The following is a 65,000-nucleotide window of genomic DNA, read 5'->3' as shown; positions in this document are numbered from 1 at the left end:
ATGATATTGATCCGATTCAATATCAAATAACATTGGGATGCAATTCATTTCATTGAATTTAGAGGAGAAGATTCATCATCTCTAAGAGTTATTGTGAAGTAAAAAACGATGGGATTATGGAAGTAAATATTCTCGCATTTATTGATATTGTGCTGTTCATTCTAGTTCCTACTGCTTTTTTACTTATCATCTATGTAAAAACAGTCAGTCAAAATAATTGATTCTAATGAAGCTTTACTTCCTTTTTCTTATCAATGATTGAAGAAATAAAGGGATTTTCATTCCACGTCTTAAATGAAATGAGCGGACTAGAATCAGCAGTATATGAGATCTGGTAGTATGGTAGAAAGAAATTGATATCTTTCTACCATACTTTCTATTATTATATTGTCTAAAGTTGTACTGGTACTGTATAAAGAGGTATAGGCTTCATCTTGATTAATCTACAAGATGTATCTAGTATCTTCATATATGTACATATCTATAAATTTAATATATGTGATGTACATCATGTAACTAACACCCTAATTCTAGTTCTTCCTTGCATCTATTTTCTTTGTTTGATTGAAAGATTCTTTTTAATATAGTCCATTACTGTAATCCAATATAATTTTGAAATGGATATTTAATATTTAAAATCCCTTTGCAGAACGATATATGAAAAAATGGCTACAGTTTGATTACTCAACTCAATTAAGTATAGGGTTATGAAATTTTCCCTTTCACTTGTAGTAATTCTCGTTTGAAGCAAGACCAAAATGGCTACAGTTTGATTACTTCCCAGTCTGGTAGTTAAAATTTTAGTAAAGATCTTGAAAAAGAAATTACTAAGTCCAATAGGTCTAAAATTCCGAAGAGAATTAGCTCCTCTAACCTTTGCCAGGAAAATAATAAGACTCGAATTAGCCCCACTAGGAGTAAATTTATGTTGCCAGCAAAAAAGAATTGCTACAAATAAATCATGTTGGATAATCTCCCAACAATGCCTATAGAAACAACTCGAGAAACCATCTGGACCCGGAGCACTGTCAGCTTTTTTTTTTGCTAGGTCAAAATGGTTTATTAAAGCAAAAAAACGTAATTACAAGAATTACAAAATTGGAGGCTCTAGGCCTCCCCACCCCCATAAACCAAAGGGGCAAAAAACTCTAAAAACTCATAAAATAAGCTCCTAAACACGAAAAAACAAGCAAAAAGAAGAAAACTAGAAAATTAAAAACGATTTCGTCCCTTATTTCCAACTCTAAATTTCTTCTTCTTGGGAATGAGACCAGCAATAATTTGAGTCAAATCATAGTCTCCATAAGACTCCTTGTAAACATCTTCATAATCATCATAGGTTTCATCATAGTCATAATCCTCTCCATTTTCATCTGAAGCATAATTACCACCCGGAACAAGCCAATGGCAATGAGTTGGCAACATGGGTTTGAGAAGCTCAGTCCGTCGACGAGTTGGGTCTAGCCCGTAATCTCCAGACTCCTTGGGATTTGCCATTGGTTGGATCCAATACTTTAGAAATCCCAAAAGGTTTTTCTCTCTCTTGGCTCTGAGGCGATTTTTCCTTAGGGTTTAGGGTTTACAAACTTTTCAATTATTTTGGGTTCTTCTCAATCATCTAAGGGTGATTTGAGATGGGAGATGCTTCTCATGCGTCTCATGTTAGGTCTCGTACTTATGCTGATCAGGTGAAGGGGAAGCAACAGCTTCCAACAACACCTATTGATCTCAGTTCTTTACCATTGCCAACTCTAAAAGAAGGCAAACCTGCGGTTGTTTTGCCTGAATCTTTCTATTTAGAAGGTTGTGATATTTGGAGATTCAGTCTTATTGGACATTTAGATTTCAAAGGAATTACTTTCCAAGAGGTGAAAGATGATTTGGAACATCAATGGCAGCTCAAGGTGTGGTTCAGCTAATACCTATGAGTAGAGGTTTCTTCACCATCAAGTTACAATCCCAAACAGCAAAAGACAAGCTTTTGAATGCTGAAGCTTGGTTTTTTAGGCATCAAAAGCTAACCTTATTGAATGGTTTCCTGGTTTTGACGCTGAAAAACAAAGGTCATCTCATGCTTCCGTGTGGGTTTCTTTTCCAGGGTTACCATTAGAATTCTGGACAGAAAAAACGTTTTATTGTCCTTGGCTAAATCATTAGGAACTCCAATTGTGGTTGATAGACGTACTCTTGCTCATGAATATGGTCACTTTGCATCAGTTCTTGTGGATATTAATTTTTCTGAAGCTGCTACTGATGCTATTCATATTGCGGTTGGGGGTTTAGATTTTTGGCAATCTGTTGAGATTCAAAAAATTCCAAAATATTGTTCCAAGTGCAAGTTGATTGGGCATACTGATCATGAATGTAGGAAGCAGCACAAGGAAAATACTGAGCGACAACTTGTGGTAAGCAAACAAGTTAGTGTTGAAGAATCTCAACCTGGCGTGAGCAACATTCCTCAAGCTCAACCTACTGGTGGGGAATGGCAAGTGGCTAGGCGTAAGAAGAAGGGTAAGAAAAAGGCTCAAAACGCCAATGTAGTTGTTCATGATGTTGTGGACAATATTGCTGGTGAAGAAGCTGATGTGGAGTATGCTGCTAAGCTGGTGAAGGATCAGCAGTTGGAGGTTGTTATGGCACAAGCCAAAGCTTATTTTGAATCTGTCTTCGTTGAATTGGCGAGAACTAAACAAGCACAGTCTTCAAAATCAGTGCTAGTTAAGAATGGAAAAGTGGGTGAAACTAATCCATCAACTATGACAAGTTTGGTTGGAACTAGGATTCCCAAACCTGTTAGGATTGTGACCGCAACTCCAACTCCTCTTTGTGATCAGCTTACGGCTGGGGAGTTTCTTTTGAATAGAAACAGATATAATGCTATTGAAACAATTCAAGATGTGGCTGAGAGTTCAGCTGATGCAAAGTTTAGGGCTGATCAGGAAGCTAGGCGTGTTCGCATGCAATCCATGCACAAGGTAGTGAATACTACTGATGGTAGGAATGCTTCTGATTCTGAGTCTCTTCAGGATTCTAATTTAAGAAATTGTGTTGAAAAAGGAAGTTCACCAAGAATAAATTCTGGTGTAACTTCTCAGATTGATATTTCCTCCTCCAAATCTGTTTTTTAATGCGTGTTCTATATTGGAACATAAACGGCATTGCTCGTGATGCTGCTAAAAATAAGTTGCGTGAGTTATTTCATGATTTCAAGCCGGATATTTTATGTCTTGCAGAGCCAAAGGTACATTGTACTTTAAATTTCTTGCAAACCTTATATGTGGATGGCTATAAGAAAGAAGTTATTCATAATTTTGTTGGTTCGTCTAAAGGAAACATATGGATTTTTTGGTCCAGCTGCATAGCTACGCCTGTAGTTATGAATTCTAGTAGGCAAGCTATTACTATTGAAACAGAGGGGGTTTTGATTTCCTTTGTTCATGCTAGCTGTTTTCGTGTCACGAGAAGAAGTTTATGGCAGCAACTTTGTTCGGTTGATATTAATACTCCATGGTTGGTTATGGGTGATTTCAATTGTGTTCTTCGCAATGAGGAGAAGAGAGGAGGCAGGCAACCACGTACTTCAGTCATCAATGATTTTAGTGATTGGATGGATGGTAATGATCTTTTTGAAGCTGATTTTTTGGGTTCTAAGTTCACTTGGGCTAATGGCCAATCTGGTGGTCGTAGAATCCTTTGTAAGCTAGATAGATCTTTGATCAATGAGGCGTGGCTTATTAAGTTTGAGAATTGGAGGTGTAAAGCTCTTCCTCGTGAAGTTTCTGACCATTCTAATCTTATTGGCTTTCCTTTTGTTAATAATAGACCGAAAAGAGCTCCTTTTAGAGTTCAGAAGATGTGGTTTTCTCATTCACACTTCATGCGCATGGTGAGTGAGAGTTGGAACGCCCCTATTACTGGCACGCCTGCTTTTATTTTTCCTTCCAAACTTAAAAGGTTAAAGGTTGAATTGAAAGATTGTAATTTACGTGTCTTTGGCAATGTTTATGTTAAGCTCAAGCAAGCGCAGCTGACTATGGAAGTGGCGCTAACAATTTCGGATGAGGATCCAGAAGATGTAATTAAGCTGAATTATGCCAAAGAGGCTTCAGTTACGCTTCAGGAAATTCGTTCACAGCAAGCTACTAAGTTGAAACAAAAGTCAAGAAATAAATGGCTTCTGGAAGGTGCTAGTAATACTTCTTTGTTTCATGCCAACATTAGGACTCGAAGGAGTAGTAATATGATTTCGGAGTTGGTGGATGATAATGGGGTTGTTCTAACTGATTGTGACCAAATTAGAGACCACACCGTGGCCTATTTTGAGGCTAAATTTAATGGTGCTGAGTTGCCTATTGATGATGCGTTGTTTCAATATGATCATAACATTATCTCCGTGGAAGATAGTCAGAGAATGGATGAAATTCCTACTATTGAAGAGATTAAGAATGTTGTTTTCGATCTTGGCGCTGATAGTGCCCCAGGGCCGGATGGTTTCTCTGGTTGTTTCTATAGGACCTTTTCAATGCAGTCACGTATTGCTGGCGTCGGCAGATGATACCTCAAGGTACTAATTCTAGTCTTATTATTTTACTTGCCAAGTTTAGAGGGGCCAATTCTCTTCGAAACTTCAGGCCTATTGGTCTTAGTAATTTTTTCTTTAAGATTTTTACTAAGATTTTAGCTACAAGACTGGGGAGTGTCCTTGATAATTTGGTTTCAGAAGAACAAGTTGCTTTCATGAAGGGGAGAAATATTCATGAGAACATTAGTGTGGCGTCGGAGATGATCAATGATTTAAAAACTAAGTGGAGGGATGGTAATTTGGGTTTGAAGCTAGTATTACTCAAGCTTTTGACACGGTTAGCTGGTCCTTTGTCTTAGAGGTTTTTCGTAAATATGGTTTCTCTCATAGATGGTGTTCTTGGATCTGGTCAATCCTTAATTCAGCAAGGATTTCTATTCTTCTTAATGGAAGTCCTGAGGGTTTCTTCACAATCAATAGAGGTCTTAGGCAAGGTGATCCTTTATCTCCCTTATTTTTGTTCTGATTGAACATGTTCTGAGTAGAAATCTCACGAAGCTGTTTGTAGAAAAGAAGATGACGCCAATGCTCTCAAAGAAAGGTATTTCTCCCACTCATCTTTTCTTTGCTGATGACATTATGATTTTTTGTAAAGGCAATATGAAGAGTTTGCGTAATCTTCTAACTTTGCTTGGTAAATATCAAAGTGCCTCTGGGCAATCTGTTTGTCGTCAAAAGAGTAAGGTTTATTATGGTGGTGGTTCCTTGAGTCGCTGTGGAACAATCACTAATTTGCTTGGTATGGAAGTTTCCAATTTTCCGGACAAGTATTTGGGAGTTCAGATCATGCCTGGGGCTGTTCGATATCGTCACATAAGCAATGTGATTGAGAAAATAAAGAATCAACTTTCGGTTTAGAAGGGAAGATTACTTTCTTTTCAAGACAGAGTTGTTCTTATTAATTCAGTGATAGCTAGCTATGCCATTCACAACATGGCGGTGTACAAGTGGCCTAGAAAGTTTGTTCAGCAGGCGGAAAGAGCCATTCGTAATTTTCTTTGGTCTGGTGATGCTGATGTTACTAGAAAATTTGTTGTTGGGTATCCTAAAGTTTGTTGTCCTCTGAAGGAAGGTGGTCTTGGTATAACCAGCATGGTTGTTATTAATAAAGCTCTTCTCATGAAGCTGTGGTGGAGTATTCGTACTTCAGACAAGAAACGGGCTCGTTTTTTATGGGAAAAGTTTACTACTAGAAATGGTGGTATCAAACTTTATGGTGTGAATTCTTCAATTCTGCCGGGCATTAAATTGATTCATTCTATTGTGGACAAGCATTCTAAGGTTCTTATTGGTGATGGGAGGACTACATCTCTTTATTTTGATGTTTGGTATGGGAATGAGAGCATTGCTGATATGCTTAATGAAACTGACCTCGACACAAATGTTAAGGTTAGTGATATTACTGATAATAATACTTGGCAGTTGCAGGGTATTCATCTTCAGAATTTGATGCGTGCTGGGGTAGTCTTGGAGGATTTGCCTTTGTTGCAAGGTGGGAAGGATTGTAGAATTTGGATGCCGGAGATGAATGGACGTTTTTTCTGTTTCATCAGCTAAGAATCTCATTAGAAGGGTATATTCAACTTCAGCGGTGTATGGTCTTTTGTGGAGGAAGGAAATTCATCCAAAACTTGCTGCCCAGAATTGGAAGATTTGTAGAGAGGTTTGTGCTACTCAAGACAAGATTAGGAGTAGATTCAAAATTGAATTAGCCAACAAATGTTACTTATGCAAGGCTGATGAGGAATCTTTGGAGCACATTATTTGGAGTTGTCCGTTTGCTACGCGAATCTGGAAGTGGTGTTCAGGTTTGTTTAATTTAAGACCTTATTATGATGTTGTGACTTCATATAAATCAGTAAAAGGTAGGAGTCGTATTATCAAAGATTTATGGCTTCTTGCTAATTTGGTGATTCGCTCGGAGTTGTGGCAGACTAAAAATATAGCTTGTTTTCAAAATTTGGCAGCTAACATTCACTTCTTCAAGAAGAAAGTTTTCTTTTTGGTTCATGAATATTCTGTTAGGGTGAAGAGTTTCATGCGTAATACTTCAGAAGATTTGGATATTTTGAACCACTTCCGTGTGGCTCATAGGCAGATACATCAGGTCGAACCAATTGAAGTTTTTTGGCATCCTCCTAATAGGGATGAGATTTTATTATGTTGTGATGGTGCGGCCAAAGGAAACCCAGGTGTTGCGGGGGATGGTGTTGTGGTGCGTGATGCGGATTGTAACTTTGTTGGTGCTATGAGCATTGGGATGGGAATTACAAATAATTTCTTGGCTGAACTCTATGGTGTTATTGTTGGTTTAGAATGGGCTTTGAAGTGGAATGTGAGAAAGGTTCTTGTGCGTTCAGATTCAATAGGAACTATTGCTGCCTTGACGGGTACAAATCTTCCTTGGTTTGTTAAACACAGGTGGAGAAGAGTTAATAGCAGTTATGATTCTATTCGTTTTGTTCATACATTTCGTGAGGCTAACTTTGCAGCTGACTGTATGGCAAAAAGGGGATGTCATCTTAGAAATGGTGAAGGGTTAAGTTTTGATGAAAGGCCGGATTTTCTTAGGCATTTAGAATTTCCATATGTTTCTTTTTTCAGATTTAAATAGTTTGTAAGTTTTTGGGGTCTTAGGACCTCTTTTCTTGTGAACTCTTTGTACATATTGGCTATTCATTAATACAATCTGGATTTAGCAAAAAAACCACCCGGAACAAGCTTAATAAGAGATTGTGCTTTCTTCTTAGTTGACATTCTATCCATTTGCTCCTTTTTTTCCTTGAAATACTCTTTTCTAAAGGCTGAATCTCTAATGAAAGTAGCACTGTCAGCCCCTAAATCAAAAACAACCTTTTGAATCTCCTCCACTGTAGGAAAACTGTCCATACGTTGTTGTTCCTCCAAAGTAATATACAAATGATCGTAATCAAAAATCTGATCTTCAACCGGCATTTCCACACCATTAAACTTGTTCTCATAATAAGAAACAACATGTTGGCACAATTGATCCCCATCTGTGATAGTATTACCAGCATCATCGTTGGGTACTCCAATAGTGGTAGATAAGTGTACTCTTGAACATGAATATGGACACTTTGCTTCAGTATTGGTTGACATAAACTTTGCTGAAACGGCTACAGATTTTATTCATGTTACTGTAGGGGGTTTGGACTTCTGGCAGCCGGTGGAGATTCAAAAGAAGCCAAAATTTTGCACAAAGTGTAAGATTATTGGGTATAATGATCGGGAATGCAAGAAACAAACATCAAACTCTTCTGCTCAGTTACCTGCACAACAAAAGAGTAATGCTAATCAGTTTCATACTTCTGGAGATAGCGCTAACAACAATTGTATTGAAATTATAAGAATCAATACAATTGTTGATTAAGCATTTGAAGGAAAGAAGAAGTTTACTACTACATGGCTGCAAATGCTTAAAAGAATCAATCAAATTATAAGAATCAATTGTAGTAGTAAATTCTTCTTTCTTTAGAGGATTTATAAGAATCAATCAAATTATAGTTAGCCTGCAAGGAAAAAATACCTGAGATCCATTGCCAAATTTGAGTTGCAAAGGAACAACTCCATAAAATATGCTCCAAGGACTCTTCATCGGAATTGCAAAGGTAACACTTATTAGCAAGATTGACCCTGCATCTGATCCTGATTTTTTCTTGCGTAGCACAAGCTTCTCGCACCAACTTCCAATTTTGTGCAGCTAAGTTTGGATGTATAACATTCCTCCACAACAACCCATACACGTCCAAGACATTATACTTCTTCCTTATTAGTTGTTTTGCTGAACTGGCAGTAAAGTTACCTCTCATCTCCGGCATCCAAACTCTATGATCATCTCCTCCTTGTGGCATTGTAAGTTATTCAAATCCACTCCCGCACGAAGCAAATTCTGAATATGATCGCCTTGCAGCTGCCATTCATTGTTAGAAAGCAAAGTACTTACCATGACAGTACTATTCAGCTCACTATCACCAAGAATATCAGCAATACATTCATTACCATTCCAAACATCATAATAAAGAGAAGTGGCTCGCCCATCACCAAGAAGCACTTTCGTATTTCTATCCACAATATTATGAACCAATCTAACACCAGGCAAGATAGAAGAGTTACACATCATATTACTTAATTCTACCAGTCTGTGTAGTATATTTAGCCCATAAGAAACGCGCCCACTTCTTATTGGAAGAACGAATACTACACCATTATTTCATGAGAAGAGCCCTATTTGTAACTGCCATACTTGTAATACTCAAATCACCTTCCTTCACAGGGCTGCAAACTTTATCAAAACCAACCACAAACTTCCTCGCAACTTCTGAATCCCCGGACCAAAGAAAATTGCGTATAACCCGCTCACATTGCATAATGAACTTCCTTGGCCATTTGTAAACAACCATATTGTGAATGACATAGCTAGCAATCACAGAGTTAATAAGAACCACATTGTCTTGAAAAGAAAGCATTTTTCCTTTCCAAACTGAAAGTTGCTTCTTGATTTTATCAATAACATTACTTATATGACGATATTTAACAGCTCCAGGCATAATTTGAACACCTAAATATCTATCCGGGATAGTTCTACAACGACTAAAGGTTCCACCTCCATAAAAAACCTTGTTTTTTAGACGACATACTGTTTGACCCGAGGCCGATTGATATTTACCAAGCAACGTAAGAAGATTATGCAAACTCTTCAAGTTACCTTTACAAAATATCATTATGTCATCAGCGAAAAAAAGATGAGTATGAGAAATACCTTTTTCGAAGGATTGGCGTCATTTTCTTCTCAAGAAAGAGCTTGGTGAGGTTTCTACTAAGAACATATTCGATCAACACGAAGATAAGAGGAGGCGAAGGATCACCTTGACGCGGGCCTCTATTAATCTTGAAAAAACCTTCTGGACTACCATTGAGGAGGATAGAAATACGGGCTGAACTGAGAATCGAATAAATCCAAGAACACCAGATTTGGGGAAAACCATACCTTTGAAACACCTCTAAAACAAAAGACCAACTAACTGTGTCAAAAGCTTGAGTAATGTCTAGCTTTAGGCCCACATTGCCATCTTTCCGCTTAGTTTTCAGATCATTCACCATCTTCGACGCCACACTGATGTTCTCATGAATATTTCTAACCTTCATAAAACAAACTTGCTCCTCTGAAACCATCTTATCAAGAACACTTCCAAGTCTTGTAGCTAGGATCTTAGTAAAAATTTTAAAGAAAAAATTACTAAGACCAATAGGCCGAAAGTTCGAAGAGTATTAGCACCCCTTACCTTGGCCAATAAAATCAGAAGACTAGAATTTACCCCATTAGGAATCCTTTGTTGTTGCCAACAATAAATAATAGCATTGTATAAGTCTTGTTGAATCACGTCCCAACAATGTCTATAAAAACATCTAGAGAAACCATCAGGTCCTGGAGAACTATCAGCATCAAGGTCATAAACAACAGCCTTTATTTCATCGTAAGTAGGAATCGCATCCATTCTTTGGAAGCTCTTCCCCGTTAAATTTAGACTCAAAATAAGACACCATGTAATCTCTAATCTGGTCACAATTAGAGAGAATATTCCCATCATCATCTACCAATTCCGAAATCATCTTGCTGCTTCTGCGAGTTGGAATATTGGCATGAAATAAAGAAGTATTACTCGCACCGTCAGTAAGCCACTTATTACGAGATTTTTGCTTCAACATAATGGATTAACGCAGACGGATTTCCTGTAGTGTAACCGAAGCCTCCTTAGCAAAATTCAGCTTAGTTACGTCTTCCGGATCCTCATCAGAAATACGAAGAGCAACTTCCATTGTTAATTTAGCATGTTTGAGTCTAGCATTAATATTACCAAAAACACGTAAATTCCACTCCTTCATGTCAGGGTTTAATCTCTTAAGCTTGAAGGGGTAGATATAAGCAAGGGAACCAGAAACATGAGCATTCCAACTCTCCATAATCATACGCATGAAATCAGGATGAGTGAACCACATTTTTTGAACTCTAAAAGGAGCTCTTTTAGGTCTTGAATTTACAAAAGAATAGCCTATAAGCGTAGAATGATCAGAAACTTCACGAGGAAGAGCTTTACACCGCCAATTTTCAAACTTCGTAAGCCATGCTTCATTAATGATAACCCAATCCAACTTGCAAAGAATTCTATGAACACCTGATTGACCATTGGCCCAAGTGTATTAGAACCCAAAGAATCATCTTCAAAAAGGTTATTGTCATCTAGCCAATCACTGAATTCATTAATAGCTGAAGTACGTGGTTCACAACCCCCTTTCTTTTCATCATTATGAAGCACACAATTAAAATCACCCATGACCAACCGGGGAGTATTATTATCAACTGAAGAAAGCTGCTGCCATAAGCTTCTTCGTGTAACTTGAAAACAACTAGCATGAACAAAAGATATAAGAACACCTTCCTTTTCAATAGAAATAGCCTGTTTACTAGAATTAATAACCACCGGAGTAGACATATCAACGTACCAGCAAATCCATAATTTCCCTTTAGACGAACCAACAAAATTATGTATAACTTCTTTTTTATAACACTCAACATGTAAGCCCTGCAAAAAATTAAGAGTACAATGTACCTTAGGCTCAGAGACAGAATACTTCAGGTTTAAAATCTCTAAGTAACTCTTTCAATTTACCTCGTGACTCATCACGAGAAAATCCATTGATGTTCCAAAAAAGAACACGCATTATAAACTGGGATTGGAGGAGTTAACTAGCTGTGGAGAAACACCAGTATTCAAACCTGGTGAATTTCTTTTTATAACAAGGTTACGTAAATTGTTTGTATCCAAATTCGTAGCTGAAGAGATTTAGAAAACTGAATCCTGTCGAGGAACCCTGGCTACAACTCGAGTTAAAGTAGTAATCCATGCTCTCCTAGCTTCCTGGTCAGCTCTAAACTGCGCATCACAAGAGCTTTCCGCAACTGGGATTGAGTTGAGAGCGTTAAATTTATTTTGCAAAACAAATTCTCCATCTAACAATGATCACAAAGAGGAGTCGCAGGGATAACAAGAGTCCTATCAGGGTTAAGAATCATATTTCCAACCACACCTGACTTAGCACTCGGTGGCCTAGTTTCACCCACTTTGCCACTATGCACTAAAACTGAGTTTGAATCCTGCACTTGTTTAGTTCTCGCCAATTCAACAAAGGAAAATTCAAAAGCAGCTTTGGACTTAGTATATTCAACCTCCAACTGCTTAGCTTTCACCATCTGAGCAGTATACTCCAAATTATTAGCCTCCACCACCTTAGTAACTACAACTTCAGGGAAAACTGGATTTTTAGGCGCATTCTTACCCTTCATACGTTTAACAACTTGCCACTCACCAGAAACATTGTTAACTTGATTGGCATTGTTGTTAGCCCTATCTCCAGAAGTATGAGACTGATTAGCATTACTCTTTTGTTGCACAGGTGCCTGAACAGAAGAGTTTGATTGTTTGTTTCTTGCATTCCTGATCATTATGCCCAATAATCTTACACTTTGTGCAAAATTTTGGCTTCTTTTGAATCTCCACCGGCTGCCAGAAGTCCAAACCCCCTACAGTAACATGAATAGAATCTGTAGCCGTTTCAGCATAGTATATGCCAACCAAGACTGAAGCAAAGTGTCCATATTCATGTTCAAGAGTACGCTTGTCTACCACTATTGGAGTACCCCAACGATTTTTCCATTGCAAGTAGCGTTTTTTCAATCAAAAACTCCAGCGGCAAGCCTGGAAACTTGACCCACATGGAAGCATGTGAGGTCCTTTGTTTGTCAGCGTCAAAACCTGGAAACCATTCAATTAGGTTTATCTTTTGGTGATCGAAAAACCATGCTTCAACATTCAACAACTTGTCTTTATCAGCTTGTGATTGCAACTTGATTGTAAAGAAACCCCTGTTCATAGGAACAAATTGGACATGTCCCTGACCTAACTGCCATTGTTCCTCAAGGTTGTTCTTCACATCTTGAAATTTAACTCCTTTTAAATCTAAACGCCCAATATGGCTAAATTTTCAAATATCACATCCTTCCAAATAGAACGATTCAGGAAGCACTACAGCATGTTTCCTTCTTTCACAGTTGGAATAGGTAGTGAACTTAGGTCTATTGAGGTTGTTGGCAACTGTTGTTTTCTCTTAACTTGATCAGCATAAGTGAGAGTTCTCAACTGAGTATTTTGAGAACTATCACCCATCTTGAATCACCAAAGTGATGATCCAAGATGAAGCGCGTGAAATTTTTTTTGAAAAAAAGTGCAAAACCCTAAAATCGCCAGAGAAAAATTAGGAGAGAGAAAAAAGAAAAAATGATTATTTGACCAAGAAACAAAATATTATGCTTCGCCAAAAAGCAAGGAACAAATGGATTTTGGAGAGAGCTAGTAACTCTAGTTTTCTGCATAATAGCATTCGCATTCGTAGAGGTAATAACACTATATTTCCGAGCTTGTGGATGATGCTGGTAATACTATCACAGATGGGGATCAATTGTGCCAACATGTTGTTTCTTATTATGAGAACAAGTTTAATGGTGTGGAAATGCCGGTTGAAGATCAGATTTTTGATTACGATCATTTGTCTATTACTTTGGAGGAACAACATCGTATGGACAGTTTGCCTACGGTGGAGGAGATTCAAAAGGTTGTTTTTGATTTAGGGGCTCACAGTGCTCCGGGTCCTGATGGTTTCTCGGGTTGTTTCTATAGGCATTGTTGGGAGATTATCCAACATGATTTATTTGTAGCAATTATTTTTTGCTGGCAACATAAATTTACTCCTAGTGGGGCTAATTCGAATCTTATTATTCTCCTGGCAAAGGTCAGAGGAGCTAATTCTCTTCGGAATTTTTTAGACCTATTGGCCTTAGTAATTTCTTTTTTAAGATCTTTACTAAATTTTAACTACCAGACTGGGAAGTGTTTTGGGAAAACTTGTCTCTGAGGAACAAGTGGCTTTCATGAAAGAGAGAAATATTCACGAAAATATTAGCTTGGCCTCTGAGATGGTTAATGAGCTTCATATTAAAAGCAAGGATGGCGATTTGGGAATGAAATTGGATATTTCTTAGGCTTTTGATATTGTTAGTTGGTCTTTTTGTTTTGGAGGTGCTCCGCAGGTATGGTTTCTCTGAGGATTGGTGTACATGGATCCATTCTATATTACAATCTTCTCGTATTTCTGTTCTTTTAAATTTCCGTCCGGAAGGGTTCTTCAAAATTAATAGAGGTTTACGTCAAGGTGATACCCTTTCTTCCTTGATTTTTGTTTTGATTGAAGATGTCCTTAGCAGGAACATTTCTAAACTTTTTAAGGAGAAGAAAATGTCACCAATGGTTACGATAAATGGTATTTCCCCTACTCATTTATTCTTTGCTGATGATATTATGATTTTTTGTAAAGGAAATATGAAAAGTGTGAGAAATCTGGTTTCTTTGCTAGAGCAGTATCATCGTGTTTCTGGGCAAACCGTTTGCAGGCAAAAAAGTAAAATTTATTATGATGGGGGGTCTTTGAGTAGACGGAAAACTATTGTTAATTTTCTTGGTATGGGTCTTGCTTCTTTTCCTGATCGTTATTTGGGAGTGCAAATCATGCCAGGGGCGGTGAGATATAGACATATATGTACTGTCATTGATAAAATAAAAAATCAATTAGCTGTCTGGAAAGGTAAAATGCTTTCATTCCAGGATAGAGTGGTGCTTGTTAAAACTGTCATTGCTAGTTATTCCATCCATAATATGGCGGTTTATAAATGGCCTCTAAAGTTCATTCAACAATGCGAAAGGGTGATTCGGAATTTTATTTGGTCTGGGGATTCCGGAATATCCAAGGATTTTGTTGTTGGTTTTGATAAAGTATGTTCTCCTCTTTTTGAAGGGGGACTTGGTCTTACCAGATTGAGTGTCATGAATAAGGCTTTGGTTGCTAAACTCTGGTGGAATATCAAAAGATCACATAAGAAATGGGATCGGTTCTTAGAAGCTAAATACACTTGTAGGGACGGTAGAGTGAAGGATTATGGGATAAAATCTACTATTCTGCCTGGTGTTCGCTGGGTTGATAGAATGGTTACTCAAAATACTAAATCTTTGATTAGTGATAGGAGATCCACGTCTCTTTATTTTGATATCTGGTTGGGAATAGGAAAGAGAATGTCCGTTTTTTTTCTCTTTTTGGCGACTTTGGAAAACCAAATTTTTTCACGTTTAGGGTTTCAAGCTTTACGTATTTGGATTATCATAATCAATACGTTGATTCATGATGATTCATTTTTTAGTTAATATTCCTAGTAGCTCAAATCAGAACCATGCTAAAACAGTTTCTTTTGCTGAAAAGTTAGGGAACGTAAAACCCTAAATCCAACTTCAGTTGATATTTCCTTGTTACCAAACCCTACTCTTGTTGAGGGTGAGCCAGCTCTTGTCATTCCTAATGATTATTATCAGGAAGGGTGCAAGCCTTTTCAATATAGCTTCATAGCTAGGCTGGATGCTACAGGTTTAAAGTTTGTTAAGGTTCAAAAAATCCTTGAAAATCAATGGAAACTTAAGAATAGGTGTAAGTTTATACCTATGAGCAAAGGATTCTTTGTTATTATGTTATCTTCAGAATTGGACAAGGAGAAGATTCGTGCTGAAAAGTGGTTTGTCAATCAACAAATTCTGAGGTTGATTGATTGGTACCCAGGTTTTAATCCTGATAAACAAAGAACGTCCTATGCAGCTGTTTGTGTACGTTTTCTTGGTCTCCCTATTGAGATATGGACTGAGAGATCATTACTTTCTATTGGGAAAATCCTTGGAACACCAATTGTGGTGGATCAAAGAACCCTAAATCTGGAATATGGTCACTTGGCAGCTGTTTTGGTAGATATAGACTTCACAAAGCATATTCCTGACCGCATCTCTATCACTGCATGAGGTAAAAAAAATTGGCAATATGTTGATATACCAAATTCACCTAAATTCTGTTTATCTTGCAATATTATTGGGCATGTTGATGGTGAATGCAAAAAGAAGAATAACATGAAGACTGCTGGTAAGGAAAAACAGATTGTTCATAAACCTACAATCCAAGTTTGGCAAGCAAAATCAGCTAAAACTAATGAGGAAGAGGAGAAGTCTTTGAATCTGGAGAATAAGGAGGATAATATGGTTGGTGCTTCAGCTGAGAAGGAGGATGATCGATCTGAATCTGAGGTTTGTGAGGCTCAACTTAGATTGCAAAACGCAATTGCAGCTAAGGAAGCGCTGGCTGCACGTACATAATCTGCTCATGCAGACCATGCAAAGTCCGGGATAAACCAAAACTCTAAAGCTCAGTCCGTGTCTGAGTTGGAAACCCAAATAAGAGTCGTGAACAAAGCTAAACTCCAGGCCGTGAACAAAGAAACTTCCGAAGCTGTTGGAACTACATCTAAAGAAGATAATGCACGTACAGATTCTATCAATGCAGGCCATGCAGGTAAGTCCGTGGTTGATTTGATAAAACTTCAAAACGCTCCTACTGACGTTGCTAATCAGTTGGAAAAGGAGCTTTCTAAATCGGCTGCTGAGTTGCGTGAGGCTCAGATGAAGTTTATTCATTGTAAGAATACTATTGCAGCTCAGAAAGATATAGCTTTACGTAAAAATCAGGAAGACATGGCTGCACAGAGTTTTTCTAAAGAAGAATGGACTGAAGTGAAAGGAAAGAAACCCCCTAGCAAAGGTACTTTCTCTTTTACTCCTTTTGAGAAGGATTATACTCCTTTTGCGGATGAGTTGATGCAAACTGAAGTTGTGGTTAAAAACAAATTTGATGTTCTAGAATCTGAGTTAGGCCTTGATAATGTTATTATTGAGGTGGAGGAGGAGGATCAAGTAGAATCTAGTGACTCAGATGTTAGTATGGGCTCTAAAACTTGGGGTGAGGTTGACGCTGACATTTTAGCAAGGAAAAAAGCTAGGAAAGTTGCTAAACATGCTGCTAATATTATTGCAAAGCGTTCTTTGCAATCTGATTCAAGTTTGGAATCTTCTCCCAGCAAGTCTATTGAGGAATCTCTGAGCTATGACACTAACATGGAAATTCAAGCGGGGTTGCTTGATACTGTTTTTGATAAGAATAATATTTTGTCTAAGGAATAATTAGAGGTGGCAAGCACTATTCAGTCGGAAGATGTGCGTGCTCAGTTCATTAGAAGTCCATCTTTTAGACAAGAATATTTCAAAGGAAAGAGGGAGAAAATGGAAAGAATGAATTCAAAGAAAAAATCTCCTAGTAAGTTGTCTCCTATTAAGCTTGTTCCTGGTAACTTTGCCTCTGAGGATGAAGACGGAGAGTTTTATGTGGATGAAGATGAAGATGTCTTGGGTAATTATGCTTTTGATACGAATATTATGGATGGAATTTTTTCTAAGAGCAAATCGTATAGAGTTGGTAGCAGCAGAAGTAAATTGAAAGGAGTTGGTTGTAGATATAGGTAGCTTCTTTTAATTTTCTTTTTTGTGGTTATTACTTTTGTTATTTTTAATCGTTATTTTGTTCCCTTCGGTTTATGGGGGTAGGGAGAATTGTGCTCCAATTTTGTAATTCTTGTAATTATGTTTTTTTGCTTAATAAACCTTTTTAACCTAGCAAAAAAAAAAAAAAAATCTGGTTGGTACCGTTTCTATCGCTGATATTTTAGAAGATCAGAACTTGGATAGGTCAGTAAAAGTGAGCGAAATAATTGTGAATGGGAATTGGTTTATCAATAATACTCACGGTGACAATTTGTTACGGGCTAGAGTTAATCTCGCTACTCTCCCCATGTTGCGTCATGGACCAGATTTTTTTTTTTGGATGCCGGATTTGAAGGGGGTTTTCTCTCTAGGTTCTGCTAGGGAGATTATTCGTCAAGAATATCCTGTTCTTCCTGGAGTTGCTTTACTCTGGCGCAGCAGTTCACCCAATGCTTGCGGCACAAAAATGGAAAATAATGAGGGGAGCATGTGCGACTCTCGACAAAGTCCAAAGCGGTTTCAAGATCTCTCTTTCTAACAGATATTGTTTGTGCAGGTCTGCGGAGGAGTCCTTAGACCATATCCTTTGGTCGTGTACTTTTGCTCAGAGTGTCAGGACGTGGATAGCTGAAATTTTTGGTTTACGACCTCACCAAGATTTCATAATTGCTTACAAGTCTGCCGAAGGAAAAATTCCAATTGTTAAAGACTTGTGGCTGATTGTTGTGCTTGTTACTCGGTCTGAACTTTGGAATATTAGAAACAAAATTGTTTTTGAAAAGAATATGATCAGCTGGAGTTTCTTTAGGAAGCGCATTTTCACTCTTATTCATGATTATTCTTCGAGATTAAAGAGTTTCATGTTCAATTTTGTTGAGGAGTTGCAGATTCTGAATTTTTTTAAGGTACATCATAGACAAGTCAATCATACAGTTCCGGTGGAAGTTTTCTGGATGCCTCCGGAAAGGGGAGAGATTATGCTATGTTGTGATGGAGCAACTCGTGGTAATGGAGCCGGTATAGCTGGAGCAGGTGTTGTAGTCCGTGATGAAGAGTGTAACGTTCTTGGAGCAATGAGCATTGGTCTGGGCATTACAAATAGTTTTCTTGCGGAATTATATGGAATTATTGTTGGATTGGAATGGGCTGTCAAGTGGGGAATTAGACGTGTGCTGATTTGGTCGGATTCTGTTAGTGCTATTTATGCTTTGGAAAATATGGCTCTGCCTTAGTTTGTTATTCAACGTTGGGAAGATGTTCGACAATTATATGATTCAATCCGTTTTAAACATACATATCGTGAAACCAATTTTGTTGCGGATATTATGGCAAAAAGAGGATGTCAACTAGGTGAAGGGGAAGGGATAAACTATGATAGAAGACCTGATTTTCTTTTTTTTTTGCTAGGTCAAAATGGTTTATTAAAGAAAAAAAAAACGTAATTACAAGAATTACAAAATGGGAGACGCTAGGCCTCCACACCCCCATAAACCAAAGGGGCAGAAAACTCTAAAAACTCATAAAATAAGCTCTTAAGCACTAAAAAATAGCATAAAGAAGAAAACTAATAAAATCAAAATCGTTTTCGCCCCTTATTTCCAACTCTAAAATTCCTCTTCTTGGGAATGAGATCATCAATTATTTGAGTCAAATCATAGTGCTCCTTGAATTCATCTTCATAATCATCATAAGTTTCATCATTGTCATAATCCTGTTCATTTTCATCTGAAGCAGAATTACCACCTGGAACAAGCTTAATAGGAGATTGAACATTATTTTTTGTTGACATTCTATCCATTTTCTTTTTTTTTCCTCTAAATAGTCTCGTCGAAAGGCTGGATCTCTAATGAATTTAGCACGCACTTCATCAAGTTGAATAGTACTTGCCTCATCTAGTTCCTCTGTTGACAAAATATTATCTAAATCAAAAACATTTTCCTCCAACCCTGCTTGAATATCCTTGTGATGCTCACGGCTTCGAATTTCCTCATTAGACTTTGAATTAATAGCAATGATCTCAGCTTTTTTCTCCTTTACCAAAGCCTCACTAGAATCATTAGTAAGGCCTAACTCAGAAGCTAGGGAACCATACTTGTTATTCACCACAAGTTCAGTTTGAAAAAGCTCATCCACAAAAGGAGTTTCAAAAGATTTAAATTTAAAAGATGTACCTTTATTAGGGGAGTTCTTACCCATAACTATTTTCCAATCCTCTTTAGGTGTCCCTGGTTTAGAAATAAACGCAGGTCTGGTCGTACCCTTTTCCATAACAGAGTTCGACATTGGATTTTTCTTGGACAGGGAATTTGAAGAAGTTTCCGTAACTGAGTTTGGCGTTGGATTTTGCTTGGTCACGCACATAAACTCAGAATCATACTTGGTCACAGACTGAATATTTGGAATATCTTCCAAATTCTTTTTAGACACGGACTCTTGCTGGGCTTTAAAAGTTTGCACGGACTGATCTCCTAAAATTTGCACGGACTCTTGTTGAGCTTCCCTAGTTTGCACGAACTGAGTAGTTTCATTAGTCCGGGAATGGCTTTGCTTGCTAGAGTTCCCTTGTCTACTATTTGCATTGTCAATATGGACAGAATTATTACGTAAAGCAAGATCTTTTTTGGCTGAAATATTGTTTTTACATCTCATCAACTTAATCTGAGCTTCACGATACTCAGTAAAAGCTTTTTCGAGCTGCTCTTCTAGTTGTTTATCATCAGACTTCTCATGAATTGATTCAATAATCACGTTCCCATTTTTTTGCTAAATCCAGATTGTATTAATGAATAGCCAATATTTACAAAGAGTTCACAAGAAAAGAGGTCCTAAGACCCCAAAAACTTACAAACTATTTAAATCTGAAATAAGAAACATATGGAAATTCTAAATGCCTAAGAAAATCCGGCCTTTCATCAAAGCTTAACCCTTCACCATTTCTAAGATAACATCCCCTCTTTGCCATACAATCAGCTGCAAAATTTGCCTCACGAAAAGTATGAACAAAACGAATAGAATCATAACTGTTATTAATTCTTCTCCACCTGTGTTTAACAAACCAAGGAAGATTTGTACCCGTCAAGGCAGCAATAGCTCCCATTGAATCTGAACGCACAAGAACCTTTCTCATATTCCACTTCAAAGCCCATTCTAAACCAACAATAACACCATAAAGTTCATCCAAGAAGTTATTTGTAATTCCCAGCCCAATGCTCATAGCCCCAACAAAGTTACAATCCGCATCACGCACCACAACACCAGCCCCTGCAACACCTGGGTTTCCTTTTGCCGCACCATCACAACATAATAAAATCTCATCCCTATTAGGAGGATGCCAAAAAACTTCAATTGGATCGACCTGATGAACCTGCCTATGAGCCACACGGAAGTGGTTCAAAATCTCCAAATCTGCTGAAGTATTACGCATGGAACTCTTCACCCTAACAGAATATTCATGAACCAAAAAGAAAACTCTCTTCTTGAAGAAGTGAATGTTAGCTGCCAAATTTTGAAAACAAGCTAAATTCCTAGTCTGCCACAACTCCGAGCGAATCACCAAGTTAACAAGAAGCCATAAATCCTTAATAATACGACTCCTACCTTTTGCTGATTTATATGAGGTCACAACATCATAATAAGGTCTTAAATTAAACAAACCTGAACACCACTGCCAGATTTGCATAGCAAACGGACAACTCCAAATAATGTGCTCCAACGATTCCTCATCAGCCTTGCATAAGTAACATTTGTTGGATAATTCAATTTTGAATCTACTCCTAATCTTGTCTTGAGTAGCACAAACCTCTCTACAAATCTTCCAATTCTGGGCAGCAAGTTTAGGATGAATTTCCTTCCTCCACAAAAGACCATACACCGCTGAAGGTGAATACTCCCTTCTAATGAGATTCTTAGCTGATGAAACAGAAAAACGTCCATTCATCTCTGGCATCCAAATTCTACAATCCTTCCCACCTTGCAACAAAGGCAAATCCTCCAAGACTACCCCAGCACGCATCAAATTCTGGAGATGAATACCCTGCAACTGCCAAGTATTATTATCAATAATATCACTAACCTTAACATTTCTGTCAAGGTCAGTTTCATTAAGCATATCAGCAATGCTCTCATTCCCATACCAAACATCAAAATAAAGAGATGTAGCCCTCCCATCACCAATAAGAGCCTTAGAATGCTTGTCCACAATAGAATGAATCAATTTAATGCCCGGCAGAATTGAAGAATTCACACCATAAAGTTTGATACCACCATTTCTAGAAGTAAACTTTGCCCACAAAAAACGAGCCCATTTCTTGTCTGAAGAACGAATATTCCACCACAGCTTCATGAGAAGAGCTTTATTAATAACAACCATGCTGGTTACACCAAGACCACCTTCCTTCAGAGGACAACAAACTTTAGGATACCCAACAACAAATTTCCTAGTAACATCAGCATCACCAGACCAAAGAAAATTACGAATGGCTCTTTCCGCCTGCTGAACAAACTTTCTAGGCCACTTGTACACCGCCATGTTGTGAATGGCATAGCTAGCTATCACTGAATTAATAAGAACAACTCTGTCTTGAAAAGAAAGTAATCTTCCCTTCTAAACCGAAAGTTGATTCTTTATTTTCTCAATCACATTGCTTATGTGACGATATCGAACAGCCTCAGGCATGATCTGAACTCCCAAATACTTGTCCGGAAAATTGGAAACTTCCATACCAAGCAAATTAGTGATTGTTCCACAGCGACTCAAGGAACCACCACCATAATAAACCTTACTCTTTTGACGACAAACAGATTGCCCAGAGGCACTTTGATATTTACCAAGCAAAGATAGAAGATTACGCAAACTCTTCATATTGCCTTTACAAAAAAATCATAATGTCATCAGCAAAGAAAAGATTAGCGGGAGAAATACCTTTCTTTGAGAGCATTGGCGTCATCTTCTTTTCCACAAACAACTTCGTGAGATTTCTACTCAGAACATCTTCAATAAGAACAAAAATAAGGGGAGATAAAGGATCACCTTGCCTCAGACCTCTATTGATTGTGAAGAAACCCTCAGGACTTCCATTAAGAAGAATAGAAATCCTTGCTGAATTAAGAATTGACCAGATCCAAGAACACCATCTATGAGAGAAACCATATTTACGAAAAACCTCCAAGACAAAGGACCAGCTAACCGTGTCAAAAGCTTGAGTAATATCTAGCTTCAAACCCAAATTACCATCCCTCCGCTTAGTTTTTAAATCATTGATCATCTCCGACGCCACACTAATGTTCTCATGAATATTTCTCCCCTTCATGAAAGCAACTTTCTCTTCTGAAACCAAATTATCAAGAACACTCCCCAGTCTTGTAGCTAAAATCTTAAAGAAAAAATTACTAAGACCAATAGGCCTGAAGTTTCGAAGAGAATTGGCCCCTCTAAACTTAGCAAGTAAAATAATAAGACTAGAATTAGTACCTTGAGGAATCATCTGCCGAAGCCAGCAATACGTGACTGCATTGAAAAGATCTTGCTGGATTACATCCCAGCAATGCCTATAGAAACAACCAGAGAAACCATCCGGCCCAGGGGCACTATCAGCGCCAAGATCAAAAACAACATTCTTAATCTCTTCAATAGTAGGAATTTCATCCATTCTCTGACTATCCTCCACGGAGATAATGTTATGATCATATTGAAACAACTCATCATCAATAGGCAACTCAGCACCATTAAATTTAGCCTCAAAATAGGCCACGGTGTGGTCTCTAATTTGGTCACAATCAGTTATAACAACCCCATTATCATCCACCAACTCCGAAATCATATTACTACTCCTTCTAGTCCTAATGTTGGCATGAAAAAAGAAGTATTACTAGCACCTTCCTGAAGCCATTTATTTCTTGACTTTTGTTTCAACATAGTAGCTTGTTGAGCACGAATTTCCTGAAGAGTAATTGAAGCTTCTTTGGCATAATTCAGCTTAATTACATCTTCTGGATCCTCATCTGAAATTGTTAGCGCCACTTCCATAGTCAACTGCGCTTGCTTGAGATTAGCATACACATTGTCAAAGACACCTAAATTCCACTCTTTCATGACAACCTTTAACCTTTTAAGTTTGGAAGGAAAAATAAAAGCAGGCGTGTCAGTAATAGGGGCGTTCCAACTCTCACTCACCATGCGCATGTAGTCTGAATGAGAAAACCACATCTTCTGAACTCTAAAAGGAGCTCGTTTCGGTCTAGTATTAATAAAAGGAAAGCTAATAAGAGTTGAATGGTCAGAAACTTCACGAGGAAGAGCTTTATACCTCCAATTCTCAAACTTAATAAGCCACGCCTCATTGATCAAAGCTCTATCTATCTTACAAAGGATTCTACGAACACCAGATTGGCCATTAGCCCAAGTGAACTTAGAACCCAAAAAATCAGCTTCAAAAAGATCATTACCCTCCATCCAATCACTAAAATCATTGATGACTGAAGTACGTGGTTGTCTGCCTCCTCTCTTCTCCTTATTACGAAGAACACAATTGAAATCACCCATAACCAACCATGGAGTATTATTATCAACTGAAGAAAGTTGCTGCCATAAACTTCTTCTCGTGACACGTAAACAGCTAGCATGAACAAAGGAAATCAAAACCCCCTCTACTTAAGTACGTGGTTGCCTGCCTCCTCTCTAAAAAATCAATCTTCAACAAAGTTGGTTGCCTCCTCTCAAATCACGTTCCCAAACTTCACAATATCATCATAAAAAACAACCTCATGAACTAAATTTATACTCTCCTTACCAGCCTGCACATTATTGACGTTAATTGCATGGCCTGCATGGGAAGTTTCACTAACTTCTTTCCAAACAGATTTGATTGATTTTCCTTCTTTGCCATTCTTAATGTTCATAGTAGGTGACTTCTTTTCAGCATTAGAACCTCCCAAAATTTTCTTTGCAGCAAGGCAATTCTCAAATTTGTGGCCCATAAACTTACAATGAGTGCAGAACTTGACATTCTCTAAGTCTTGAATTTCAATATACTGCCAGAACTCTTTTCCATTTGCCTTCAAGCGAATTATTTTAGGAATCAACTTAGCAAAGTCAATATCAATCAGAACCGCAGCATAGTTTCCAACATCATGATCCAATGTCTTTTGATCAATAGCAATCGGTTTTCCAATAATTTTAGCAATGGAAAGAAGAATTTTCTTAGTCCATAACTGAATGTACAAACCAGGGAAACTTACCCAAACTGAAGCTCTTGAAGTTTACTGTCTTTCTGGATCAAAATTTGGGTAAAAATTAAAAACCCTAAGCTGTTGATTCTGTATAACCCAAGTATCACCACGCCATACACGTTCCTTGTCATCTGCTGAAGTTAACTTTATGATAAATAACCCTTTTGTCATTGGAACTAACTTACATCTTCCAGCATCGAAACCCCATTGTTCCTTCAAACTCTTTTGAACACCAGCAAGTTTTAAGCCCTTAAAGTTCAACCTCCCAATGAGACTGAACTGAAATATATCACGTCCCTCTTGAAGAAGACTATTAGGCAAAACCAAAGATGGTTCTTCCAAATATGTTGATGCCTCATGGAGAGATAAGAAATCTGAATCTGTTAACATATAGGGTTTTTTACCCTTAACCAAATCAGCAAAAGATACCTTATTGTTCCCATGATTATTCACGTTTGAATCAGGGTTTCCCCCCATCCTAAATCACCAAAGATGATCTAGAATAAAGGAAAAACGTTGATGAAAGTTGAAAACCCTAAAGAAAAAATTCGCCAATTTTTTGGAGAGAAAAATTCGCATGAGAGAGAAAAAACTCAAAGGAGAGAAAAGTTACTTTCAAAGTTCAAATATCCTGATTTTCTTAATTCTATAGAATATCCTTATGTTTATTATTTTAGATTTAAATAGTTTATAAGTTTTTGGGGTTTCTCTGACCTCTTTTCTTGTATTCTATTTGTAAATATCTCTTTTATTTAATATAATTTTTTGACTTATCAAATTTTTTTTTTTATGAACTCTTTATTTTTGTGTTTGCTTTGTCTTTCTATTTGATTCAAGATAGGTGAAACTTGTTAGGAATTAGATTAGTTCTGCTTGGTCTTTCATCCTTCTTCTATTGTGAAATTGGACTTCCTTCATATTTTCTTGAATCAACGTACATAGAAATGCAATTTTCACTAGACGTATTGCCTTAGAACATATTAATTGTGATTACAATACATTATTCAAACTTTTTCAGTTAAAGATGAGTTTATCTAGTTTATAATTTATTCTCAAAAATCAACTTACGACTTATAACGAAGTGTGTAGACTTTTTTGAGTTAACGTATATAAAATTCAACATTTTTATGAACTCTTTCCTTTTTGTGTTGGCTTTGTCTTTCTATCTGATTCAAGATAGATGAAATTTGTTAGGATTTGGATTAGTTCTGCATGGTCTTTCATCCTTGTTCTATTGTGAAATTTGACTTCCTTCATATTTTCTTGAATCAACGTACATAGAAATGCAGTTTTTACTAGACGTATTGCCTCAGAACATATTAATTGTGATTACAATAAATTTTTCAAACATTTTCTTTTTTTTTTGGTAAGTCCAAATTCTATTGGTGAATAGCCAATATGTACAAAGAGTTTACAAGAAAAGAGGTCTGAAGACCCCAAAAACTTACAAACTACTTAAATCTGAAATATGAAAATTTTGGATATTCTAACGAATGAAGAAAATATGGTCTTTCATCATAGTTTAAACCTTCAACATTTCTTAGAGAGCAACCCCTCTTTGCCATGTTGTCTGCCGCGAAGTTAGCCTTACGATAGTGTGCACAAAACGAATGGAAACATATCTACTTTGAATCAAACTCCACCTGTGTTTAACAAACCAACGAACGTTCGAAGTTGTCAATGCTGTAATAGCACCAACCGAGTATGAACGAACAAGGACCATATTTTCAAACTTTTTCTGTTAAAGGTGAGTTTATCTAGTTTACAATTTAGTCTCAGAAATCAATTTCCGACTTATAACAAAGTTTGTAGAGATTTTTGAGTTAACTTATATAAAATTCAACATTTTTATGAACTCTTTCTTTTTGTGTTGGCTTTGTCTTTCTATTTGATTCAAGATAGATGAAATTTGTTAGGATTTGGATTAATTCTGCTTGGTCTTTCATCCTTCTTCTATTGTGAAATTTGATTTCCTTTATATTTTCTTGAATCAACGTACATAGAAATGCAATTTTTACTGGACGTATTGCCTTAGAAAACAAAAGACCAAGCAAGCAAATTTTTTCTCTCTCCTAACTTTGCTCTGGCGATTTTAGGGTTTTCAAATTTTTTCAAAAACTTTTTTCCGCGCTTCATCTTGGATCATCTCTTTGGTGATCAATGATGGTGGAACAATCGGTTGGTCAGTCTAGTTATCAAAAGCTAACGTTTGCTGAACTTGTTATGGGAAAAAACAAAAAAAACCATGTTTCTACTGCGATCGACATTACTACTCTACCAAACCCTACTATCAAAGATGGAAAACCAGTTGTGGATATTCCGCAAGATTATTATGAAGAGGGCTGTCAAATATGGTGCTTCAGTCTCATTGGGAGGCTGGATCTCAAGGGTATCAAACTCAATGATGTTAAGATTAACTTGGAACAACAATGGAAGCTTGGAGAGGCTAAGGTGCAGTTCATCCCCATGAACCGGGGATTCTTCATCATCAAGTTGTTAACAAAGGAAGACAAAGAAAAAGTTTATCGTGAGGGTAACAAGGATCCATAGATTGTGAACGAGCAACCTTTACGTCTGATCGAATGGTATCTAGGGTTCGATGCTGATAAACAATGTACCTCTCACTCTACCGTCTGGGTCAAGTTTACAGGTCTTCCGGTTGAAATGTGGGTGGAGAAGACGTTGTTATCTTTGGGCAAATATCTTGGAACTCTTATTGTGGTTGATAAGCGAACCCTAAACCATGAGTATGGGCATTACGCCTCAGTCCTGATCGATATTGATTTTGCAAAGCTTAATACATATTATGTTTATGTTGAAGCTGGTGGGCGCAATTTTTTGCAACCATTTGAAATCTTGAAAATGCCGAAATACTGTTCCAAGTGAAAAATAGTTGGTCACCTAGACTCAGAGTGCACAAAGAAGCATGTTACTGCAGTTAATATGCCACCCGCTACTTCTAGTACATCGCAGCAATCTAATGCTCTAGCTATCCACCAGGGTGACACTAATACAGCATGGCAAGTTTCAGGTCAAAAGAAGAATGGTAAAAAAAATCGAAAGGGAACAGTTGATAACAACGTACAGCCTGCTACTGTGAGCATTGAAGACACTGTTGAGTTGGAACAACAGTTACAAGATGAACTCGTGAATTCCGAAGCTGTTTTGCGCAGGGCTACAGCTGAGTTTGAGAGAGCCAAACAAGCTAAGCTTGTGCATTCAGTTTTAGTTAACATGGCAAAGTCGTTGAGTGCTGTGGCCTTGAATACTAATTTTTTTTTTGCTAGGTCAAAATGGTTTATTAAAGCAAAAAAACGTAATTACAAGAATTACAAAGTGGGAGGCTCAAGGCCTCCCCACCCCCATAAACCAAAGGGGAGAAAAAATAACATCAAAAAATTACTAGAAACTCATAAAATAAGCTCCTAAACTCAAATAACTAACAAAAAAGAAGAAAAATAGGAACTTAACATCGTTTGCGCCCCTTTCCCACCTTAAAATTCTTCTTCTTAGGTTGGAGACCAGCAAGGATTTCCGCCAAAACATCAGGGTCTCCATAAAACTCATTATATTCATCATCATAAATATCATCATATTCATCTTCATCCGAAGCATAATTACCACCAGGAACAAGCTTAATAGGAGTTTGAGGTTTTTTCTTCTCTCTTTTTTCTTTAAAATACTCCTTTCTATAGGCTGGATTTCTAATAAAGTTAGTCCGAACTTCATTATTCGTAATGGTGCCTACCTCTGCAAGCTCCTCTTCATTGAGAATATTTTTCGTCCTTTGTTGCCTTAGAGCTTCTAATCTATCAAGAAAAGCTTTCTTCTTTTCTGCATCAACAGTTTCAGTTGAGCTCTCAACTAAATCTGTAGCCTTTGAAACATTGCTATTCTTGTTTTTATGGTGATCACTAATCGTACCCCATTCAGTAGAATTTTTAACTTCAGCTGCCATATTAGCAGCAAGCAATTCAGCGTCTTCCTCATCTAAATCTTCAACAATACTTTGCTGAACTTCCTCCAAATTAGCACCCTCAACGTCATCTCTAAAACCCAATTTTGAACTTAATACTTCATATGTATTTTTCCTAACTTTTTCAGAAGATTCAAGTAAAGCATCAGTTAGAGGCGTAAAAGAAAATTTTGTACCTTTTACTGGCGTCCAATTCTCATTAGATGCCTTAGTAAACGTATTAGGGTTGGAAACTAACTTGTTTTCCAAATCAGACTTGGAAACGGACTTCTTGTTGGTCACGGACTTGTGAACCTCAGAGTATTGCAAAGTCACGGACGTCTCTTTCAAATTAGCCCCAGGCGTATTTTCCAAATTAGACACGGTTTCGGAATTTTGCTTGGACTTGATTTCAGAATTCTGGTTTTGCACGGACTTGCCTCCACAAACGTTAGTTGTACCAATCTTGTTCCCGGACATACCAGCTTCAACAGGCTTAGTCACAGCTCCTTTACGTGCAGCAATAGCTTCCTTAGCTGCAATCACGCTTTTGCACTTGATTAACCTGAATTGAGCCTCACGTAATTCTTTTGAAGAGATAGCAAGCTCATTCTCCAACTGTTCATTGCTAGATTGAACTGTAGCCTCAATTCTGTTATCATTAGTAACTCCAATAGTACTTGAATCTGAAACACAAAGTATAGTTTCCTGATTTGCATGAGCTGCATGGGCTATTGCAGCCTTGTGCTTCTCAAAATCTTGTTCAATTTGATTATTATTACCATCCACGCCCACACTAACTTCTGGTAAAACAACTTTAGATTTGATTTTCCATATCTTACCAGCATTAGGATCATAACTACCCTTAAAAGTCTTCTCTCCCACGACTACTTGTTGTTGTTTCTCTTTGTTCCCATCAATTTTAGTCGACTTCTTCTTGCATTCAGCATCCGCATGACCAATAATATTACACTTTGAACAGAACTTTGGATATTTTTGAATATCAATATATTGCCAAAACTCTTTTCCACCTGAGGTTATATGAATTCTCTCTGGAATATGCTCAGCAAAATCAGTATCAATTAAAACTGAAGCATAAAAACCATAATCAAGTTGTAAAGTTTTTTCATCCACCACAATTGGATTACCTAGAATCTTACCAATTGAAAGCAAAGACTTTTCAGTCCAAAGCTCAACCGGTAAATCTGGAAACATAACCCAAACAGCAGCATGTGAAGAACGCTGTTTGTTTGGGTTAAAACCTGGATACCAATCAATTAGCTTCAACAAGTGATTGTTAATAGTTGCAGCTGGACCATTGCGAATCTTCTCTTTATCTTCAGAACACGAAAGCATAACTATGAAGAAACCTTTAGCTATTGGAAGAAATTTAATCCGTTCAAGTTTCCATTGATCTAAAAGTTGTGTCTTAACTTCAGAAAACTTCAAACCCGTGAAGTCTAACCAAGCAATAAAACTATGTTGAAATCTGATGCAACCCTCTTGAAACAAATCCAAAGGGATTTCTAACGCAGGTTCACCTTCTTTAAGAGTTGGATTAGGTAACTTGGAAATATCAACAGATGTTGGAATTAGGGTTTTCTTTCCTTTGAGAATATCAGCAAAAGAACCATGACTACCATTAGGATTTTTAATCCCTGATGTTGTAGGGATTGATGATTCAATCATCATAAACCAACCGTAGCTGATTTAGATGATCAAAACGTGAGAAAAATCAAAACCTAGGCGTGAAAAAAAGATGGAAAATAAAATCTCCTTTTAGAGAAAAAAACGGACATAACTCTTTTTTCCACGTATATAGAAATAATAAAAAAAAGCTCTATAAAAGCTTTAAGTTAAGTATATTTCGTAGCACTAGTATCTTCTAGTCAGGGGATTCGTTAAAGCCACTGAAAGTAACTTAATTCTTTATAAAGAATGATACTAACAAAATTCTCTACAATAATGAAGATTATCTTTAAAAAGTCACGCGCTCTACCACTGAGCTAAGTCGGCTGGTGTGTCATAATCCTGGTAGGATTCCTGGTACAATAATGAAGATTATCTTGAATACTAAGCCAGTGGGAATGTTGAATTGGCAAGAACTAGACTTCCTAATCCTAGTAGGATTCCTGTTTTATCTTTGTCTACACCGGTGTGTGATGCTCTTGAAGAAAGTTCGGAATATATCTCTCATAACAAATTCAATATTCTGGGATCAGTTGGTGAGACTTTGAATAACCCTCTTTTGGAGATTAATAAGGTTGATGAAGTATCTAAACGTGCTAAGCAGCAGGAGTTGATAGCTCTTCAAGCAAAAATTGATGCTTTGAGAGATAATGATTCCATGTCGGACTCGGAAGAATCTGAATTGGGAGTTCGTGCTCGAAAGTGTTCTTCACCAAGACTAAAAATCCTCCTCAAATACTTCTCATCAAGTAAAGCTATCTAAAACTCAAACCCCCAAAGTTTAATTATGCGGGTTCTCTTTTGGAATATAAATGGAGTTGCTCGTGATGCAGCTCAATGTAAACTTAGAGAGTTAATTAGGGAGTTCAAGCCGGATATTTTTTGTCTTGCGGAACCAAAAGTTCATTGCTCGGTTGGTTTTGGTAATAGACTTCAGTTGGAAGGTTTTTATCCACATGTTATTCATAATGCGACTGCTTCTAGTATTGCTATTATGTGGATTTGCTACTTAAATAGTATTGTTCCCGCGGTTATTAATAGGAGCAAACAGGCCATAACAGTTGAGGTTGATGGAGTTCATATCTCGTTTGTTCATGCTAGTTATGTTCAGGTTACTAGGCAAAGGCTTTGGCAGCAGCTTAATAGCCATGATACATCGATCTCGTGGCTTGTCATGGGAGATTTCAATTGTATCCTTCGACTTGATGAGAAAAAGGGTGGTCTTGAGCCTAGGACTTCAGCAATTAATGAATCAACGTACATAGAAATGCAATTTTTACTAGAGGTATTGCCTTAGAACATATTAATTGTAATTACAATACATTTTTCAAACTTTTTCTGTTAAAGATGAGTTTATCTAGTTTACAATTGAGTCTCATAAATCAATTTCCGACTTATAACGAAATGTGTAGACTTTTTTGAGTTAACGTATATAAAATTCAACATTTTTATGAACTCTTTCCTTTTGTGTTGGCTTTGTCTTTCTATTTGATTCAAGATAGATGAAATTTGTTAGGATTTGGATTAGGTCTGCATGGTCTTTCATCCTTCTTCTATTGCGAAATTTGACTTCCTTCATATTTTCTTGAATCAACTTACATAGAAATGCAATTTTTACTAGACGTATTGCCTTAGAACATATTAGTTGTAATTACAATACATTTTTCAAACTTTTTCTTTTAAAAATGAGTTTATCTAGTTTACAATTTAGTCTCAGAAATCAATTTCCGACTTATAACGAAATGTGTAGACTTTTTTGAGTTAACGTATATAAAATTAAACATTTTTATGAACTCTTTCTTTTTGTGTTGGCTTTGTCTTTCTATTTGATTCAAGATAGATGAAATTTGTTAGGATTTGGATTAGTTCTGCATGGTCTTTCATCCTTCTTGTACTGTGAAATTTGACTTCCTTCATATTTTCTTGAATCAACGTACATAGAAATGCAATTTTTACTAGACGTATTGCCTTAGAACATATTAGTTGTAATTACAATACATTTTTCAAACTTTTTCTGTTAAAGATGAGTTTATCTAGTTTACAATTTAGTCTCAGAAATCAATTTCCGACTTATAACGAAATGTGTAGACTTATTTGAGTTAACTATATAAAATTCAACATTTTTATGAACTCTTTCTTTTTGTGTTGGCTTTGTCTTTCTATTTGATTCAAGATAGATGAAATTTGTTAGGATTTGGATTAGTTCTGCATGGTCTTTCATCTTTCTTCCATTGTGAAATTTGACTTCCTTCATATTTTCTTGAATCAACGTACATAGAAATGCAATTTTTGCTAGATGTATTGCCTTAGAACATATTAATTCTAATTACAATACATTTTTCAAACTTTTTCTTCTAAAGATGAGTTTATCTAGTTTACAATTTAGTCTCAGAAACCAATTTCAGATTATAACGAAGTGTGTAGACTTTTTTGAGTTAACGTATATAAAATTAAACATTTTTATGAACTCTTTCTTTTTGTGTTGGCTTTGTCTTTCTATTTGATTCAAGATAGATGAAATTTGTTAGGATTTGGATTAGTTCTGCATGGTCTTTCATCCTTCTTGTACTGTGAAATTTGACTTCCTTCATATTTTCTTGAATCAACGTACATAGAAATGCAATTTTTACTAGACGTATTGCCTTAGAACATATTAATTGTAATTACAATACATTTTTCAAACTTTTTCTGTTAAAGATGAGTTTATCTAGTTTACAATTTAGTCTCAGAAATCAATTTCAGATTATAACGAAGTGTGTAGACTTTTTTGAGTTAACGTATATAAAACTCAACATTTTTATGAACTCTTTCTTTTTGTGTTGGCTTTGTCTTTCTATTTGATTCAAGATAGATGAAATTTGTTAGGATTTGGATTAGTTCTGCATGGTCTTTCATCCTTCTCTTATTGTGAAATTTGACTTCCTTCATATTTTCTTGAATCAACGTACAGAGAAAAGCAATTTTTCTAGACGTATTGCCTTAGAACATATTAATTGTAATTACAATATAATTTTCAAGCTTTTTTTTGTTAAAGATGAATTTATCTAGTTTACAATTTAGTCTCAGAAATCAATTTCAGACTTATAACGAAGTGTGTAGACTTTTTTGAGTTAATGAATATTAAATGCAACATTTTTATGAACTCTTTATTTTTGTATTGGCTTTGTCTTTCAATTTGATTCGAATAGATGAAATTTGTTAGCATTTGGATTAGTTCTTGTTGGTCTTTTATCCTTCTTCTATTGTGAAATTTGGCTTCCTTCATATTTCCTTGAATTAACGTACATAGAAATGTAATTTTTACTAGACGTAATTCCTTAGAACATATAATTTGTAATTAAAATACATTTTTCAAACTTTTTCTGTTAAAGATGAGTTTATCTAGTTTACAATTTAGTCTCAGAAATCAATTTCCGACTTATACCGAAGTTTGTAGACTTTTTTGAGTTAACCTATAAAAAATTCAACATTTTTATGAACTCTTTATTTTTGTATTGGATTTGTCTTTCAATTTGATTCAAATATATGAAATTTGTTAGAATTTGGATTAGTTCTGGCTGGTCTTTCATCCTTCTTATATTGTAAAATTTGACTTCCTTCATATTTTCTTAAATCAACGTACATAGAAATACAATTTTTACTAGACGTAATGTCTTAGAACATATTAATTGTGAATACAACACATTTTTCAAACTTTTTATGTTAAAGATGAGTTTATCTAGCTTACAATTTAGTCTCAGAAATCAGCTTCCGACTTATAACGAAGAGTGTATACTTTTTTGAGTTAACGTATAAGAAATCTAACATTTTTATGAATTCTTTATTTTTGTATTGGCTTTGTATTTCAATTTGATTCAAATAGATGAAATTTGTTGGAATTTAGATTAGTTCTGCATGGTCTTTCATCCTTCTTCTATTGTGAAATTTGACTTCCTTCATATTTTCTTGAATCAACGCACATAGAAATGCAATTTTTACTAGATGTAATTCCTTAGAACATATAATTTGTGATTAAAATACATTTTTCAAACTTTTTCTGTTAAAGATGAGTTTATCTAGTTTACAATTTAGTCTCAGAAATCAATTTCCGACTTATACCGAAGTTTGTAGACTTTTTTGAGTTAACGTATAAAAAACTTCAACATTTTTATGAACTCTTTCTTTTTGTATTGGCTTTGTCTTTCTATTCTAACTACAAACAACAAAAAGATAAATTAGAACGAACCCGTATTCTCAAATTGAGAGGATTACATCTCATGGTCATGTTTGTTTATCCAGAACCATTACTTTGCTCTTGTTCCGTCTCTTCTCTTTAATCAATCTTTTAATTTATCTCTGTTCCTCTTCCGTCTGTTCTCTTCAATCAATCATTAATTGAATCATCTACTGGATCTATCATTCCAAATATATAAGTAGATGGTTTTCGTGTACAGCAGAACAGGAATAGAGAAAGTTTGTGCACACAGAAGAACAAAAATGGAGAAGGGTTAGACATGAATGGGATCGGCAATCTTTTTCTTAGAAAGCTGTAAGTTCTAACTTATAAGTATGAGAAGGGTAATTAGGTAATGATACTACATCTTTTGGACTTTGTCAATAATAATTGACTGATCTAGTAGGCCCTCACGAAATAGTTAACGTGTGTGGCATTACCTTCTTAAAATGAATTAAGAAGTGTGGCACTTTCGGAAATACAAAGTGTGGCACTTTCTTAAAATTACCTTCTTTTTACTAAAATGAATTATTATAAACGGAAAATAGGTCATTTGTCCAAATATTTTTAAATCACGGTTCAAATGGACCCAGTAAAAAATAGTTTGGGTGAAATGGCCAAAAAAAAAATAGTAAGGTTTCCTCCTAGCTTAATTTAAAAAATAGAAAGGATGAAACTGGATACATCCTGTGTAAATTAAAAATAAGAAAAAATATTTGAAAATGGGCACGATGAAACTGGTTACATCCTGCCTATTTTTACATTTTTGTTCATTTAAACAGTATCAAAATCTAACTGTCCATTTCACCCGGGAATTGTTGATTTGGTCTTTTTAACCAATTTTGTGTATTATAAACTTAAATGATTTTAATAGATACACGTATCCCTACGTATCCCTACGTATCCTAAAAATGTTAAATTTTATATACGTTAACTCAAAAAAGTCTACACATTTCGTTATAAGTCGGAAATTCATTTCTTAGACTAAATTGTAAACTATATAAACTCATCTTTAACTGAAAAAGTTTAAAAAATGTATTGTAATCACAAATAATATGTTCTAAGGCATTACGTCTACTAAAAATTGCATTTATATGTACGTTGATTCAAGAAAATATGAAGGAAGTCAAATTTCACAGAAGAAGGATGAAAGACCATGCAGAACTAATCCAAATCCTAACAAATTTCATCTATCTTGAATCAAATAGAAAGACAAAGCTAACACAAAAAGAAAGAGTTCATAAAAATGTTGAATCTTATATAATTAACTCAAAAAATTCTACACACTTCGTTATAAGTCGGAAATTGATTTCTGAGACTAAATTGTAAACTAGATAAACTCAAATTTAACAGAAAAAGTTTGAAAAATGTATTGTAATCACAATTAATATGTTCTAAGGAAACACGTCTAGTAAAAATTGCATTTCTATGTACGTTGATTCAAGAAAATATGAAGGAAGTCAAATTTCACAATAGAAGAAGGTTGAAAGACCAAGCAGAACTAATCCAAATCCTAACAAATTTCATCTATCTTGAATCAGATAGAAAGACAAAGCCAATACAAAAATAAAGAGTTCTTAAATAGGTTGAATTTTATATACGTTAACTCAAAATAGTCTACACACTTCGTTATACATCTGAAATTGATTTCTGAGACTAAATTGTATACTAGATAAATTCATCTTTAACAAAAAAAGTTTGAAAAATATATTGTAATTACAATTAATATGTTCTAAGGTAATACCTGTAATAAAAATTTTATTTCTATGTACGTTGATTCAAGAAAATATCAAGGAATTCAAATTTCGCAATAAAAGAAAGATGAAAGATCATGCAGAACTAATCCAAATCCTAACAAATTTCATCTATCTTGAATCAAATAGAAAGACAAAGCCAACATAAAAAGAAAGAGTTCATAAAAATGTTGAATTTTATATACGTTAACTCAAAAAGGTCTACACATTTCGTTATAAGTCGGAAATTCATTTCTTAGACTAAATTGTAAACTAGATAAACTCATCTTTTAACAGAAAAAGTTTGAAAAATGTATTGTAATTATAATTAATATGTTCTAAGGCAATACGTCGAGTAAAAATTGCATTTTTATGTGCGTTGATTCAAGAAAATGTGAAGGAAGTCAAATTTCACAATAGAAGAAGGATGAAAGACCATGCAGAACTAATCCAAATCCTAACAAATTTCATCTATCTTGGATCAAATAGAAAGACAAAGCCAACACAAAAAGAAAGAGTTCATAAAATGTTGAATTTAATATACGTTAACTCAAAAAAGTCTACACACTTCGTTATAAGTCAGAAATTGATTTCTGAGACTAAATTGTAAACTAGATAAACTCATCTTTAACAAAAAAAAGTTTAAAAATGTATTTTAATCACAAATTATATGTTCTAAGGAATTACGTCTAGTAAAAATTGCATTTCTATGTGCGTTGATTCAAGAAAATATGAAGGAATTCAAATTTCACAATAGAAGAAAGATGAAAGACCATCCAGAACTAATCCAAATCCTAACAAATTTCATCTATCTTGAATCAAATAGAAAGACAAAGCTAACACAAAAAGAAAGAGTTCATAAAAATGTTGAATCTTATATAATTAACTCAAAAAATTCTACACACTTCGTTATAAGTCAGAAATTGATTTCTGAGACTAAATTGTAAACTAGATAAACTCATCTTTAACAAAAAAAAGTTTAAAAATGTATTGTAATTACAATTAATATGTTCTAAGGCAATACGTCTAGTAAAAATTGCATTTCTATGTACGTTGATTCAAGAAAATATGAAGGAAGTCAAATTTCACAATAGAAGAAAGATGAAAGACCATGCAAAACTAATCCAAATCCTAAAAAATTTCATCTATCTTGAATCAAATAGAAAGACAAAGCCAACACAAAAAGAAAGAGTTCATAAAAATGTTGAATTTAATATATGTTAACTCAAAAAAGTCTACACACTTCGTTATAATCTGAAATTGATTTCTGAGACTAAATTGTAAACTAGATAAACTCATCTTTAATAGAAAAAGTTTGAAAAATGTATTGTAATTACAATTAATATGTTCTAAGGTTTTTTTTTTTTTGTTAAGTCCAAAGTTTATTATAACAAAAAAACGTAATTACAAGAATTACAAATTTGGAGTACAAAACTCCCTACCCCCATAAACCAAAGGGGTCTAAATAACTTTTAAGAAATAACAAAAGTAATGACCACAAAAACGAAAATTAAAGAAGCTACCTATATATATATATCCAACTCCTTTCAATTTACTTATGCTGCTACCAACTCTATACGATTTGCTCATAGATAAAATTTCATCCATAATATCCGTATGAAAAGCATAATTACCGAAGATATCTTCATCTTCATCCTCATAAAACTCTTCGTCTTCATCCTCAGTGGCAAAGTTACCAGGAACAAGCTTAATAGGAGACAACTTACTAGGAGATTTTTTCTTTGAATTCATTCTTTCCATTTGCTCCCTCTTTTCTTTGAAATATTCTTGTCTAAAAGCTGGACTTCTAATGAACTGAGCACGCACATCTTCCAACTGAATATTGCTTGCCACCTCTAATTCTTCCTTAGACACAATATTATTCTTATCAAAAACAGTATCAACCAACCCCGCTTGAATTTCCATGTTAGTATCACGGCTCGGAGATTCCTCAATAGACTTTCCGGGAGAAGATTCCAAACTTGAATCAGATTGCAAAGAACGCTTTGCTATAATATTAGCAGCCTGTTTGGCAACTTTCCTAGCTTTTTTCCTTGCTAAAATGTCAGCATCAACCTCACCCCAATTTTTAGAGCCCATACTAACATCTGAGTCACTAGATTCCAATTGTTCCTCCTCCTCCTCAATAATAACATTATCAAGGCCTAACTCAGATGCTAGGACATCAAATTTGTTTTTAACCACAACTTCAGTTTGCATCAACTCATCCACAAAAGGAGTATAATCATTCTCAAAAGGAGTAAAAGAGAAATAAGTACCTTTACTAGGGGATTTCTTTCCTTTCACTTCAGTCCATTCGTCTTTAGAAAAACTCTGTGCAGCCATGTCTTCCTGATTTTTACGTAAAGTTATATCTTTCTGAGATGCAATAGTATTTTTACAATGAATAAACTTCATCTGAGCTTCACGCAACTCAACAGCAGATTTAGCAAGCTCCTTTTCCAACTGATTAGCTTCATCAATAACTTCAGTAGGAGTGGTTTTATGTTTTATCAATTCAACCACGGACTGAGCACCACACTGATCAAGTGCATCTGCATGGCCTGCATTGATAGAATCTGTATGTGCATTATCTTCTTTAGCTGTAGTTTCACGAGACCCAACAGTTTCTGAAGTTTTAAAAGATTTATCCACGAAATTTTGTTTGTTCACGACCCTTGTCTGGGTTTCCAACTCAGACACGGACTGAGCTTCAGAGTTTTGCTTCTTCTCGGACTGAATTTGAGTATTAGATGTCACTTGCGTAACTTTTGCATGGTCTGCATGAGCAGATTGTGTACGTGCAGCAAGCGCTTCCTTGGATGCAATTGCGTTTTGCAATCTAAGCTGAGCTTCACGAACCTCAGATTCAGAGCGATCAAGCTCCTCCTTCAACTGTGTATCATCATCTGAAGCACCAACCGTATTATCCTCCATATTATCCAGATTCAAAGACTTCTCCTCTTCCTCGTTAGTTTTAGCTGATTTTGCTTGCCAAACTTGGATTGTAGGTTTATGAACAATATGTTTTTCCTTACCAGCAATCTTCATGCTATTCTTCTTTTTTCATTCACCATCAACATGCCCTATAATATTGCAAGATAATTAGAATTTAGGTGAATTTGGTATATCAACATATTGCCAAAACATTTTACCTCCTGCAGTGATAGAGATGCGCTCAGGAATATGCTTTGCGAAGTCTATATCTACCAAAACAGCTGCGAAGTGACCATATTCCAGATTTAGGGTTCTTTGATCCACCACAATTGGTGTTCCAAGGATTTTCCCAATAGAAAGTAATGATCTCTTAGTCCATATCTCAACAGGGAGACCAAGAAAACGTTCCCAAACAGCTGCATGGGACGTTCTTTGTTTATCAGGATTAAAACCTGGGTACCAATCAATCAACCTCAGAATTTATTGATTGAAAAACCACTTTTCAGCACGTATCTTTTCTTTGTCCAATTCTGATGATAACATAATAACAAAGAATCCTTTGCTCATAGGTATAAACTTACACCTATTCTTAAGTTTCCATTGATTTTCAAGGATTTTTTGAACCTCCACAAACTTTAAACCTGTAGCATCCATCCTAGCTATGAAGCTATGTTGAAATGGCTTACACCCTTCCTGATAATAATCATTAGGAATGACAAGAGCTGGCTCACCCTCAACAAGAGTAGGGTTTGGTAACAAAGAAATATCAACTGAAGTTGGATTTAGGGTTTTACGTTCCCTAACTTTTTCAGCAAAAGAAACTGTTTTAGCATGGCTCTGATTTGAGCTACTAGGAATGTTAACTGAAGAATGAATCATCATGAATCAAAGAATTGATTCCGATAATCCAAATACGTAAATATTGAAACCCTAAACGTGAAAAAAATTGGTTTTCCAAAATCGCCAAAAAGAGAAAAAAAACGGACATTCTCTTTCCTCTCTGCAACTGAGTCGCTTCGGCAGAAGTATTCTGTAAAATGTTCTAAGGCAATACGTCTAGTAAAAATTGCATTTCTATGTACGTTGATTCAAGAAAATATGAAGGAAGTCAAATTTCACAATAGAAGAAAGATGAAAGACCATGCAGAACTAATCCAAATCCTAACAAATTTCATCTATCTTGAATCAAATAGAAAGACAAAGCCAACATAAAAAGAAAGAGTTCATAAAAATGTTTAATTTTATATACGTTAACTTAAAACAGTCTACACATTTCGTTATAAGTCGGAAATTGATTTCTGAGACTAAATTGTAAACTAGATAAACTCGTCTTTAACAGAAAAAGTTTGAAAAATGTATTGTAATTACAATTAATATGTTCTAAGGAAATACTCTAGTAAAAATTGCATTTCTATGTATGTTCACCTCTGGTAAACCCTCCCGAGTTTATAACTCGGTCACTAGGGCCACCTAGTTTTCTAGATTAGTTTTTCTCAAGGACTAGCAAATAATAAGTTTGGGGGTATTTGATAGACACATTTTTGTGTCTTAGTTGTCCTCAATTTTCTGTATTGGTGGTACTCGATTTCGTACTTATTATGGTGTTTTATGTGTTTGGAGGTGTTTTGGGGAAATAAACATTTTTGGAAAATTCGGCTCGAAAAGTTGCTCGGGGGCACTCTCGAAGGACATTTGCTATAAGGACTCCCATTTTGGATAAGGGGCACACCAGCTGATAAGGGGCACCCCAGGGCGCCAACTGCTAAGCACACCCCGTCTCTGGTTAGGGGGAGTCCTTTGTTCATCGTTCAAATCCGGTTGGATTCTGGCGGGAAAATTTACTTCTTCAGCTACGTGAATTCTGGTTTGGATTTTCACGATATTCTCGTAGTTTTTTACGTGGACTTTCAATATGATTGAGCTATTATGACGAAACATGATCGGTAATTACTTTGGCTGCGATAAAATATGAGTCTTCAATCAATTCTCGTCAAATCAGGGAGGATATATTCTCGGTTTGATTTTCTTATATTTGGATGATATGTATTGCATGGGAGAATACTTTCCTCTTTGCTCAACAGATTAGTCTCTATCAAGCCAAGATAAACAAGGAAATCCAGCTCAGAAGACACTTGTGATAAAAAGAAAAGGAAGAACGTGGAGATTAAAACAGGGCAGTCATATGCGGTGGCTTTATTCTCGGATTTTTGGCTATTCTTGGAGCAATGCACGAGTCTACAGAGTTGTCACTTATTCTGGGATGTGTTTCAGTTAATTTGGAGTGTGTCAGTTGAAGACTTTCGCGAGCAGAGACATGAAATAGGAGAAAAATCTCGTATCTTGCATGAAAGTAAAGGAAAATATGTTTGATTGATTGCCGAAATTGCGAGGAGTTATTCTTGGTGATGTGAAGTATAAAAGGGCTTTACGAGAGTCATAAAAGGGGATGGAGAGTTTGGGGAGCAGTTTAGATCTTCAACAGAGCTGAAAATCAAGTTGCAGGAAAACTGTTTTCTGCTGGAGCACTGAAGAACACGAAGAACTTTAGTCGCACAAAGACAGTCGTTTATCAACAGTGACAACGGCAGAGGGGTGAGGGTCGTATGTTACAGCATCAGTGACAGTTCACATATATCGTTCTCTGTAACAGCTGGTTTGTAATACTTATAACTGTTACAAACTCGGTTTTTAATTATTTTCTCCCATATTATCATCCTTGTAAGCACCTTTTGAGCAATGGATTATCTTTTTGAGTGTGTTTGCATCATGAGAAGCTAAACCCATCACTGGGATGATGGAGGAAGCTATTTTTCACCCATCTGGTAATTAAGTTAATTCTTTTATAACTATATGCATAGAATTTAATTGTTTTATGATTTCAATTAATTATTTGTTATTTTGTCTGATGTCGCATGCTTAGTTTTAATTACTTTTGATGCGTCATGCTCACAACTTACAATTAATGTTTTATGAAATCTACTTTGGCAAAGAATAGAGTTAATGTCTCTTTTATTTTGAGCTATAATTGCCTAGGATTAATTTCTGAGAACCACTTGAATATAAAAAACAGTGAAATTCTGAGTCCCAATGAATTCTTCATCCCGTGACATATTTTGTATATATTTTATTATTTTTAGTATTTTCATATTTTAGCCTAGAATCAATCTCAGCAAAGTCCGAGTGAACGACAACCTTATTTACCACTATTCAAAATTCGATCATTATACATCTTTCATCTTCTTGTGCTCATTTCAAGAACTTCCCTTTTATTTGAATCGAGCACATCAAGGGAAATTCTAAATGCCAACATCAGTTGTTGGAGTGAGCTCGTGATAGCTCAGAATTTATGGAACATAATCCATCATGATATTTTTGAATATCTTTCCTTTTGGGATTCTTCCAAGAATAAACTTATTTCACTGAGTCACAGCTGGAGTGATCTGATTTAACAGAATGATCAGTTTGATGAACAGGATCATAAGCGTGACTTGAAGTTTTTGGAGTTGTGAAATAACCAGAACTCTTATATTGACCCAGGAATTCCTTGGAATATGACAACATCAATTGATGAGATTGTTTCCTGGGTTCTATTTCAGACAGTTGATCAACAACAAAACAACATGATCTGAAATCATTTGTTTTTGTATACTTGAGTTGTTTTTCTCTATTTAAGAGATAATCATCGTCAGATGATCTTGACTGGATACTAATGTCAGACGATGGTGTTTTTCCATATGGACGGTGATCTAAAGTTTGGACACATAAAGAACGGTTGTAATTCATCCACTAAATTGACTCTATAATCCACATTTTGCACTTGTAAAGGACGGTTGCGATTCATCCACGAATCTATATTATAAGAGATAAGTGTTTATTTCCAAGTGGACACAGATCTACATTTTGGACGGTCTCGATTCCCCGTACTAACTCCCCACGATAAGCCCCCCAAAGAAAACGTAACGTACGACTCAGACGGTCAAACCCAACTGCTCCCCTTTTATTCAGCCATCATTTTCCCTAGAGTGAATGCAGGGAAAACTGAAACAGAGACGATTATGTGAGAAAGGATTTGTTCATCTTTCCTGGGATTGAAGTAGCTGCAATCATAAGGATTTCTTCATTCTTTATTGGTTTTACAAATTACAAACGTGGTTTTAGGTTTCATGCACATCTTTTCAATTCCGTTAGGTAAGCTAATTTTAGGTTTTATATACGGGGTTTTCAAACTCAAAACCTCCTTAGGTTTTAGGTTTTGATGCGCATATTTGTATGTCCTTTATGATACTTGAAGTGATGAAATTTCGTGTATCTTTGATAGGATTAATATGATGGAAATTAGCATGGGAACATACCCAAATGGGAATTCGTTTGCAAGATCCAGGAGGGCGATGTGCTGGAATTTTCGAGTCAGTAAGTTTCCCTTTTAGGATTTTCTTTCTTGAACAGTTTTTCCTTACCTTTTTGTTTTTTTACTTTGATTGTTTTTTTACTTTGATTGTGTTTGAATCTTTGATGGAATTAATGAATGAATTTCCTTTAAGATTATTAGTTTTGAATTTTTACGACACTCCTATTTATTCACCTGAATAGTTCCTTGACACTTCTTGATATTCATCTGCACCACTTTCTTAGATTTGTACTTCACAATTTTAGTTCAGTAACCAATTGCTTCCATTGTTTTGATTTTTATATTCCGTTCCAAGTGGAATTTTAAACTTTATCGATAATATTGGTTTTGTAGCTTTTGTTCATAATTTTTGTTGTTATCGCCTATGCAGTGATTTAACGATGGTATCTCAACTTTGATGTATCTCTTACCAGAAAAACACAGTTACCACGCATCAGGTTGTCAATCGGCTACCTGAAATTTGCTAAAGAAAACCATGCCAGACGAAAGCGTAAGAAAACTATATAATATCCCGTTTAGTTTTCTCTCGAATTATATTATTACATTTGATTGCTTGGAAGTCTGATTTTGAACTTAGGAAGCTTTGTCTCAACCAATAATGTTAGTTGAGGTTAGGTCCTTTGACCTCCTATAATGTGAATACTTGCCACTTTCTATTGGATGAGAGATGTGAGACGTGAGACTGGGAAAATGTACCCCTAAGGAGTGAAACAACCTGTGGCCAAGTGTTTTAAGGAAATGACTTTCATTTAAGAACAGTAAGACTACCACTTTTTATGATCTAACTTAAAAAGTAAGGTTATTTGCTTAGTTTACCAGTGTCTGACATCTTTAACTTTGTTATGCTTTCTCGAGCAGTGGTTGCATCAATAAATAACATAAACGACAATGGTTTCACAACTCTGGACATTTTAATGCAAATTCCTGTGAAAGATTTAAAAGATGTAAAAACTGGAGATCTTCTTAAAAGTGTAGGTGCTCTAATAACCAGAGAGCAAACATATTGCATATTCAGGATGCTTAAGGGCTCAAATATTTTTCTAACTCACTATTAATATCTCTTAGTATATCTAACGCAAGGAAAATATGTGTTTTTTTTTTGTGGCGGGCCTGGCGGCAATAATTGATAATGCATTGTATTTGTATGCTCACGGAGATGTAATTGTGAGTTTTCTTTTTAGTCCCTTTTGTCCTTACAATTTAGCGTATTCATTAGTTAATTGTGATGTGTATATAACGGACTATGTTTCAGTAATAAGGTAGTCTTACGGTTCTTAAATGGATGAATTAAAATGTAACGTGATCGCTTTTCAGTTCTTCTCAATAACCTTTGCACACTCCTTTTGTAACACCACCATTCCAGTCTTTTTACAGGTCTTGGAGTCCACGAGTTTCACAAGGATTTTTCCCTTTACCTCCATGGTGTGCGTGAATGAGTAAGTATTTACCTTTTATTGGTTACATAAGGCTTCTCATAATCTGTATTATGAACGTTTCTTTCCCCAATTTAGGTGGTCTCTAATTTTTCTGAAATCACATGTACCTTTTGCATACTTTCGTGAACTTTTCTGTATTTTCTTTGCAATATCCTATCATTAATCGGATTGCCAATATATGATTGGGTCCGTTGACTATCTACATTTGAAGAAAGAAAAAACATGGGTTCCTCCGGAATAATTATTTGATTTTTTATTGCAACTATTTTAGAAATTGTTTTAGCATCACACTAACCAGATTTTTCCTTTTTTGTATTATCTCAAAAACATTAGTGTCTGTTTATCCAAGATAACCCAATGCTTCAGAGTCAGTCATGGATTACGTGTACAACAGTTGAGTGCTTTAGATGCAAACTCAGTTTCATGCAACTACCTCGCTTTCGGTTAATGTTCAAATGTAGTATGTCAACAGTTCAGTGTGTAAATCCTGCCATTATTATATGGTATACAGTAGTTGAGTGCTTTAGCTGCATGTGCAATTTCATGTAACTTTTTTTTTTTGATCCTCAATTGCGTACCTGAATAAGCTTTCCTTTCTGACTTTGATGAAAATATCATAAAGTAGTCCAAGATGAGTGTCTAGGTGCCTATTTTTATTAGGACGCACATTTATGGTGTGGGCTCCGCTTAAGGTATTAAGTGCACGAGATATGGCAGTTGCAGCAAGGAATTTTTTGGTATACTCCAGGTGACAGTTGCGGTGTTTAAAGAGCTAGAGTGGCATGGTTATTTTTATGGATTTTGTCACTCCATACTTCCATGAATGCTTGAACACAATATTCTAAGGAACACGATGTATATTGCATGCCCTTACTTAACATGATAAAAAGAAAATTGTGTTGTAAACCGCTGATTCCTTGGAAACAAATGAAAGCGTAATCCAAATAGAAAATAATGTTGAGGCTGCTGCTGCACAGAAGGCTGGGATGACAAGGAATTAAAGTCATGGTTGTCTAGAGAGCCTGGAAATGCAAGGATCTCGCATTTTGAAACTGTATTCCCATTTTCAAAGTATCTTTGTTCGAGAGAAATGTCATACTCCTCCGTCCTATTTTACTTGTCCAAATTGGATTTTGAACTCGAAAGAAATTCAAATTACTTTCACATACACCATCAATCTTCCAAATTACTTGTTTCATATACAAATTTTGGTATCCTAGTTTTTGTTTCATTTTTGATAATTAGAAAATTTTAGTGGGAAATATAAAAAAAATTTGATACAAATTTACTAAAAAAAAACTCAATTTTTGCTAGTAAATTAGCCTCGCGTTTTTAGGGGCCACCCGAAAGGATTTAGGGGCCATCAATTTATACCCAGCCAAAGACTCTAGTTAAGGGGTACCCTATATGATATTGAAGTTACATAAATGCCCTTCTGGTAAAACTGTATAAAAACCAAATCAAAAAATTCTACTTATTTCAACTGTATAAGAACGCGAAGAACGCGTACCCGGCAATGTAGTCGGTGGTGGCGATTCCGATAGTCAAACACTTCGTCAACTTCAAATGGCCCCAATTAGGTAAGAATCTATCATTTTTGGGGTTTATTTCGCTTTAATTCGTCGAATCGAGAAAAAAAAATTCTAGGGTTTTCGGTTATTTATCCAGATTCGGGCGATATTCATGCTTATTTACTTCCGAATGTAGTTGTGTTCTTCATTTCTCAAGAACATCGACAGTATTCGGGAGAAAGATTTGATAATTATCTGCCGAATATTGGTGGCCATATCTTCCTGGATACAAACTGCTAATAATCGGTAGTTTAATGAATTTTTTGGCTACCGAATATATTTAAGTAGACACACAGTATTCGGAAGAACACTCACTACCGAATGTATATATTGAAAAAATCTCAAAATTTCTGATATAGGAAAAATCCCATTTTGGGGCCAGTATTTGGGCCATCGTACATTCGGAACTTTACAAAAAACCTATCCTCCGAATATCACAAGTTCAAAACAAACCACGCCATGGCTCCAGGTGGTTCCAAGGGCCAATATTGAAGGTTAGACAGCCCATATTCGGAAGTTTTGGTAACTAATTTAACTTCCGATTATTTCAAAGACAAAATTTGAAAAGTATAAGTTTTTCCAAATTCTGATTTTTGGGCCATCGTACATTCGGAACTTTACAAAAAAATTATCCTCCGAATATTACAAGTTCAAAACAAACCACGCCATGGCTCCAGGTGGTTCCAAGGGCCAATATTGAAGGTTAGACAGCCCATATTCGGAAGTTTTGGTAACTAATTTAACTTCCGATTATTTCAAAGACAAAATTTGAAAAGTATAAGTTTTTCCAAATTCTGATTTTTGGGCCATCGTACATTCGGAACTTTACAAAAAATCTATCCTCCGAATATCACAAGTTCAAAACAAACCACGCCATGGCTCCAGGTGGTTCCAAGGGCCAATATTGAAGGTTAGACAGCCCATATTCGGAAGTTTTGGTAACTAATTTTAACTTCCGATTAATTCAAAGACAAAATTTGAAAAGTATAAGTTTTTCCCAAATTCTGATTTTTGGGCCATCGTACATTCGGAACTTCCAACTTAATCGGTAGATAAGAATATAAGTTTGCCACCGAATGTCTTATTCAGGGGTAATACGTGTATCGTTAACAACCGATTGTAGTGCACCAATGATACGAAACTTTAACGGCCATATTTTCAGAAACCTCAACGGCCATATTTTCAAAAATTAGATCCGTTGGAACTCTAATCTATATAAGGAGGGTAACCCCTCTCAGTTATTATTAAGTAAAAAATCGGAATGAAAAACCTTTTCAATGGCAAGTCCATCATCAATCGACAACATACTTCGAAGATGCAAGCGAACAACTACATCAATTGCAACAATGGAAGAAGAAATACAAAAAAGGAACAAACAACCCAAAAAAATTAAACCATCGTTAGTGGCAACAGAGGAGGAGGAAGAGGAAATCAAGGCTAAGAAGCGAGGTCAAGAACAATTCCATCATAGAGAAAGATTAAAACAAGTTGAGGAAGAGACCGAATGGATAAAATTATTACATTGTGAAAGATCTACCCAAAGAACAGTAGGACGATCGTATATTTTGGATTAACGTTTCATTGGGTCCTTTTGCTGGTAAGTACAAGAAGCCACGCCACAATTATGAACCATCGCATGTTTCTTCAAGGGTGCACCATGTTATAAAATTGTGCACCGAGTACAACCATATTCTTGCTAGGCACAGAGACGACAGGTTTGCGGCACAAGATGCTTATTCCAAGTGGAGAGGAGAGTCGTTTCTACATTTCGAAGCCGCGTTGATTGTTGCATCTCGGACTGGGAAAAAAGAATAACATGTGATGTTTGAGTGCTGTAAATTCAAATTTTTAATATTAATCGGCGGTTTGATAAAATATGGAATTCCCGAATATGATTAATCGTATTGAAGTGTTATAATACTGTTGTTCCGATTACATAGTTTCAAAAAAAAATTTATAGTAACTCAGCCGATTCCTCGAAAAAAACGATCAAACATCGTCATCATTCGAGGGGATCAATTCGAGTAACTCAGCGGGAAAGTTGTTGTCCATAACACGATCCCAATCAACCATGTTGGACTCATATTGTTTCACCCAATCCTTGCAATGGTTCATCGGGAAGTAATCGTGCCACTTACTTAACGAAGGTAACGGACAATCTTTCTTTACTCTTAAACCGATAAAATGCATTTCATTCACAAATGCCATTACGATTCTTCTACCTTTAACCGACTCGTCGCAAGACGTTCTTGTGGGTGCAAACGTCATGCTAAGTCCATACATAGGAGGAACAAAGAAATGTACCACGCAATTCAAAACGTCCGCTAGGAGATATCCAAATTTAGGCATTGTCATCCAATACTTGGATCCGATTGTCTTCAATCCCTTTCGACACTTCACACGCGCAACTAAGTCTTTGAACTCTTGTTCTTTCTCGTATCTATCTCCTCGCCTCATCATCTCCATATAAAAACCCTTGTCCTTCACTAGTTGTACCGCCATCTTATTTCTTAAATATTGGCATTGGGTGACATCTTCGATATCCGCCTCTCTAAAGTAACCCATTTGTTCCGTAGCAACGTGAAACCCACAATTTCCATCCCCATCAACCTCGTCGGTCGACAAAACAAATGGAATGATAAGTGGAGGGAGTTGTTCCAAATACTCTTTGTATATTGTATATGTGGATCGATTTGGTCTTCCATTAAGATCTCTAGGGAAACGAAGAGTACCTTTGTCCTCTTTTATAGTAAGAATTTCCATTGGTTGGGTTTGTTGCGAGGCGTTCATTTGATCAACAACTTCTTCAACAACATTGGGTTGACTTACTTGTCGGGTGGTTGGTCCACTTTGATCATTTCTTGGACGACCTCTTTTCTTAGGTTCCGGCTCATCTTCAAATTCGGCTTCCGAACGCTCGTGCCTAGACAATATTCTTTTATTAGACAAATACTCCTTCAACTCTTTTCTTTGGATGGTCCTCGATACTTCGGTGTTCGGCCTACCGGTGTTCTTTTGCTTAATAGGTTCATCAACCTCCCTTAAACAAGGGTGAAGGGCTTCCTCCAAATTATGCATCAATATTTGCTTTTTGGTGCCGTTTGATGTAGAGTAACGCTCGGCTATTCGTGCACACAATTCCGACTCGAAGAAAGACGGACCATCAACTACCGGGGTGTTCAGAGTGAAATTTAATTGCTTCCAAAATGGGTGAATATCATCGATGTAAATCACTTCAACATACCTACCCAACTTATGACGACATGGGAGTCCAATACCTATCATATCCTTGCAAACACAAACCGTATTCTTGTCATCATAAGTTTTATATAACTTCAATTGTTTCATCATGCGATTTATTGCCCATCTTGAAACTTTATGAACAACTCCCCTTAGAAGCAATTTTTCCTTAATATGTTCTATCGGGAATTGGTGTACACTAAATTGCATACATTTCCTAATCTTTACGAGATCACGATTGGTGAATTCACGGATTGCTTCTTGGATCGACACAACTCCATTTTGACTACCAATTAGTATTTTCTTTAGTCGACCATGAGACCCCTTCGCAATGCTTTTCGCCTCGTTCTTGAAGTTACGATATTCATATGTCCATGCAAACACAAACCTCTCCTTAATCGTTAACCATTGTTTTTTACAATACTCAACCGGTTTTGGGTAGTCCGTGCCGTATTCATCCTCAAATTTCTTCAAGTTACATTCGTAAATTTCCTCGGTCATCAACCAAACAATTTTGTCCTATGCTTTCATGAACATTTTCCAAATTATTCCATCCTCCTTCCACTTTTCTTCAAATAGCCTATCCTCTTCCTTACGTTCTTCCACGGTTAATTTACTAATGCGCTCATCCTCTTCCTTTGACCTCTTGGTACCCTTCCTTGGTCTTTTAGCTTGGAAATGATGATGGCAATTGGTTTTGAGATTGAATTGAATGTGCCACGTACATTGCAAGTTTTGGGCTTCCGGAAACACTATCGCAATTGCATGCATTGAGGCTTGATCGTTATCCGTTACAATAACCCTTGGAAAATTATCACCGTTATAAATGGACCTCAACGTCTCCAACATCCAAATGAAACTCACATTGTTCTCATGATCCATTAAACCCCATGCAATCGTAAACGTGTTTTTGTCCGAAGTATGGCAAGCAATATTCAACAACGGCATGTTATACTTGTTTGTCTTATAAGTAGCATCTATCAACAAAATTTGATGAAAGCATTGAGCCAATTGGATCATTTCAGGATGTGCCAAGAAAATACAAACCACTATACCATCCTTTTCTTCCCTTCTCAAGGTGTAGCCGTGTAACTCCGCTAACCACTCTGATTGTTGCATGACCGTTCTACCATCCCAATCAGTCCTTTTGATCGTAGCTAGGGCCGACTTAATTGTAGACAAAGAAGACAAGTTGTCGGGATCGTCCGACTTTATTTTACTTAAGATCGCACTCGCTTTTTGGATCCGCATAGACCTCACCGTCTGCATTTGATGTGATTTTAACTTGGCAACCATTACATGTCCAATTAAATCCAACGGATCATCATGGTTGTGACAACCGTTATCAACTTTATACATTTTATACTCTTTACCTTTAATACCATCGGGCTTATAGAAGACAATCTTAAATGGGCATCCTATCTTCTTGGTATTGCTTCGGTATTTCCTATTCGTCTTCCGTATGTACTTACTATTCTTTCCCTCGTGACTCTTTCGCGTCCCACCTCGCTCACAAATCATTTCAAATCGAGTGTCACTAACATGATTATTTTGAACTACCACGCACATGTTATCTTTTGCCTTGTTCATAAGCCATTCCTTTGCCTCCTTCTTACTTCCAAATGTCTAAACGTGCATAAAACAAAACATATCTAATAAGCATAACCATTTAACATATAAATTTTGAAAAAAAGAAAAAAGTAGTAATGAGTATACCAAATCGTTTGCATAGTATAGGGAAGTGTCGGGCCTCAAATAGAAGTCATCAACAAACTTTTCAACGGCCTGCATATGAAAGCAATAAATTATTATACAATAATCGAAGGTTATTAAATAAGTCAAACTTCCGAATACTCTATATTCGGAATCCTATCGGTTACCCAAAACACCCGATTTATGCAAATGAATGTACACAGTTTACTGAGTGCAAAAAATGATATAATCGGAAGCTAAAATATATAGTAAACCAGCCGAATATAAATAACCGGAAGATAACTTTAATCGATAAACATCCAATTTTCAAGTTTTCGGAAATTTTATTTCGAGGCCACTGTTATATTCGGCAGTCAAAGAATGTTAAACTATTACCGATTGTAAAGGATAAGAATACTGAGTTTTGAAATTTTCTGAGGAATTCGTTTTTGGGGCCATTCGGGGGTAAATAACTCTACATAACTACCGAATGTAGATATTTTTGGAAAACCAGTTTGGGGTTTTTTCTCATCTTCGGCAGTAAACTAGTATCTTGGAACTACCGAATATACATATTTGGTACTCAGTGTGTTATATTCGTAGGTTTATTCTACAAATTATCTACCGAATCTGGGTAGTTCATGGCATTCAATGCATGCAATAATCGGTTTTTCTTGTTTACAAAAGCACACAAACGCATGCAAATCGAGTATTTGAGTTTCTTAACACAATACCTGTGTTTTACATGCATCGTTAGCTTCAATATCGGGCGATTTTCCATTTTCTTCCATGAAAGGGTCGTCTATGTTTTCCTCTCCACAAAAGTTTGGATCATTCAACATATACCCCAAATCGTCTTCTCTAAACGGTCGTGAACCCTCAACATTTTGTTCTTCGTCATGATTCTCACCTTCTTCTTCATATCCATCCATTTTTGTAGTGATAAAATGGGTTTTCTCTTTTTTTCCTTCACCTTCTTCTCTATAACTCTAACAACTCAAAAATGAAAAAGAAATGGAAAAAATGAAACACAAATCATTCTAATACTGCACCGACTACAATCGGAAGTCTGGGAAATATTTTGGCTTCCGATTGCAATCGGAGGATAACAATGTTATCATATCCTCCGAATATATAAGGGTAATTTCGCCATTACGAATTATGCGAGATAAGGGCTGGCTACATTTTCCCTTTGGGTGACCTTTTTTGTTTTATTGTTGACCCCTAAATCCTTTCGAGTGGCCCCCAAAAACGCATATTAAATTAGGACGGAGGGAGTATTTCGAATATCCATTATCCAACAAACCAATCTATATAAGACTTCTTTGTCATGCATATGACTAAGTTATTATTTCCTCAAAAAGAAAAGAAAAAAGGAAAAGAAAAAGAGAATTTACTGAGTGTTCGAAGTGCTGGAATTTATCAATTCAACTTTAAGTTTTTCATTTCATTTTATGTCAGATTAACTTGAGTTCCGTCTGATTCCTTGCATGTTTGGATACCTACACTTACATGGTATCTAAACGATGATTTCAAACCAAGGACTATTTAAATTAATCTCTCAAAAAACTTACAGCATGTTTGTTTTTTCATCTACGTAGAGACCAATGTAGTTAATATCGGATATCGGTTCATCTCGGCCGGGACCGATACACTGGTACGATTTTATATCGGGGATATTATCGTTGAAATATCGGTTCTAGATTTAGAGACTATAATTTTATATTAAACATTTCTCCACACATTTTCGGATAAGATATAATAGATAACATCAATTTTATCAAAAAAACAAAAGAGTAACTTTAGTAGACTTGCTTCGAGAGCTACATGCACCTCTACTACCACCTGGAAGACTTTCTTCGCCAAAATTACCCTTAAACTTTATAGAAAACGACCAATACCGTCTCATATCAGGAAATGTAGGAAAATTTCGTATCGACCGATACGGCCGATATTTGACCGAAACGACCGATATTCGACCGATACGGCCGATATTATCGGGCGAGTATCGTATCCCCGATATCCTTCTTATCGTATCGTTCTGGGCCGATATCCGAAATATCCCCGACATATCGGCCGATACGGCCGATATTGACTACATTGGTAGAGACTAACCTCTATTATCCTTTATGTAGTGGGTCCCATTTATATTGGTGTTTGTTTTTCCCACTACCTCTACATGGATAGAGGCAAATCTCTATCTATATAGAGGAAATCAAATAGCACCAATGAGGTGTTATCTTTGAACCTCTAATTCTATTAAACCTTCAAATGACTAATATACTTTCGAATAAACTTATAATGTCCAAAATAATTCCTTAATTTAATATCTAAATTTTCCCATGTTTCAAGAAAAGTGATACTTTCGCCGTTTTTAGAAGAAGGATATTTTCGCGCTGTTTCAGAAAAAATGATATTTTGCTTCGATTCAGAAAAAATGACACTTTAGCCCCGTTTCAGAAAAAGTGATGCTTTCCCCCGTTTCAGAAAAAGTGATACTTTCACACCGTTTCAGAAAAAGTGATATTTTCGCCCCGTTTCAGAAAAAGTGATACTCTGGCATGTGTCAGAAGAAGTGATACTTTCACGCCATTTCATAAAAAGTGATATTTTCGCCCTGTTTCATTAAAAGCGATACTTTCACGCCGTTTCAGAAAAAGTGATACTTTCACGCCGTTTCAGAAAAAGTGATTTTTTCCCTCGTTTCAGGGAAAGTGATATTTTTGCTCCGTTTCAGAAAAAGTGATTTTTTTCCCGTTTCAGAAAAAGCGATACTTTCACGCCGTTTCAGAAAAAGTGATACTTCCTCCGTTTCAGAAAAAGTGATATTTTTACTCCGTTTCAGAAAAAGTTATATTTTTGCTCCGTTTCAGAAAAAGTTATATTTTTGCCCCGTTTCAGAAAAAGTGATTTTTGCGCTGTTTCATAAAAAGTGATTTTTTTTCTCCGTTTAAAAAAAAGTGATACTTTCGCCCGTTTCAGAAAAAGTGATACTTTCGCCCGTTTCAGAAAAAGTGATATTTTTACCCCGTTTCAGAAAAAGTGATATTTTTACCTCGTTTCAGAAAAAGTGATATTTTTACCCCGTTTCAGAAAAAGTATACTTTCGCCCTGTTTTAGAAAAAGTGAACATCTTTGGTTGTATTTTCTAATACATTTTTTTCTTTTTGGAATTTTTGAACATCTTTGGTTGTAATGGATATTCATGGATCTTTTGAATTTTATAAGGGTAAAATGAGAAATATATAACATTAGTTACATAATATAGAGTTGTTAGATAATGGTCAAACAAACATGATTTTAAAAGACATTATATAGTGATATTTATATAGATATAGAAATAAACTTCTATATAGAACCCTCTGCCTATATAGAGGAAAAAACAAACGTGCTCCTAGTTCTAGAACTTCAAAATATGCAGTTGTTTGCAATCACTCGGAGACAGAGAGAGCAACAAAAAAAATGGAAGAAGTTAAATCTCACATACACTGATTCAATAAAGGACACATTTCCCCCTTAAAAAATCAGATATAGTTTGGTTCATATTTGTGTTTTCGCCAAAGATGTTACTCAAATTCTAATATGCTCGAAGCAGAATTCAGAATGTGGGGTACTGTTATGTTACAAATTTTGCTAAATAAGTAAGGGATGTGACAAACTTCATGCGGCTTTTGGTTTTTAGCAGTGGTGTGCAACGGATGGACGGTTGTGAATTAGAGATCACCCGCAACCAAACCGTTAAAGTTGTGGATTCGAAAAATTGAACTGTGATCGGTCCAATCACCCGCAGATATGACCTCTGCGGATCAGCGAATTGTACGGGCCGGATGCGGATTAACCACGGATTTAGTAAAAAAAGAAAGAAAAGGAGTACTAATACGATTTCAATTGGTAAAAGTTTCATTTTAGATTATGGCTTTAACTTGTTCATTTTCTTCCCTACATGAGTTGGTTGGCTGTGACTTTCATACACTAGCACTGACTTCTTAAATGCCCACCAAACATAATACGCAACTCCTGGCACAAACAAATATTTGTGATTGTAAAGTTGTAGCCTTAAGAACCGGGCAATTATATACAGCGATCAGAATACTTTCCTTCCCAAGTAAACTGAACATGCTTTCATAAAAAAAAGAGTTTCAAACTAATCTCCCCCAATTCCTAAAAAACTCAACCAAGGGAAGCAAAGTAAGTAACTACAACCATGCAATTAATCAAGAATTCCCTAACTACAACCATGCAATTAATCAAGAACCATAAACAAAAATTACTAATAAGTAATAACTTGAAGCAAACTAACAATTGAATTAACATAATCATCAAAAATTACTAATAAGTTTTATGAAATTCCTTCACTACCCTACGGTGCGGATAAATCCGCGGATTTACAAAACCAACCGCAACCAAACCGCTAAACCTTGCTGATTTGAGAATTCACCCGTGACCGGCTATAGACTCTTGCGGATTGGTTTTCACCCGCAATTTTGCGGACGGTTGCAGATGAAATCTGCGGTTCCGGATTGTATGCACACCCCTAGTTTTCAGTGTCATAAATCATGTTGGGCAGCTGCATATCGGGGGTTGACATTTAGATTACCAAAACCTTTAATAACTTAATAGGACCACATGCCAAAACCCGTGCCGTTGCGGCACGGGTTATATCCTAATACATGTATAAAATGTGTAGGTTCTATAAGAAGTCATCTATATATGATTTACTTTTTCATTATAAATTTTAACTTACTCAAATCCATTGGATTATCCGCACCCAATCCGTTCATCCGTGCATCTATTGGATACAAATTTGTTGGATGTTGGATTGGATGCGGATGTCAAATTTAAAATTCGTAGTGAATTGGATATGTGGATGAGGTAAAAACCGGTCCATACCGGCCCATAGTCACTCCTACTTGTACTTGTGTAGATGCTCTTATAGTCACTGGGCTTTATTCCGAGTATGGCCGTGTCAACATGTACTCATCTGGACTAATCACATGGGTTTTAATCCCAGTGATTCGTATTTAGGGTTTCAAAACGTCGTTTTCTTCTTCTTCTTTTTTTGTGGCCAAGGACAAAATTGGAATTTAAACCCTAAATCTGATCGCATAAATCATTCCGCTCTATAAGTTGTAAACGAAACCCTAGCATCGTCAACCCTGCCGCTCCACACTAAACCAGAGGGATTTCCAAAGAGATCAAACAGTAGAGAAATGACAACCCATTTGAAGAAGAACAGGAAGAAGAGGGGTCACGTATCAGCTGGTCATGGTCGTGTAGGTAAGCACAGGAAGCATCCTGGAGGTCGTGGAAATGCTGGAGGTATGCATCACCATCGTATCTTGTTCGATAAGTACCATCCTGGTTATTTCGGTAAGGTTGGTATGAGGTATTTTCATAAACTCAGAAACAAGTTTTATTGTCCAATCGTTAATATTGATAAGTTATGGTCGATGGTACCTGAAGATGTGAAAGCTAAAGCTAAAGGTACTGACGAAGCACCAGTTATTGATGTTACTCAGTATGGATACTTTAAAGTATTGGGTAAAGGTGTTTTGCCTGATAATCAGCCTATTGTTGTTAAAGCTAAATTAATTTCAAAGACTGCTGAGAAGAAGATTAAGGATGCTGGTGGTGCTGTTATTCTTACAGCTTAAGGAAGTTGCTCTTTTAGTGGATTAATATTTACCTTTTCTTGAATGAATCGTGATGTTGATGGATTATTAAAGATTTTGGTTTTTTAAGTACCGTTTAAACAGTTTTGTTATGAGATTTTAGTATGGTTTCTAAATTGTGAGAAAAACTTTAGTTAAATGCTTAAAACTTGTTATTATCTTTTTGGAATGTTGTAGATTTGTGCGTTTTGTTTTGTTTGATAATTAGGCCATGGATGAATCACATGATTTGGATAGTCTTGGTAGTTATGAATAAAACCATCCCTGCGGATCTAGATTTGCATACTTTACTGCAGTGAATGAAGGATTTGTTTTGAGATTCCATCTGGTAGTCTGATTAGTTAAACTATTTGGTACTGGTGTTTTGATTTCTAATGATGCCCGGCTCAAATTTTACTGTTTTACAACTTGGAAGTTAGGGTTTCAGTATGACTTCCTAGTTTTAACATGTTAGCGTGAATTTCTTTCTTTTGCTAGAGAGAATGTTTGTACTTTACATTATGCCTAATTGCTTTTATTCAATGTTTCAAGGCGTCTTTTGAAGGATTTTGATATGCTTACTGTGAGTGAAGAACATGAGAGTTTATATGTTTCTTGTTTAACCTATGTTACGTATTATGCCAATCCATGCTGTTTTTAGATGTACCAAATAAATGATAGGTCTATGCAATGCAATGCTGGTTTTGTTAGGTTGTACCATGTTTGAGGGCTATGGGTAAATGGACAGTTGTCTAGGTTTAAAGTTTTCTTATCCTTCAAGAGCAAGAATATGTAGTTTTTGGTGTGACAGTGTTGTGACCCATTTCTAGGCTAATCAGTGGTCTTATCTATCACCGTGTAGGTGTAGTGCCTAGAAATTGTAGATTTCATTCTTTGAGCCGAATAGGCTAACTGTATAAATTTCATGGGGGTTTGTAGTGTATAAATTTCATGGGGGTTTGTAGCCGAATAGGTTAACCCCCAATATGGTATGGTTGTATAGTTGTATAAATTTCATGGGTTTGTAGTGTACTGGTCTTTTGAACTTGTAAGAGCTATGATCTTTTCTGTGTCAATGAAAGAAATTATTACAAAACATCTAATGTATTGCAAGACAACATTTGTTTCACAGTACTATTACAAGACAACAGTGTTGTAGAGGAATTTGTTTGTTCGCTTTTCCTATAGAATTCTTTCCAGTGTAGTGAGGCCCCATGGGAAGTAGAATTTGTACACAGTAGTTTTGGTTATATCTTTTGCATGTTACGCCCTTTAGGATGATGAATTCCAACTGATAATTTAAAATAGTGGTAGCTAATAGGGCTGCACAACGGGTAGGGTGGGTAGGATATGGCCTATACCTGCCACCTTACCCGTTTACTGGTGGTTAAGAAAATTTTTACTCGCCACCTTACCCGCTATTAAACGGGTAAGATCCTACCCAACCCATTATCTGGCGGGTCGGGTAGGATAGGGTGGCGGGTATAACCTTTTTTTTCTTTTTTTTTTGTCTATGATCCAGATCAAGGTAAACCTGAGATATGTCCTGGAAACATGAATGAAGTTCAAAGAATCACCAAACGGTATCTCTAAATTCCTAAAGAAAAACGTGATAAACTAATCTTTGATGATAAGAAAAAAGAGAAGACTCGTGAGTATGATGAAATGCCTATGTCAAGACAGGTGAATGGATTTAGTATCAATCAGCTTGAACAGCTCCGTAGCAAATTGGGATCCAGAATTGAAATTTTAAGTGAGAAAATTCAGTCCATGGATGGAGGAGGAGCAGGGATGTCCAATGAACCCCCACAGAAAGAATACCCTTGCTATAATCCAGAGAGAGCTTCTGATCATGAGCCCACTACTACTACAACTTGGGAAAGCGATACTACGGCATTGGAGCCACTTTCTTATACCAGACCCATGGAAGTTATCCTATCTGATTATCCACCGATGTTCTTCAATAATGCCTCTGATATGATGGCTCCAATGACTCAACCAATGAGCAGTTTCAATTTTGAAAATTTCTGCAATGGTGGTATTAGCAACGAGTCAAACTTTTCTTATACTGATGCAATGAACACTCAGATGATGATGATGCTATCTACTGGATGTCGTGAGATGGAGATTGGAAGTCATCTGGGAGCATCACCATGGTTTTTGCAACCATTAGAAGAGTTATTTTGTCTTCTCAATATAAGGCGGGTAAACAGGTAGGGTAGGATAATTTTGCTTTGCCCGTCACCCTATCCATTTAACGGTGGGTAAGAAATCTTTTAACCGTCACCCTACCCGCCAAATAGTGGGTAGGATATGATACGGTTAAAACATTGGCGGATAGGGTAGGATTGGCGGGTAGGGGTAGGGTATGTGCACCCCTAGTAGCTAAGGTGGAAATGGATGATGAATTCCAACTGATAATTTAAAATAGTGGTAGCTAAGGTGGAAATTCGGTGTACACTGTCAATTTGTACTGTTATGGTTTAACAGTAGGTTAAAATAGTAGGTTATATTTGCAGGTTATTCTTTTGCATTGTTTTGGAGTAGGAAGGTTAGGGTTTTATTCTGTTATTTTCTTTTTACTGTTATGGTTTCTGCCCCCCAATATGGTATGGTTGTATAGTTGTATAAATTTCATGGGTTTGTAGTGTAGTGGTCTTTTGAACTTGTAAGAGCTATGAACTTGTGAATTGTGTAAATGAAAGAAATTATTACAAAACATCTAATGTATTGCAAGACAACATTTGTTTCACAGTATTATTACAAGACAACAGTGTTGTAGAAGAATTTGTTTGTTCGCTTTTCCTATAGAATTCTTTCCAGTGTAGTGAGGCCCCATGGGAAGTAGAATTTGTACACAGTAGTTTTGGTTATATTTGCAGGTTATATCTTTTGCATGTTACATCCTAAAGATAATTTAAAATAGTGGTAGCTAAGGTGGAAAAATTCGGTGTACACTGTCAATTTGTACACAGTAGTTTTGGTGGTTTGGTTATATTTGCATGTTATTCCTTTGCATGTTATATATGCAGGTTATATCTTTTGCATGTTACGCTCTTTATAGCAAGGGCTATGGGGTTGAGAGTCTCTTTCAAAATGAAAGAGTTGATTAAATTAGGTCTTACTATGGATAGAGGAGAACCCCTTTCACCCCAAACTCGATCACCTTCTTTTTTATTCGAGTGAGTGAAAGTCTTTCCTAAACTCAATCACCTTCTTTTTCATTCGAGCGAGTGAAAGTCTTCCTTATACCTTCTTTTTTATTCGAGCGAGTGAAAGTCTTTCCTATACGGCTCTTTATTTATTTGCCCTTTGATACAAAGGAACACGGAACACATATGGCACTTTGGTATCCCGTTTTAAAAGAAGGGAAACGTATAAAACAATTATAGCATTAGCACCCGATTTGTAAAATTGTCTTAGTGTTACAATCCATTAACAAAAGAGTCACTTCCGTTAAAAGGGGTGTTAACTCGATAGGACCCACCGGGTCAGAGTTAAAATCAGGTGGCCATTTACCCTAATGTCCCTAACCGAACCATAGTTCATCGGATACCGTAGATTGGGTTAGTATCGATCTAGAAAATAACCTATGCGGCCAGGATTCATTACATCTTGCACCCTACATCTAGCGATTGACGGAACTCGAGGATATACAGATGGATAAAATTGGACAAATAAGAAAACTTAGGGTTTTCATTTTTCGACTCCATCTTCTTCTCCGCCTTATCTCTATCTAAACTCTCTCTGCAAAAATGGCGATTCTCTGATACTTGAGAGACGAAGAAAGATTTCGAGTGGTTTTCATCACAAACATACCCTAATAACCGCCTGTAGTTCGTGTGTATGATTTTGATCCATATGTAGTGATATTTTCTGAAGATTTTCAAGCAGAGAAGGTGACTGGTTGTTCCATCTGGTGGTTTTCTTAAAAGATATCGTCACAATGTACGCGAACATCATGAGGTTGGTAATCAAAACCTGTTTCAGTCAATTTCATATTAGATTTCAGAAACCCTAATTTTTCGATTTTGGGGATTTATTTCATAAACCCTAAAAAGTGAAAATTGGGTTTTCATTGCCTTTTTCGTAAACCCTAATTACAATCAATTGGGTATTTCATATGTTTCTTATTTGTGTATTGAATTTTGTTATGTCTCTGTGCAGGAAATATGTGAAGAACCCAGTAAGAAGTTTTAGGGTTGAAGAAACTGATACAAATAATGTTAGATTCTTTGATAATGTAAGTGTAAATTCTGGTGGATTGACTGGTTTTAGTGATGTTGTTCATGCTGCATACCAGTTACCACCTATTAAGAAGGTGAATTTGACTTGTTTCAGTGAGACAGACCCATTCTATATTGGTAATGATGATGAATTTTTTGAAATGTGGGATGAAGGAGTAGTTGAAGTTGATGGGTATATTCATCTGTACATGAATGTTACAAATAGGATGGTTCCTCTTGGTGATGAATTCCCTTCCAGTTCTTGTTTGTCAGTTTCAAAGAGTCTTTATTCAACACCTGAGAAAGTGAAGAGTACATCAAGGTTACACATTGAAAGAGGTGCAGCACCAGTGACTCTTGACCCAGCTACTTTTTTAACACCTAAGAAGAGGATCTTGTATAGTAAATCTCCTGAGCTATTAAGGAGAAGTCCTAGACTGTTGAAGAAGTCCATTGATGCAATAACAGGAAGTTTGGGTAGTGTCAGTGGTAAGAAGTTATTTGTTAATGTGGATGATGGTGAGGTTGTGGATGCTGAAATATCAGATGAAGCAAGACAATTACTGTTGGAGTATGAAAACATACAACTCACAAATAATGAACCAGATGACTGTCATCCCATTGATGATTGTAGAAGTCCAGTTGCTGATGATGCAGAGTAGGGTATTGAAGTGTATACTGATTTTGTGAACAACTACTTTGGTGGAATGGACTCTTTTGATTTCCTACATCCACAACTATATAAGAAAAAGGGAAATGCAAGTAATGTTTCTATCTCACTGGGTTGATTGTCTGCATCTCTTTATCTTCATTTTAACTTATCTTTATTTTGTTGTAGATGAAGCATCAAATGATAATAATTGTGGTGTTACTGAGGTGTATGAACCTAAAGGAAAAGCACCAATAAATAACGTACCATCTGATGATGACAGTGATGATACTTCTAGTGGCTCTCAGAGTTTATCAGTTCAAGTGTTTGCAGAGGATGATGGTAATGAAACAGTATGGGTCAATCAGTATGAGAAAGTTTGGAGGGCACATGTAGAAGCTACTGAAAGACTAACTGAATTTGATGATGACACTAGTAATACTAAGCAATTTGTGGATGTTGATACCATGTTTATGGGGATGGATTTTATGGATAGGCAAGACTTTAAGAGGCACTTAAGGGCATATGCAGTGAAGGAAAAGTTCCAGTACCGGTTGAAGCCTAATGATAAAGAAAGGATCAAAGTAAATTGTAGGTATAACAAGTCTCAGGGTTGTGAGTTTTTTATATATGCAAGTGTTAGATGTCATGAACCTACCTTCATAGTTAGAAAGTTCAACCTGGAGCATACATGTGTGAATGAAGGTGTAACAAGAAATAGGACAGCAAATGCAGAATTTGTAGCTCAGTTTTTGTATGATAGGTTGAAGAATGGAGACCCAATACCAAATCCTTTCAGTTTACAAGACCAATTCCACACATCTCATAATACCAGTGTTCCATATCATGTGGCTTGGAGAGCTAGAACAAAGATACTAGAAAGAGTAAATGGCAGTTATGAAGAGTCTTACAGATTGGTTCCAGCATTTTGTGATATGGTGGAGAAAACCAACCCTGGGTCTTTGACAAACTATACATATGGAAGGTGAGTTCCATTTTTTTGACACTTTTATAACTATGAAATTGAACATTAATGTATATAGTTAGGTGCTTATATGTTTCATGTTTATTGCAGTTTTGATGGCTTCTTTGAGTCTATGACAATTTCCTTTGCAGCACTACTGAAAGCATTTCATGCTGGTTGTAGAAATGTGGTTGGGTTTGATGCTTGTCATTTGACTGGAAAGCATGGTGGGTATCTGATGGCTGCAACTGCTTTGGATGCAGAGAATAGGGTACTGCCATTGGCTATAATGGTTACTAGAAAGGAAGTTGGTGAAAATTGGAACCTGTTTTTGAAATGGTTGAAGACCCATATAATCAATCACCCTAGAGGAAAGCTGACTTTTATCTCAGACAGGCAGAAAGGGTTGTTAGAAAGCATTTCTGAATTATTTCCAGATCATAACCAAAGATACTGTTTCAGGTAAGATATGTTGAGTTTGTTTGTTATATGTTAACATGGTTTCAGTGGTTTTAATGTTTTTTATATGTTTTCACATGCAGACATGTATGCAAATTTCAAGAAATACCACAAAGGTAGAAATCTACATGAACTAGTATGCAATGCTGCACTATGTTACAAGGAAAGACATTGGAAAGTAAGTCCTTCAACAACATTATGTTATTTGAGATTCCTACAATTTTTCTTTGGTTAATTCATAATGTTACTCTTATGACTAGGTAAACATGGATGAGCTTGCAAAGTTGTCTACAACAACAACAACATACATGATGAGGGAACTTCCAAAACACTGGTCTAGGGCATTCTATGACCAATCCACAAGCTCTGAGCACACCAACAACAACTTCTGTGAGTCCTTCAACAACATGGTTGGCCCAATGAGAGACAAGCCCATTTGTACTCTTGGAATGATGTATGGTCAACTCATTATGGGTATGTGTTATAAAAGAAGAGCTGAGGCTGATAAGTTGGAACTTGGACAGTTGGTGCCAAGTGTTTTGAAGTTGATCAAGAAGATGCAGAAATGCACAGCTCACCTAGGAGTTAATGAAGCAGTTTATGGAAGGTTATATGAGGTGAAGAGCATTGAAACCAATTCTTTGTTTCAAGTTGATATTGTTGACAAAACTTGCAGTTGCATTCAGTGGAAACTTAGAGGAATTCCTTGCATACATGGTGTATATGTACTGATGGATATGAGAATTAATTGGGCTGAGTGAGTTTTCTTCCCTACTTTGTTTATGTTTTTTCATATATAATGGATTTGTTTCATATTGAATGGGTCATTTATTATTGATTCAGGCAACATTAATGATTTTGTGTGTTTTTTGGTGGTAGTTATTGCAACAACTGCTATCTGGTTGATGCTCTGAGAGCTACTTATGCTCCTGAGATGGGTTTATTGCTAGGCAGAGAAGAATGGGATGAGGTAATTAACAACTTTACCCTTACTGTACATGTCCTTATATGTAATTTTTTTTTTTTGGAATCTTTCACTTTATGGAAAATATTTCTTTGTTAATTAGGGTTTCCTTCTCTTCTCTTCCCTTTCTCTTATCTCTTTCTCTTCTTTTCTCTTATTTCTTTCTCTCTTGTTTCATTGTGTAGCCAGAAGACAGTTTCAAAATGAGACCTCCTATTGACATTAGAAAACCAGGAAGACCATGTAAGAAGAGAAAGAGAGCTTATGATGAGGGTCACACAGAGAAGAAGGTTAGAAGTTGTACAAGATGTAAGACAATTGGGCACAACAGGAGAACATGTGCTGGTGCACCTGTTGGATCTAATCCAAAAGGAAAGAGGCAGAGAACCATGGTTCAAGGAGGATCTCACTCCACTTCTTATCCAGATCCAGCTCAACTTAGTACCAGTAGGAGAGGAAGTAGAGCTACAAGAGGAACAAGAGGGAGAGGAGCTGCTTCATCTTCATCTGCTGCTGATGTATCATCTTCTCAACCTACACATGCTGGTGCTGCATCATCTTCTCAACCTACACATGCTGGTGCTGCATCATCATCAAACACAACATGTGGTAGAGGATCCAGAGGAGGTAGAGGTTCAAGAGGTGGCATAGGAAGGTCTGGCAGAGGACTGCAGGTGCATCAAACACTGTCACAGAGCATTGCAGGTGTTAGTAGTCTGACTCAAACACTTTCTCAGACTTTCACTGTTCCAAAACCTAAAGGAAAAGAAGGTTACCGTTACTGCTACTCAATAAGTAATGTTGTATGTTCTAGATTTTTTTTTTTTTTTTTTTTTTTTTTTTTTTTTTTTTTTTTTTTTTTTTTTTTTTT

The 65,000-nt window shown here is 36.1% G+C and overlaps 4 protein-coding genes and 1 long non-coding RNA gene across 6 annotated transcripts; 4 read left to right on the top strand and 1 right to left on the bottom strand.

Annotated features, from left to right (window-relative positions):
- The first annotated feature begins 1,634 nt into the window (after positions 1-1,634).
- On the top strand, positions 1,635-4,555 carry LOC113316036. The gene is made up of 6 exons (XM_026564270.1): positions 1,635-1,909; positions 2,099-2,736; positions 2,896-3,083; positions 3,234-3,241; positions 3,355-3,567; positions 3,823-4,555. The coding sequence occupies exons 1-6, from the start codon at positions 1,635-1,637 to the stop codon at positions 4,553-4,555; spliced, it is 2,055 nt and encodes a 684-aa protein (XP_026420055.1).
- Positions 4,556-8,808: 4,253 nt separating this feature from the next.
- Positions 8,809-10,098, bottom strand: LOC113316035. The gene is made up of 4 exons (XM_026564269.1): positions 9,919-10,098; positions 9,591-9,811; positions 9,469-9,542; positions 8,809-9,308 (listed from the first exon to the last, which is right to left on the bottom strand). The coding sequence occupies exons 1-4, from the start codon at positions 10,096-10,098 to the stop codon at positions 8,809-8,811; spliced, it is 975 nt and encodes a 324-aa protein (XP_026420054.1).
- A 32,730-nt stretch (positions 10,099-42,828) lies between these two features.
- LOC113315044 lies at positions 42,829-45,245 on the top strand. 2 transcript variants are annotated; one of them, XR_003342712.1, is made up of 4 exons: positions 42,829-43,057; positions 43,188-43,279; positions 43,691-43,767; positions 44,641-45,245. It is a non-coding gene; the product is annotated as an uncharacterized LOC113315044 (long non-coding RNA). The 2 variants fall into 2 exon arrangements; XR_003342711.1 differs by having other exon boundaries at positions 42,835-43,057; positions 44,652-45,245.
- Positions 45,246-56,332: 11,087 nt separating this feature from the next.
- Positions 56,333-57,072, top strand: LOC113318384 (60S ribosomal protein L27a-2-like). The gene has a single exon (XM_026566542.1). The coding sequence runs from the start codon at positions 56,427-56,429 to the stop codon at positions 56,868-56,870; it is 444 nt and encodes a 147-aa protein (XP_026422327.1). The 5' UTR covers positions 56,333-56,426; the 3' UTR covers positions 56,871-57,072.
- Positions 57,073-61,858: 4,786 nt separating this feature from the next.
- On the top strand, positions 61,859-63,926 carry LOC113316034. The gene is made up of 4 exons (XM_026564268.1): positions 61,859-62,727; positions 62,818-63,017; positions 63,249-63,343; positions 63,426-63,926. Exons 1-4 carry the CDS (start codon positions 61,859-61,861, stop codon positions 63,924-63,926), a joined length of 1,665 nt encoding a protein of 554 aa, XP_026420053.1.
- The last annotated feature ends 1,074 nt before the right edge of the window (positions 63,927-65,000 follow it).

The sequence above is a fragment of the Papaver somniferum genome, chromosome 10 (assembly GCF_003573695.1).
Source record: "Papaver somniferum cultivar HN1 chromosome 10, ASM357369v1, whole genome shotgun sequence".
Taxonomy (NCBI): Eukaryota; Viridiplantae; Streptophyta; class Magnoliopsida; order Ranunculales; family Papaveraceae; genus Papaver; species Papaver somniferum.
This window is presented reverse-complemented; position numbering and strand designations above follow the sequence as displayed.

Bases quoted from the DNA above. Each gene is read 5' to 3' on its own strand.
- LOC113316036 (XM_026564270.1), top strand. From the start codon at position 1,635: ATGGGAGATGCTTCTCATGCGTCTCATGTTAGGTCTCGTACTTATGCT. The intron at 1,910-2,098 runs GTTCAGCTAATA...TTTCTTTTCCAG, and splicing joins CAATGGCAGCTCAAGGTGTG to GGTTACCATTAGAATTCTGG. The intron at 2,737-2,895 runs GTGAAACTAATC...AAACAATTCAAG, and splicing joins AGTTAAGAATGGAAAAGTGG to ATGTGGCTGAGAGTTCAGCT.
- LOC113316035 (XM_026564269.1), bottom strand. From the start codon at position 10,098: ATGGATGCGATTCCTACTTACGATGAAATAAAGGCTGTTGTTTATGAC. The intron at 9,812-9,918 runs GTAAATTCTAGT...ATTTTTACTAAG, and splicing joins AACAAAGGATTCCTAATGGG to ATCCTAGCTACAAGACTTGG. The intron at 9,543-9,590 runs GTATGGTTTTCC...TTCGATTCTCAG, and splicing joins GTTTTAGAGGTGTTTCAAAG to TTCAGCCCGTATTTCTATCC.
- LOC113318384 (XM_026566542.1), top strand. From the start codon at position 56,427: ATGACAACCCATTTGAAGAAGAACAGGAAGAAGAGGGGTCACGTATCA.
- LOC113316034 (XM_026564268.1), top strand. From the start codon at position 61,859: ATGTTTCTATCTCACTGGGTTGATTGTCTGCATCTCTTTATCTTCATT. The intron at 62,728-62,817 runs GTGAGTTCCATT...TGTTTATTGCAG, and splicing joins ACAAACTATACATATGGAAG to TTTTGATGGCTTCTTTGAGT. The intron at 63,018-63,248 runs GTGAAAATTGGA...TTTCACATGCAG, and splicing joins GGTTACTAGAAAGGAAGTTG to ACATGTATGCAAATTTCAAG.